The sequence below is a fragment of the Rattus rattus genome, chromosome 11 (assembly GCF_011064425.1).
Source record: "Rattus rattus isolate New Zealand chromosome 11, Rrattus_CSIRO_v1, whole genome shotgun sequence".
NCBI lineage: Eukaryota > Metazoa > Chordata > Mammalia > Rodentia > Muridae > Rattus > Rattus rattus.
Genome location: NC_046164.1, coordinates 68,296,222 through 68,366,631, shown reverse-complemented (window position 1 = coordinate 68,366,631; position 70,410 = coordinate 68,296,222). Strand labels below are relative to the sequence as shown.

Genomic DNA, 70,410 nt, shown 5'->3' with positions numbered 1-70,410 from the left:
TCCTCCTCCTCCTCCTCCTCCTCCTCCTCCTCCTCCTCTCTCCCTCTCCCTCTCCCTTCCCCTCTCCCTCTCCCTCTGTCTCTACTCCCTCCTTAACTCTTCTTCCCATGCCCTAAATAAACTCTATTCCTTACTATATCCCTGGTACCTCAGGGGGAAGGGATGCTTTAGCCTGGGCCCACAGAGGTATTCCTTCCACCTCACCATACAAAACATATCCCTGGTTTTCCTTTTCTATAAAACACAGCACCCCACATGTGCTCTGACACACAAGGCAGAAACAAACAAAAATGGGAGCGTGATGGCCAGCTGGTCTAATCAAAACAGTGAGTTTTGGGTTCAGAAAGAGATCTTGTCTCAAAATAAATAAGGTTCCAAGGAATAGAGGAAAGCATTGGATGACCTCCTTTGGTTTCTACATATATGTACTGGCATGTGCACCCCTACATTCACATACTCACACACACACACACACAGTGGTAGATCTCAAATCTGAGGCAAATCATAACTGAGGTACCTATTTAAACATATCAAAGTGGACCTGGTCACCGGGTTCTCCCAGCATCTCTCAGCCCCTACCGGTTAAAGGGTATAGATCCCCTACCCTGAACTCCAAGGGCTGGGCTGATATCCTCCTGCTCATCCTATATAATCCAGCCATTTTGGCTGTGCTGGTCCTTTTTACCCTTCAAGCTGCTGGTCTCCCGGTCTCCTGCCTCTCCTCTCTCTCTGCACATGGCCCAGCTCAAGGTCATGTTTGATGTGCTTATAGAAAGAGATGGGGGATCTGTTCTATGGTGGTATGGTGAGGTGTGGGGGAAGGGGGTGCCTCTGTGGGACCATGCTGAGGCATCCCTTCCCCCTGAGGGACCAGCCACACGATGGTATAATATTGAATAGAGTTTATTCAGGGCATGGGAATGGGAGTCAAGACAGAGAAAGTAGTAGAGACAGAGAAAGGCCTGGGGGGTCGGGGGGAGAAAAGAGTAGAGAGGGGTGGGAAGGGAAGACAAGAGCAAGAAAGGAAAAGAGAGTGAGAAGGGGGCAAGCAGTCCCTTTTATAGTGAGTCAGGCCTACCTGGCTGTTGCCAGGTAACCGTGGGGCGGAGCGTACCTGGCTGTTGCCACATAATTGTGAGGTAAGCGTAGACGGAATGCTAACAGAGTTCACTCTGTCCTGTCTACAATGAACCTTCTCCTGCACCATCCCTAGGAGCGCTCATGTTCTTCCTTTTTGTTTCAGTTTTTTCATTCAGTAAGGTGGAAAGCCTGAAGGAGAACACCCAATACTGATTTCTGGCCTCCACATGCATGGACACTCACATGTACACACACACACACACACGCACACACACACACACACACACACACACACACACACACACACAAGTCACAGTAACAAAGGACCACAAAGCAGCTTACATTCAAGACCACATTCTTTGTGTAAGCGCACTCAATCAGATGGCCTGGTGTGCAGGCCTGTATGCCTAGCTCTTTGGGAGGCAGGTGGACCACAAGTTCAAGGCCAGCCTGGGCAACTTCAGCAATACCCTGTCTTCAAATTAAAAATACAAGAAAGGTTGGGCATGTAGCTCAGTGGTAGGACGCTTATGTAGCATGCACATGCACTTGGGTACACACACATGCCATCAAACCTGCTTCTTCCAAACTGAGTTCATTGGCTAGTCTCAGACCAAAGTCACATAGCAAGGAGGTATAAAAATGGGAACAATGGGTGTTTAATGTAGACAGGAAAATGAGGAAAGCAGACAGAAAAGATGGCTTCTGCCTCGTGTAGACTCTTTCCAAATGACCAGAGTCCACAAGTGAGCAGTATGGAATCCTGTACAAGCTAGTAAGTTGCCTCCCTCCTTCCTTTCCTTCTCCTCTCCTCCTTTAGCCCAAGCTGTCCTTGTACAGTCTGTATGGTTCTGGGGATCAAACTTCAAGGGTATACTAGCCAAGCACTCTACTGAGTGACGCCCAGCTGTTACCATTTTATAAAACCTCACCTATTGCACTCCTCAACTTGGTGACCCTGACCCTTGCCTTGCTACTCAGCAAGACCCCCACAACCTGTGTCATGTGCTCCATGAACATGCCCATTGCCCTGCTTGACCACGCCCCCACAGCCACACCTCCTGGTAGTCCTGATCCCGGGCTACTCCCTGTGGGTCCTGAGATTGATCTCCTGTTGTCAGGTGTGGGAGCAGGGGCCTTTACCCACTGAGCTATCTCATTGGCTACTACTTATTTTTGTGTGCATGTGCATGTACTTTGTGTATGCATGTGCCTACATGTGCTATGTGTGTGCATATGCTGTGCGTGTGTGCATGTGCTGTGTGTGTGCATGTGTCCTATATGTGTGCATGTGCTGTATGTGTGCATGTGCTGTGGGTACATGTGCTGTGTGTCTGTGTGTGCATGTGCTGTGTGTATGTGCGTGTTCTGTATGTGTGTGCTGCATGTGTATGTGCAGTCTGATGTCATCAACTTTTTAAAAACGTTTACTTATTTTTATGTGTGTGAATGTTTTGCCTGCATGTATGCATGTGTACATGTGTGTGCCTTCAGAGGTCAGGAGAAGGTATTGGATTCTCTGGTACTAGAGTTACAAGTGGCTGTGGACAGCTTTTTGGGCTTTGAGATCTAAGTCTCAGTCCTTTTCCAGAGCAGTAAGTACTCTTAACCACTGAGCTGTTGTTCCAGACCCTCACTGCAGCTGGCTTTTTGTACTTGGTGGGTTCTTCTTTTTCTTACTGCTTCATCCACTATCGCTAGCTAGGAGAGAAAGAAAGACGGGAGAGAAAGATCTGTGAATCTAATTTTTCTTTGAGCATAACTCCTAACAATCTGCAAGCACCCCCCCCCATGACCAACAACTACCACCACACCTTTTGTGGGCTCTAGCATTTACACACCCTCTGAAACGTTCCCAGAATTCCAAACATCTCACAATCACAGAAACTATCTGTAGCTGGCAAAACCAGGCCTTGGCTAGAACATGAGGCAAATCATAGTCACCACCTGTGGACAGTCCAAAGCAGCCCCATATCCCATACCTGGAATTAAAATGAAAACATATTTCTGTGCTTTTTAAAGAAAGCACCTCACTCTTCTCTTCTCTTCTCTTCCCTTCCTTCCCTTCCCTCCTTCCTTCCCTTCCTTCCTTCCCTTCCCTTCCCTTCCCTTCCCTTCCCTTCTCTCTCCCTCTCCTCTCCTCTCCTCCCTCTCCTCTCTCCTCCTCTCTCCTCCTCTCTCCCGTCTCCTCTCCCCTCCTCCCCCTCTCCCTCTCCCCTCTCCCTCCACCCCCCTCTCTCTCTCTGACAAGACCTCTCATTGGCCTGGAGCTCACTGGGCAAGCTAGGCTGTCTCACCATGGGGCCAAAGGGATCTGCCAGTCTTTATGTTCCCAGTACTGGGATTACAAGTGTGTACCTGTTAGAGATAACATCTGCTGGTTCTTTGTTTGTTTGTTTGTTTGTTTGTTTGTTTGTTTAAGTTCTGGGAATCAGCTTAGGTCCAGCTACAAAAAAACAGCAAACACTAGGCCCTTGCTAAGTCCTGCTGGTCTAACCTACCCAACACCCACACACACCCTTGCTAATGCCTGATGGTCTAACCTCTCTCCCCAATTCTACTAAGCTGCCCTTCCCTGCCAAACTGCAAGTTTAAAGTAGTAACTGTTGGCAAGGTCATGCGTCCTATAAGCTTTAAAATAAATGGGATGTGAAGTATCCAGATGGGCCCTGTGAGAGAAAACCTGTAAAAAGAGTCACAAGTATTAGAGTTTTTTTTTTTTTTTTTATTCTTTTTTTTTTTCCGGAGCTGGGGACCAAACCCAGTTTTGTTGAGTTGTCTGGGCAAGTGCTCTCACTGAGCTAAATCCCAACCCAGTATTAGGTATTATTATTTTATGTGTGGGAGTTTTGTCTGCATGTATGTGGTATACTGTATGTGTGCCTGGTGCCCACAGAGGCCAGAAGAAAGGCATAGGATCAGCTGGAACTTTAAGTTAAGTCAGTACATGGGTGCTGGGATCTGAACCTGGGGAATTGGACCCAGGTCCTTTGGAAGAACACTCACTCAATGCTCTTAACCTCTGAGCCATCTCTCCAACCCCTGTTAGCATTATGGGGATTGTTCTCTGTTTCAACTAGCCTTACCTGCTATCTTAGCCAAACAGGGACTTTGCAAGTCATGAAATAAACGATCCCACTACTCTGGGTGTTCAGTGTTCTTATTTTGATGGTGTGATGGTGTCACTGCGTAGGGATGGCCTTGAATCTCGTCTTAGTCTACCAGCATGTGCTATCACACCTTGTCCATAAAAAAATGATTATGGTTTACTTGATAAATGCATTATTTTACTTTAAATTCTTCTGGTAAAATGTATACAATGACACCCACCATTATAACCACTGGGGCATGCTGTTCAGGAGCTTTAAGCACATACACTCTGTGCTGTCTGTCTGTCTGTCTGTCCGTCCAAGAACACTCATCTTCCCCAAAGTGGAGCTGTTCCCATTAAACACCAACTTCCCAGCACAGCTCCGGCGCTGGCACACTTCACTGCCCTCGCTGCATCTGTGAACTGACTGCTCTTGCTTCTGAGAAACCTGAGGTGAAATTCACACAGCGCACGGGACACTGTGGAAGTGTAAATTCCGGTCGTGAGCACTGACAGACACCAGTTCTCTCTAGGTTCAGGATGTTGGAATCGTCCAGCATCCATTCGCTTCACATTCCATCTCGTCTCTTCTGGCAACTGCAGACCTACTGTCTGCCTCTGAGATGACCGGGTGCCACCACAAAATACCACACACACTGTGAGCTTTAAACAACGGGTGTGTTTCTCACAGTTGGAGATCTAAGTGCTGGCAGGGCTGGTTTCTCTTCTTGAAACCCTGGTGTTTGTCCTCTTAGAAGGTACATAGAGGATTAGGGCCCCATATTTATTTTCTCCTTTGACCTCAATTTCTTCTTTAAAGAACATATTTTCACGTTTGGTCCATGTTTCTATGTATAAATATGGGAGAGGACACGGTACAGGACACCGTGTTAGAGGAGGAACTGTGGGACACTAGAGTTGTGCTTAGTAGCAGAGCACTTGGCAATCATGGACCAGACCCTAGCTCACAGCACCCCCACAGCGTGGCCTTCTGTGCCTGGCTGCCTTAACTCTGCTTAGCATTCTTGTAAGTTTCCTCCAGCTGTGTTGAGTGTGAGCTCCCTCATTCCTTCCTGTAGCTGGATGCTGTCTAGTTGCACCGAGACATGTCAATCCACTCACCCGATGACTGCCATCTGGGCTGTCTCCACCCTCGGGTTGTTATGAAAACTGTTGCTATAAACACGTATGTGTACGCTTTTTTACTTTTGAAGAGGAAAGACACCAGGCTTTTCTTTTACTCTTCCTTCGTTTTGTTTGAAGATGTTCTTTCCTGCCCTGAGATGACACAGTTTCCCTTTATGTTCTCAAAAGTATTTACTGCTTCCTTCTGCCTAGCCACGGGGAAGTGATGTGGTGTGTGTGAGGCAGGGATCTAATGCAGCCTCCTCTGTGCGTGTAGCCAGCTCTCCTAGCTCTGCACACTGCACTTTGACCCACGCCTCTGGTGGGCAGTGTTAGCTCTCATGGTCACCCATGTCCGTCCTCTTAGGTGCTCGCTCACTCTGATGACCACTATTACTGTCTCAACACCACACTGATCATTATTACAAACTGCCTTACACAGGAAGCCCCCAAACCAGCCTCCTGTTCCACTGGCTCTTAGCTTAAAGGTCACACGGCTGCAGCTCCGCGGGTCTCCCCCCAGCTCTGCTGCAGACGGCACCTCTGTCCTGTCATCGAGGCAACAGTTGTCCCCGACATTCCTGTTTTGGCTCCCACCTCACGTCTGACTCGTCACCTGGCCACAGGCATTGGCAGTGACTGGGGTGGGTGACATCTATATCTCTGTTGTCATTGCTGGACCTGTCCCCTTTGCTGTCTTAGCCTTTGGATCAGATCTTGGTTAGCTCTGCACATGGACATATTGGCCACTGAGAAATATCTTGTTCAAAACACCAGACCCTAATGGAATATGAAAAGAGGGGTCCCAAAGTCTGTGGAAGATATCTCTCTCTCTCTTCTTCTTCTTCTTCTTCTTCTTCTTTTCTTCTTCTTCTCATGCACTGGAATTATGGGCAAGCCACCATGACTATAAGGAGAACCAAACTCTAAACCTTAATCCCTTCTCTCTCCCTCTCCTTCTCCTTCCACCCCCTCTCTCTCCTCCCTCCCTCCTTTTCCCTCCTCTCCTTGTCCCTGTCCCTGTCCCTGTCCCTGTCTCTCTCTCTCTCTCTCTCTCTCTCTCCTCTCTCTCTCTCTCCTCTCCTCTCCTCCCTCCCCCTCCCTTTCTGAAACAGGGTCTCATGTGTCCCAGGCTGGCCTAGAACTTGACTATGTAGACAAGGATGACCTTGAATTTCTGATCCTCCTGCTTCTATCTCTTGAGTAGCTTCCAAGGTGCCAGGAGTGGAACCCGGATTTCTCTGCGTGCTAGATAAGCAGTCTGCCAACTGAGCCACGTCCCCAGCAAATGTCCGGGAATTCCGGAAGAGTTTTTTATTGGCTTTATTGACTCAGTTTGGACAATTGCAATACCAATTCTGTAACTGTTGTTTTTATAGAGCATTTTTATATGACTCTATGTAAACTTGACATATTAAAGTTGTAGCAGGGTGTGGTGGCATAGATACGATCCCTGCACTCAGAGGCAGAGGAAGGCAGTTAGATCTCTGAGTTTGAGGCCAGCTTGCTCTACGTGGGGAGGTCTAGGCCAGCCAGGGTTATGTAGCAAGGCTCTGTATCTCAAAACCAAAATTGTCCCGGTGTATCAATTTTCAGACTGGAGAGATGGGTTAGCAGGTCTCTTGCGAATGACCTGAGTTTGATTCCCAGCATTCACACTGGTCAGCTCACATCCTCCTGTAACTCCAGTTCCAGAGGATTTGATCCCTACTCTGGGCTGTGTGGGTATGCAAATGTGCATAGCCATCCATATGCACAGAAAAACGTACACTCACATACATAAAAATGAATCTTCAAAAAAAATTCCCTAGTTACCACTTGTACTGGAATGCCCCTCTGAAATTCACGTTTACTCAAAGATCAGGACATGACCTTTTTGAAAATAGGGTCTTTGCAACTCAGTCAGTTGAAGTACTAGGTTAAGGTGGGCCCTAAACCCAACAACTGGTGTCCTTCTTGGAGGCCATGTGAAGACAGAGATTGACAGGGAAGGCAGACAGGACAGATGATTTAACAAAAGTGCAGCCAAGGACTACATGTGCTGGGATATGAAAAGAGATAAGAGGCTCCCAGCATCCTTCAGAGGGAGAGGCAGCCCTACCCACACTGGATCTCAGGCCTGCCTTCAAGAACTCCTCTTTTCTCAAGCAAGTAAGTTTGTAGCAGTTTGGTATCACATTATGGGGAAACAAACAGGCCACTAAGGTGCCGGTGTACTTTGTAGATCTCTGGTTAGAAGTGCTTCCCATTTTAATGTACTGATTTGGCCTCTTGAAACTCAGAAACTATGGATAATATTGGCAACTTGGATAGTTTATATCTACATTTTAGCTATCAGGTTGTGGTCATGCCATGACGCTGACTGTGGTGCTTTTAGATGTGGCGGCTTAAGTTTTTAGATTAATTTAAGAGTATGGATACTTTGCTTGCGTGTATGTCTGTACACCACGTGAGCCTCATGTGGAGAAGATCAGAAGAGAGCATTGGATCTCCTGGAGCTGGAATTAGGGGGTTGTGAACTTTGGTTATTTGCTACAGCAACCAGTGCTCTTAATCGCCGAGCCTTCTCTCCAGCCCTGGCTGTGGTAAGTCCCCCCCCCCCCCAGAGCTGGGGACCGAACCCAGGGCCTTGTGCTTCCTAGGCAAGCGCCCTCCCCCTGCGCTAAATCCCCAACCCCTGGGGTGGTTTTAAAGCCATGTTCCTGGGTCTTCATCACTGTTCTGCCCTTCTCTTCTACCCTTGTCTCTGACAGAACACAGAGAAATGACATGGAGCTCCGGCTTCTCTAGGTCTCATGAATCACTCCCCTGGGGAAACTGGTACCTGGTGAGCTCTCTCAGCAGAGTGCTGTGTGCTGTGATAAAGCAATAAAGTGCCACATAGGTCAGCTACAGTCCTTCCTCCCTCCCCTCCCCCAACAGTGCAAAAGAGGAAGGCTATCGTAACCTTGGTCCAAAGACACCACCAAAACAGAATGTCTCCTGGGTGGGCTCACCGCTCCTGGTCCTGCTCTCCTACTACCTATTTCTCATATAAACTCACTGTCTTTACTCCATCCTTCCCTGTCCCCTCAAGTGGATGGTGTTCACAGGGATGGACAAAGCTCCACTTAACACCTTGGCAGGAAGGTGACTCTGTGCTTTGGCTGTTGCCTGGGGAGGAAGGCCGTGAGCCTAGGACCATCTCCCAGGCAGCTCCTACCTTCCCATCACTCATCTGAGGTAATGGAAGGAAGACGTCTCTGCCATTGTCAATGAAGCCGGAAGGGATAGTGCCACTCTCCTCTCTTTTTGTAGAGCTATTGCAGGACATTTGCTAAATTCATAACTAAATTTCTCATACCCGTTATCACTGTTGAGCTCAGCTCAGCCTATGATGTTCCATCCCTAAACCCCTTAGGCCAACAGGGCTGAGTGAGCCGTGACTAGCACGGCCTGACTTGGGGAAGCCCTATCTTCCACCCCACTTCACTTCACTGGTTGATTCCAAGAGCATAGTGCCATTTTGTGCCAAGCTCCCAGGCTGATGAAAAGACAGCCATTCTAACTCCATATCCTTCAGGCAAACATCAGCCAGAGGTCTGGTTGAAGTACATTCATTCCCTGCCTTCCCTCTCATCCATATGGTGCTCCCTTGGAGCACTCACTGACCACTCACGGCCCTGTCTCCTCTGTACCCCAACTACCACCACAACATTCCTATTGCCCACTGTAGAATTTGACACCTGACCATCCCCCGCCCCCACTCCCGCCTTCTCTGAGGCTCTCTCTCTCTCTCCTCTCCTCCCTCCTCCCTCCCTCCCCCTCCCTCCCTCCCTCCCTCCCTCCCTCCTCCCTCTCTCTCTCTCTCTCTCTCTCTCTCTCTCTCTCTCAGTCCAGAAGTCACTCTGGCTGAATAGCATGCTCACAGGGCCATCTGCTTAGCGTCTGGTCTCTGTTTAGACAGGAGCTTCTGGATTCCCCAGGGCTACTCATTCCTACTCATTCCCAGTGACCCACGCTGGTGACAGTTCTGCCTGTCTTCCCAGCCCTCATTTACCAGTGGCCACTTCTCTCTGCTCATTTCCTCCAGTGTTGCGAAATGTCCCTTCCCCACTCCTAGCTTCTATTTTGTTTTCCTTCCTAACTCCTTCTGGCTAAAGGCAGCACTGATGAATGGCACAGTACCTCTGTCTGCTCAGGCAGTCGCAGAGTGCTGCTAGAGCCTATGATCAGGGTGATATCTGCTTGGGCAGTTTGACCTTAGCTGGGAGAGCAGATAGAGAAAACTGCTTTGAAGAGACAATATAGAAAAGTCTGTGAACCATGAATTAGTTTGAAAGGAAGGACTAGGCGCTCACAGGACACTATGGGAGTCTTGGTAAAGTCACACATATTTGGAACAAGCCCTGCCTGTTTTATCCAGCTACAGTGTGAATGGAATGGCAAACCCTGCTGATCTGTAGATGACAGTGGAAACCACACTGTTCCATGCTTCCCTGCTTTCAGGACAGGGGAGGTTGGCCAAGGCCTCGGCTTGAATTTGGGCAAAGGGAACCAGTGGGAGATACCTGGCCAGGCCCCTGGGCATGGGGAGGGCTGCAGTCATAGGTGATAGTGCTTCTTGTAATCCAGAAGAGGAGAAAGCATTTACACTGGCCATATTAGGGAAGGTTAGGCCACCACCTTGTTCCAGCTCCAGGACACGGTCCTATCTCAGGGACAGAGCAATCTCCTTCACTTGTGTTACACGTTAAGCACAGAGTGGCAATGAACTATGCTTGTCAAAGGAACAAGTTGACTCTCAACCTCTACTGCCTCAACTGTTGCTGTCCCCCTGCCAGACTGGAGAATGCACTTTGGAGGATGTCACATTGGAGGCTCTGGCTGGATTGACAGGCATCACTTTCCCTCACAGCTCATAGGCTCTAGAACCATTCGCATGGCCCCACCAAAACACAGGGACCAGGAAGTGTAGCCCTACTGTGTGCCCAGAGGGTAGAGAGGCAGAGTCCATGTGTGAACAGCACTGAATGACTATAGCACCCCACCCCAGGGAAATTTAACTCTGGCAAAACCTCAACAGACACGTGCCTGCTGAAGACCTGGGATCAGGGGCAGGACAAAGGAGTGAGGGTCTTCTGGTCCCCTGCTCCTGAACCCCTTATCTTCATCAGGGTTCAAAGTTCTTCAGGATGGCCTCTCCTGGAGCCAGACATCCCTTAATGTTTCCCTCATCCCGTGTTGTGTTGTGTCCATCAACATTAAAACCGCTTTCTCCGAGTACATCCTCTGCTGATAAGTGCTCAGAAGCCAGAGCTTCTCACCAGAGGCTCTTTTCTCATCAGTCTGTGCCTCGTGTTCCATCACCCCAGGGCTTTTCTGAACTTAGAGTAGGTGACACCTCCATGCTTTCTTCTGTAAAGCAGTTTGTTGAAGCACCTGGGACACCCTTGACATCCTAGTATGGAGCAGGCTGGTCTCAGCTTGAGATGACATCTGCACCTTGTCTAGGAACCCCAGTAAGTCTTTCTGGCCGCCTCTGGAGCCAGGGGCCCATGAAGGACTTGGGGATCTGTAAAACATGACGACAAAAGGAGCCAGCTCAGCTTCCGTGCTGCACTGCCACTGGGTGCCTCTGGGTCAGTCAACATCCCACTGATTCTCTAACTGCTAGCAGGCCAGGGTGGAAGGCACCAATTGGAGAAAAGGAGACTTGAGAGTGTGTTGCAATTGAACAGCATTGTATGGAAAAGAAAGGAGTTGCCAGAAAGAATTTGAACACTTTTCAAACGGAGGTGCATAACCCACTGGTACAATGACTACTATTCAGTGTTTAAGGAGAAAAGCAGGGGATGCTGCCCAGAAGAGTGAATGCAGGTGAAAGGACCTGGTCCATCTCTGGTATCACAAGAGAGGAAAGACATAGATGTTCACATAGGGAGGCTTCCAAGCTGGTTTTAGAAGGGGGACGGGGAAGGGTTTTAGATGGGTGTCAGGCTTCACGGTTTATTGTTATTTCTGTTTTTTTTCCCAAAAGCTATGTGCACTCTTATCTAGCACCAGGGGAATCCAGAGTGAGGCCAGCCTGGGCTATACAATGGAAACCTGTCTAAAAACTAGATGAAGGTTGGGAGGAACCATATGTTAAAATATATGTACTGTTGGTAAGGTCAGATAATTAAATTGCTGTTAAATGCTTATGAAAGGAGAGCACTTCTATCTTTTTTTTTTTTTTTATTTCTTTTTTTTGGAGCTGGGGCCCGAACCCGGGGCCTTGCGCTTCCTGGGTAAGCGCTCTCCCCCTGAGCTAAATCCCCAGCCCCGAGCACTTCTATCTTGAATTGTGTCACAAGTGTTTGATTTTTTTTATGCATGTTTGCCTGAACTTGTCCTCCATGCATGCCAATGTCTTGACGTTCAACCATCCCTAAATTGAGGGTTAGACAGTTTAAAAATTTAAACATGTGGGTATTGGGGATTGAACTTGGGAGCCTCTGCAAGAGTGGCAGTGCAAGGCCCTGAACCATCTCTTTGCCGGGGAAAAAAAAAAAAAAAGTAAACATACGTTATGTATAGATAGGGCACAGGTCACAGTGGGCAAGTTGAGGTCAGAGGACCACTTTCAAGGCTCAGTGCCTAACTACTACCATGTGGGTCCCTGAGATCACGAATCAGTTCCTTACGATTGGCAGGAGGCTCGCCTTTACCCACCGAGCCATCTGTGGCCCTGGCTATCCACTTTAGAACCAGCGACCCAATGCAATGTGCTACACTGAACAGTAAAGGGTTATCGGAAAACAAAATCCATATAAAGTCTACAGCAACGTGCCAAACATGACCCTTTGCTGGTTACCTCCTGAGTCCCATTCCTGCTGGAACTTTCACCCCACTACTAGAACTCACACCACAGTGCTTGGTCTCACTTCCCTGTGCCTGGCCCACCCCATTCTTTCTGACTTCTGAAGTTGTGCTTATCCAAGGCCAAGCTTATCGAAACAGCGCTCTGGAAAACCCTCCTACACCTGCCTGTCATGATCTAAGGCAAGTGCGTCTGTTAAGAGCTCAGAAGTTACTCCAGGAAGCAGCACTAAGACGGAACCATACAGGTGAAGTTCAATGATCACCCCTGGGAAGGAACACACTGAGCAGTCAGAAGTTAGTCTGGGCTGCAGTTCCCTCAACAGACACAAGAATTCAAAGATGTTTGGGATGTCCTTAAAAGGGAGGGCCTTGGACTTGGGCCACCCAGGAAAGAGATGGGCCAAAGCCATTGTTTGGTAGGGGTATTTCCCATAGAGTGTCAATCCCAGCAGCTGGGGACCCAGCCCTTCTAGTCTGAAGGGAGTCAATACATTGTGGCTGCTGCCTGCTATGGTATATCAACACTACAGTTTCCATGCAAGACAGTTAAAGAGCAGGAGTCAAGCTAAAGGACTGGTCTCAGAGGCTAAGACTGCGGACTTCCTACTAGGAATGGAGAATCTCCTATCCCACAGTAGCCAGAGCCAGAAGTTCCCTTCTGCTCACCCAGAGCTCCCAAAGCTAGAGGACGTTCATGCAAACTAAGCACAGGCCGCTGAATGAAGACTTAATAACTCTCTGGGCTTATCTTTTCAAGCAAACGATACTTTTATTAACATGTAAGATTTTGTTTTCAACATGGTAAGGGTTTTGACCTCAAATGCTTATCAGGTCTGCCACTCAATACATTTATAGCTTGACTACATATGAACCTTGAAGACGCCTCTTCCTTGAAGTTTTGGGTCCATTGCAGGTTTTCCTTCTCAGTACACAAAGGGTATTGCAAGGATCTTTCATTTTATGCCCAGGATCTCCTCAAATATATGGGGATACCAACTTGTACAGACGAACAAGACCTCATCTCCCATACCGGGTTCCGTTTCATTTAGAAATGAGTTAGGCTGTCCCAACAAACTCATCAGGCAGGTTATAATAGATAGTGTAGCACATAAAATTTAAATTTTGCACAAAATACATCTCTCCTCCTTTGGTCTCACACAGAAATTAAAGTCCCCCCATAGAAACAATACAATCCTCCGACCCTTCTCCCAGGTCATCAGTCCTAGCCGTGTAAGGCCCATCCACAGTCCCAGATGAAGTCTGGTCCCTTCTTCTGCCATTGCTGCATGGAGTCCTCTTCTAGAATTGATGCAGCTTCTTCAGAACTTTCAGAGGCGGTGAGCTCCAACTCCAAGTCTCAAGTGTCACAGGGACCCACAGTTCAGGGAGCTATCAGGTCACCCAAGAAAGAGCAAAGCACCTCAAAATTCAGGAACAACAACCAAAGCCCAGGAATGAACGTTATTCAACTGCCACAGGGCTTACAATCTAGGCCCTAATTCCCGTATGTGAGCGCATTTTCCAAATCAAAGTTATTTTCCCCAAACAAACAAAAAAAAGGAACCACTGAATAATCAAAAACTCATATCGAGGTCGTCAACCGCAGACCATAGCAGAAACGTAGTGTCAGTGAGAACAGAGGAAGACAGAGGGAAAAAAAAAAAAAAAAAAGAAAGAAAAAGGAAAACAAAGGCTCTCTGGTTTCAGCTTCTCCAGGGTGTCATGTCAGCCAATCGCCATCACTCAACCAGAATCCATTGGCTGGAAACCTAAAGCACGGGCGGGAGAGATGCATCACCAAAAGGTTAATCACGCAGGACAGTAGAGCAAACACCCGGACCCTCCTGGAGGTTGCCTTGCTCAGGGCCTCATGCTTTCCAGCACAATCTGGAATCTTCCAGGATCTCCCCACCGACAATTTGCTATACACCTTCCCCAGAGGGGCCTAGTTTACTCCGGGGCGACAAGCCAGCCTCCTCCCCTCAGTCGCCCACGCCCCACCAGGCTCCCGCCCTCACCGCGGACGGCTCACGAAGACTCGCTCTTCTCTATCCGCCGCACGAGCTGCACCAGCATCTCGGCCATCTTCGCCATCTCCTGCGCCTTCTCGTCGGCCTTCTCCGCCCTGGGGCCGCGGGGCTCGGCGCCGCCCGCGCCCTGCAGGTGGTTGAGAGCGCTCTCCTCAGAGGCCTCTACCTGCGTCTTGATCTGGATCAGCATATTGTCCATCTCCCACAGCTTGCCCCGGTTGCGCACGGGCGCGCGTCCGCGCTCGCGCGTCAGCGACGCGATGTCCTCGCGCATCTCGTGGATGACGGGCAGCAGAAACTGCTCGAAGTCCTCCTCGGGCTCCAGCACCTCCACCTCCTCGGGCTCCGCCAGCTCCACTGCGTCCAGGGGCCGCATCTCCGCTGCTTTGCTTGTCTGCACGACACTCAGTGACCGAGCTCGGGCCGAGTCTTCAAAACTTCCGCCGCTGTTCCAACTTTCTGCCTCGGAGAAGCCACGGAGATGAGCGGCTGCGAAGCAGACGAGCGGCGAACAAAATGGAGTCCCAACCGTCAACCAGCGCTCTGCGCCTTGCGACCACTTTCACGACACAGCCGCGCCCCTCTTTACGGCCGCGCTGCGAGGTGCGGGCGCGCGCACGTCCATGAAGGGGCGGAGCAAGCGCCTCCGCGGCCGCGCGCAAACGTCAGCTCGTCACACCTCTAAAGCTCTTGGCGATGCACTCTGCTCTGAATGATGCCAAGTTCACTCCTCATTGTTTCTTATTCTGATTTTATTTATTTACTTTTTGAAACAGGACCTCACGTTGTAGCCAAGACTGTCCTGGAACTCAATTATTTGGCTTAAACTGATCTTGAACTCTGAGCAATCTTCTTGTCGTACCTTCCCATGTCTGACAAATTTACTTTTAAAAAAGAAAAAGAAAGGAAAGAAGAAACGTAAAAGAACGAGCCTGCCTGCAATCCCAGCACCTGGGACGCAGAGGCCGGCAGATTGTTGAGTTTGAGGCCTTCTTAGTGTACATAGTGAGATCCAGTAGTGAGACCCTGTTTCAAAACAAAACAAAAATAACAAGCAAACAATAACAAAAAACAGCTTTCCAAAACTGGGAAGGAGGAAAATTGGAAATCCACAGTGAAGACAGTCATCCTGCTCATAGCTCTGCCTCTTTGATTAATTTAAGTGTAATTATCTCATCTTGATTGATGAGTGCCTGGGTGTTTTTTTACCAGACAGAGCTCCTGGCTTCCTGAGGTGAAACTATTGTCTGATGCGTTCTGAGGTCCCAGCTGACCAAAAGTTCAGTTGGTGATCACCTGATGTGGAAAGGACAGAAGTTGTCGGAGTCAAACGATTACTCAACACTGAACTTTAAGGGAAGATGCCGAATTCTTAGTCTATTGATCAGACAGCACTTTCTCAAGAATATGAACCATGTATCTCGCTGGTTTTCCAACCAGGAGTCATGAAACCACTTTGCAAATACCAACCATAGGCATATTTAAAATGCATATCTTTAACTGGACTCTTCCACTCAGTGGCTTTTTTCAATTTATTTATTTATTTATTCTACATAAGTAAATACATTGTAGCTGTCTTCAGACACACCAGAAGAGGGCATCTGATCCCATTACAGATGGTTGTGAGCCACCATGTGGTTGCTGGGAATTGAACTCAGGACTTCTGAAAGTAGTCAGTGCTCTTAACCACTGAGCCATCTCTCCAGCCCGTATGTTCCGTGGCTTTTAATTAAAAAAAAAAAATATCCAGCCTTTAGGTTTTCTTGACAGCATGGAAGCTATGCAATTAAGAACATGAATGAGAGTAAATGGTTCAGAGGACAGTGAGGTTCTGTTGCACGCTGCATTAGGATAGTTAGATTGCAGAACCCTGACCCAGGGAAAGGCTAGAAAGCATCGATCCCAGGAAATCCTCTTCCTCTCCCTCTCCCTCTCTCACTCTCCCTCTCCTTCCCCCTCTTTACCTCTCTTCTCCCCTTAATCAGTGGGAATGTGATCTCTAGAACCAAGACAGCTTCTACTGTACAACACAGCAAATTAATTGAACCCCTAAATCCACACAAAACCCTGCGCATGGATTATACACATCAATGATTCACTCTGAGTTATCAATAACGTATCAGCATCACATGAAGGAAAGAAACAGAAGCATTTCCCCTTGGAGTTGTTTTAACTAGGAGTGAGTCCAGATTCGAATTGTCCTCTTCATGCTCCCTGCTTTGTCTGTCCTCTGCCTGTCTGTTGAGTGAGTCTAAATTTGTGCCTGCCTAAAGGCTACCTTGGGATTCCTTTTTCTCTATGTCTGTGTCTGTCTGTGGGTGCTCTGTGTCTGTTGTGTGCGTTGTCCCTTCTGTGAGGGGTATGTGTGCCCCTAACAGAGGGCGTTGCTCTATCTTTAGTGAGGGACTTTGAGAGCATCACATGGGGAAGGTATGGGACACTTTGTAGAAATCGTTGAGAAGGGATTAAGTCACTGGCACCAACTGATCCCATGGACCCACATCACAAACATCATTATTTTCAAACAATAACCATAAACAGTTGCTTTCAAACTTCATGATAGATTTTAGGACGTTGCTTTCAATTTTCCTATTTGCTGTTTTGTCTGGGTCAGGGGCATGGAAGAGTATATAATTTAAGGTTATCTATGTATTAGCTTAGGTTGTAAAAGTTGATTACATTGAAAGCTCAGGGCAAGTGAGGTTCATTGTTACATTGTTCCCTTAAAGGGAAGTTATACCAACAGTTTGAGTACACAGTAGGTTAGCAGTCTTAAGTGACCCCAAGGTATATTATTAACTTTGGCTGTTGAGCAAATGTTTCAGTCTCTTAGAATGTGAGATATTTGCATTGCCACAGTCAGGTGCATAATGTTTACAGCTCCTTTGTTTGTTACTGCCCAAAGTTCGAAGCAAACGGCCTTCTGTAGGTGAATGAATGATGGAATATTATTCAGCACTAAAAGGAGTAAGCAACCAAAAAATGAAAAGACTCACCGGGTCTTAACTGCTACTAAACAGAGGAAACCCCTTGTACATCAATCACATGGTTTTAACTACTTGGCCTTCCAGAAAGGACAGAATGGGGATACAGAAAGATGGGTGTATTTTCAGGAGAGAGGAAGAGAGAGAGAGCATGGAGGCTTTTAGGGCAGTGACCCTGCTCTGAGAGACAGTAATGGTGCCTGAATGGCAGAACACATTTGTCCAAGCCCACAGTTTCCAACACCAAGTGTGCACCATAACAGAAGCAGAGACTTTACTGATAGCACTGCATGCTGTAGGCTCATTGAGGGTAACAATGCTCCAGGGGTGTAGGTTGTTGGTAGGGAACGTCTGGCATGTGTGGGAACTCTGCACTTTCTGCTCCACTTTTCTTGGGAACCTGAAAGTGCTGTGAAAAAATGGTGTGAAAGGGGATGGGACAGACTGGGAAGCTGGCTGGGAGGTCATGCACTTGCTGTGCAAATGCAAAGACCCAAAGGGGGCAGTGACTCATGACTATAACCCTAGCACATTGAGTGTGTGTGTGTGTGTGTGTGTGTGTGTGTGTGTGTGTGTGTGTGTGTATGCATGTGTGCATATGTGAATGTAGACGGGTGGGACCCAAGCTTGCTGGCCAGTTGGTCTAGCTGAATTTTGAACTTCAGATGTGGGAGAGAAACCTTGTCACAAAAAGAATAAGGTGGAGAGCAATAGAGGAAGACACCTATGTAGATCTCTGCTCTTCACTCTAACACACACACACACACACACACACACACACACACACACACACACAGAATTGGGGGGGTCAGGACACCAGCCCTGAGGTGATGATGATGATGATGATGATGATGATGATGATGATGATGATGATGATGATGATGATGAGTTTTTAAGACAGGTTTTTCTGGGCTGGAGAGGTGGCTCAGCAGTTAAGAGCACTGACTGCTCTTCCAGAGGTCCTGAGTTCAAATCCCAGCGACCACATGGTGGCTCACAACCATCTGTAATGGGATCCAATGTCCTCTTCTGGTGTGTCTGAAAACAGCTTCAGTGTACTCATATACAATAAATAAATAAATCTTTTAAAAAAAGGAAAAGAACTTAAAAAAAAAAGACAGGTTTTTCTGTATAACCTTGGCTGTCCTGGAACTCACTCTGAACTGAGAGATCTGCCTGCCTCTGTCTCTTTAGTGCTGGATTAAAGGTGTAGGCCACCATTGCCTAGCTAAACTCAGATTTGCAAGTTTGTAGGACAAGTGTTAACCTACTAAACCGTTTTCCCAGCCCTGTTCTCTACCTTTTTAAAAATTCTGTTTAGTTCTTTAAGTGAAACTGACCTCAGTGCTTCTGTTTCTAAGATAGCTTTCGATATCCTAAGTTTCAGTGACTTGTGACTCAGATGCTCCCACACTTTTGCGTGTTTTTTGTTATTTTAAGAGGATGATTATTCCTGTTATGAATTGTTTTTAAGTTTTTGCTCATGTAGCCCAGGCTGACCCTGAACTCATTATGTAGCCAAGGATGGCCTTGAACTTTTTCTCCCTGGGTTACCACACACTCCTTTACGTGTGTGTGTGTGTGTGTGTGTGTGTGTGTGTGTGTGTACACGCGCGCACGCGTATAGGGGTAGGGAAACAGAGGGAGGTGGTAGAGGCAGGTGGATGGCTGAGGTTTGCTGGCCACCAACTCTGCACCAGGTCCAGGAGAGATCCTGTTTCAAAGGAATAAAGTGGAGAAAGACAGAAGCTAGAGCAGCCCATCTGGGGTCTTCCTCTGGCCTCTTCACGTACTCACAGATGTGTTTGCCCCTTTCACTTGGGAATACACAACACACGACTATACAAACAGACAAAATAAAATTAATAGAAACTAAAAAACAGAACGCCTTTAAACCCAGAACTCAAGAGGCAGAAGCAGGCAGGTCTCTGTGAGTTCAGGGCCAGCCTGGTGTACATGGTGAGTTCCAGGACAGCCAGGGTGACATAGATGAAAGACGTTGAGGGAGCAGTTTCACAACCAGCTTCATCCTCGCAGCCTCAGGCCATGACAGCTGCTACTGAGAAATAAACATGGCGCAAGATGTTCAGCTGCCCCACAGCAGGAAGCAACTTACTGAGCTGGAGCCTCGTTTCCCCAAGCTGGAGATTGAAGAACAGTTTGTCCTAGAGGTGGCAAGGCAGGCCACCTGGGGAAGAACTGCAACTCAAGCCCTGAGGCTTAGGTCCAGATCTGCAGGCTGAGAGGAGGCAAATTCTGCTTTTTCCTGCTGCCCTGGGAGGAGTGATCCTGAATGCACTGTGCTTAGAAACTTGGAGCTTAGAGCTACTTTACATGACTTCCAGAGACATCACGGGCCTAGACACAAAAGGCCTGGGAGGAATTTGGTGCCTTGGACTAAATGTGACCCTCTTTAAATCCAGCTATTGACATCCTAACTATTACTAGGAATTGGTTCCCTTCAGAGGCACTAACACTTGAGCGTGGGACTCCCATGATAAGTTTAATGTCCTTAGCTGGCAGGTCATGGTGCACACCTTTCACCCCAGCACTCAGGCAGAGATCTCTGTGAGTTTGAGGCCAGCCTGGTCTACAGAGGGGTTCCAGGACAGTCACAGAAACCATGTCTTGAAAAACCAAAATTCAAAAACTAATAATATTAAGATTGATGTCCCTACCAAAAGAGACACAAGAGCTCAGTCTTGTCCTCTGGTATCTGCCGTGAGAGGACATGTTGCAAAGGCAGCTGTCTGCAAAGCAGAAGGCATCCCAAACAGGTATCTGTTGACACCTCGATTTTGAACTTGAAGCCTCCAGAAGTGCAAAGAAATAAATGGCTAGCCTGTGGTAGTTTGTTATAGCTCCAGTTGGCCAAGACATCTGCCCCTAGGCATAATGGAAACTCATGGATTCCACCTCTTCTGTTTGCAGTCTTCACACCAACGTATAAGAACCTAAAACAAGCAAATGAACCCAAACAAATATAATTCAGACGGCCCAAAAGTGATTAATAGAAGAGTTGAGCAGAATAGTTGTAGCGGAATTTTCCCCTAGTTAATTGATTGGATAATAAAGACAACAGGAAGACAATCGCTGGGTGAGAAGGAGGAGGGGGGCCTTCCATGTCCAAGAGAGGAAGAGGGAACACAGGAGAAAGGAACAGTCTTTTTGTATGGCGAGGTGGGAGCGAAAGCAGGCAAAATGTAGAGTGGGGACTGTTAGATCTGGTTCCGCCACTGGACGATTTCTAACATAGGATGGTTTAGGACGATAGGTTCTGCGCCCAGCAGTTGTGTCATCTGTTGATTCTAAACTAAGACTGTCTGGTGTTTTACATTCATGGCAACTCAGGTGGGCCGGAAGAAAAGAATTTCCCCGGGCCAAATTCGGCCAGGCTTTGGAAGGGGAAGAGAACGGTTTGTCAGCAGCTGGTCTCGGAGAGAGAACCATCTCAGAGCTCTGGAGAGGCAGAACCAGTGTTTGTGGGAGAGGCAGTGGCTAGGAGAAACACTCAGTTTGATCTTGGGCTATGTACTAGGCTGGGAGCAGACTGAGACCACTGGTGCCTAGCTGACAACAGCAAGATGGATTGTTTTTATAATTTCATGCTTCAAATAGTAGATCTTTCAAACTCATGAGGGAAAAAACAGGCATGGCAGTACACATGTACACATGTACACATGTTTAATGTCAACAATCAAGTGGTGGCAGGAACGTGCTCCTCGGAAATGCAGGTGGTGTGGTCAACGTGTACATGGGATGGGAAGGCCTTACTGGAAGCCAGGTTTATGCCAGTTAAAGTCTGCTCTGTGTCCCCAGAGTATCAGGCCAGGGAAGGGGTGAAGATGCTGCTAAGGTGTGATGAAGTGTTCCAGAAATGTGTTATTATTCACAAGGGTCACTTTGCAAGGACTTGTAGACTTCCTCTATTAGAAGAAATTATGGGAGGAGTCTCTTCTGAAAATGACCTCTTTCCTTCCTTCTACCCTCCTCCTCCTCTTCCCCCTCCTCCTCCTCCTTTCTGATATTGTGGAGGGAAGCCAAGACCTGGCACATGCCTGTCAAATCTATCACCTCAGAGCTATTCCCCAGCCGCAGGAAGTGAAACCTGATGACATCAGAGTCTCAGACAGCGAAGAAGACCCAAGAGGAGAGGGTTATGGGCAAGCTGCCATGGAGGGCATTTTCATATTATGTGTGCTCTCTTGGGTGCTGTACTTGATGCATACTTCTTGTAGCACTCAGGCTTTTGAGACATGAAGTACCAGGTCTTTTAAAAAGCAGAAGCAAGAACAGAATACATTTTGTAGAGGCACTTTGTTGAAATTCTGGTGAAATGGTATTTGGCAGAAGGGATGGCTTAACCCCTTCTTATAAGGCACATACACTGTGATTTGCACACAGGTTTGGACGTGTAGAGTACTGTTTTGGGACTTTCACTGAGGCAAGAACAAGAGTGACTGTTATGTCCCCGTGTCACTGAGTGGTGCCTTAGTGTTTCCTATACATACTAGATGTAAGGGACAGTCAGGTCCTAGTTCACAGCTGCTAGAGACTGCCATGGTGAGCAGTGTGGCTAGGGAGCACTATGTGCTAACATCCACAAGGGTCACTGCGCAAAATCACCAGAGGATGCAAGTTAAGACCCTATAAACATCATAGATGTGTGCCTGCCCCTGGTTGGCAGAAGAGAGAGGGACTCGCTCCAGCCACCAGCCCACTTCTAGAAGCCCCTTCAATCTGCAGTTTTTGTCATCTGTGTATTTTGCTCAGCCCTACTGAGCACAGCAGCATAGCAGCAGAGGCTGAGCAAGCGTGCTGGCTTTGTGATTCCAAGACAGTTGTGTAGGCATACATTTTTTTTGCATCCCATTTTAATAAATGTTCAACCTACTTCTCTAGCCCTCCACCCAGCAGAGGTAGTGGAAGAGAAAAGTAATTAGGATGTGGGGGAAGTGGACCTGTTTAACAATAGTTCTTTGGGGGCGAGCTCAATCTTCTTTGTCAGCAGCTGCAGTCCAGTCCTCTTGGCAGGCAGAAACAATGCATGAACCAGAACTGAAGTCCAATTCTAAAGAAACCACAAATGGAGCTGAGCGTGTAAGGTGAACCAATATATGTGTGTCGTTATCGAAGAATAGCGAGGTGGAGCCAACCAAACCAATGCTCCCCCCCTCTGTCTGTGGGGGTCATCTTTACATTCCTCCATCACATGTCCTTTCACATGTCCGCTATATATAGCAAGGCATCCTTTCACCTGTGCGCCCCAGCAAATCATCATCTGACATAACTGACTTTCCAAAGAAACCAGAAGTTTCCACTTGGCAGTTGTTCTTTGGGACAACAGTTGTTAATGCCTGCCTCTTGGGGTGTTGATTGCTCCCTGGGTGACCTGGGTCACAGGAGGAAGAGTGCTGGCCACAGAGGTACTGTGTGTAACTGCCCTACCCGAGCTGTGTATGGAAGGCTAAGCAGGTCCTAATGCCTGAGGTATGTGCCTGATCCCTGGGCAAATATCTTTCTAGTCCTTAGGAGGGACTTCTGTGAGAGTGGAGCCTCAGGGGGCTGTGCTGGGTGCTGAATGGAGAAGGGGGGCAGAGGAGGGGTGCTGGGGCTGCTTGCCCGCACTCTGCACGCACACTGTTCTAGAGCATAACCATGGCTGTGCACTTTCAGATACAGAGCCTGTGCTCCCTGTGACAGTTGACACTACTTGGAAGCACCTAGGCTTTCTGAGTGTTCCGAGGTGACATGCAAGGGGGAGCTGGGGGCTGATATTCAGACATGTGTTTCTTTTTCTTTTCTTCTTTTCTCTATTCCCCCTCCTTTGTTATTTTGAGAGGGTTTTTCTGTAGCCCTGGCTGTCCCTACACACCACTCTCGGCTATACTACAAAGATGCCGGAGTTAGCTTGGTATGACTTGCTGTCTCTCCAGTGTTAACAATTTGTAACAATTTGTGTGCGTGTTGTTTTGAAGCAGTGTCTCATGTGTTCCAGGCTGGCCTGGAACTTGCTATGTAGCTGAGGATGACTTGAACTCCTGATCCTCTTGCTTCTGTCCCCCAAGGGGTGCTAGGATTCCAGGGGTGCACAGTCACACCTAACTTAAGGAGTGCAAGGGACAGAACCCAGGGCCTGGGGATGCTAGGCCAATACTCTGGGAACTGTCTTCCCAGCCCTACTTTTTTTTTTTTTTTTTTTTTTTTTTTTTAAGACAGAGTTTCACTATGTAGTTCAGTGTTGGGAGCAACTATTAATGGCACTGACATCTAGTGGTCGTTTGTGATATTACCACCATTAAGCGGTGTCTTTAGCTTTCTTCTGGCATTTTTACTAGACCGTAGTTGATAAGCATGTTAATAAGATGTCTTCACCCCACCAATCCCCAGAGGACAAGTTCACAGCCACTGTCTGTTTTGTACTTAAGGCGAGTGCCTTTGTTCTCCGGGGTCCCCCGTATCATCAATGAGTTGTTCCTGCAATAAAGGCTGTCTTCCTTGCCGGTCGAGGTAGGCGCTTCAGTTCAGGTCAGCCTTGAACTCAAAATTCTGTGTCAGCCTCCCCAGTGCTAAGATTACAGATGTGCAACCCCTCGGTAGCATTGTTAACAGTGTGAACATGGTGCTGGATACACTGAACATCATACCATGCACTCTGTGTCTAAGCAGAGCAGGAGGTTAACCCACTCTGCTGTATCCAATGTCTGCCACACAGAAGGTCTGAGGCCAGATTCTTTTTTTTTTTTTTCTTTCTATAAAACAGTCAGAATTAGTGAAGTGTATTCTTGGTCGTTAAAATATTCACTCAATGGGGGCTTGGATCAGTAAATGTGTGGTGGGTGTGACAGGCACACAGTGTACACATCAGGCTCATACTGTGCCATACTGTATTCACACATGGGACCTGAAGGTCTGTTGTGAGCCATGTCATGTGTGCAACCCTCTTCTTGCTGGCTTTGAAATTTCTATAATTCAATCAGGTTAACTTCTGAAAAATAAAGGTTCTTTTTAAAAACTGAGAATAGGTGGGAGGGGGCTGGCTTGAACATGGGAAGGAAGAGCCCAGATGTTAATTTTTTATTAAAAAGATCAGAGCTATTCCTCTCCCCACATGGCCACTTCTGCCACACAGCTATCAGATGAGCAGCTTGCTCCTCCCTCTGGGGCTGGCTTCGTTGGTTTTTTTTTTTTTGGGGGGGGGGGGGTGGTTCCAGTTCCATGTCCCTGGGGCCAAGTGCACTGATGTCACTGCTGGAGGTGAATGAAGAAGGTCCGGATTTCCTTGGGGTACACAGTGATGATGGAGCCTCCTGGTGACCTTGGTGGAGAGGTAGGGTGCCCTGGGGATGACAAAGAGATTGTGCTTGGCTCTTCCTCCTGGACGCCCCTCACAGCACAACGGCTTGCTACAGTCTGCTATGGCTCCCTCTGGTGATGGCCCTTGGCTGTCCCCTCCTCCCAGGACTCCCGAGAAAGTGGGTCTCATCATTTAGCTTCCCCTGTGGCTACACTGAAGGGCAGTGTACTGCCCACCAGTTGGATTTCCCTGTGTGGGATGCACTGAGTACCTAAGGTCTGAGTGGGACCTCATTCTATTCAAGTCCTGCTGGGGTGGGGGCTTGAGCTCCACACAGACGCAGACGCACAGACACAGACAGACAGACAGACAGACACACAGACACACACACACACACACACCCCCTTTGTGGAGCCCTGGCAGGAAGGGGTATTATCCCAAAGCTGTTTGAACCTAATCTGGTAATTATCAATGGTTGTGGATTCAGAGAGGGAAAGTAGCCACACAAGGCCACCCAGCACAGGACAGGTCCGTGCTGCTCCTCAGCCTGGTAGGGATGTCCCAGGACCCCGAACCTTTTAGGTGGCCAATCTTTGTCCTCCAGTGCCAGCGCTGCAGCGTCTGCACATCCCAGGTCCCTGTGAGTGAGCGTTCCTCCACGGCCACTACAGACCCTAGTCCTCGAAGTGCAACCTGCAGGGGCAGGAGCACAGGGAGGGGAGGTCTCTGTTGAAGTCCCAGATGCAGGAAGCTCATTTAACCAGAACAGAAGGGTAGCCGCCAACTTTGCCTTGGGTCTCAGGCCTCTGCCTCAGCGCCTCATACACCTGGCTCATTTCATCTGCAAGGGCAGATGCCGACCCATTCCAAGTCAGGAATCTAAGACTTGGGGTGTGTGCCTTCCTTGATGATGCTGGATGAGCAAGTCCCTGTGGGGGGCGGGCCCCAAGATGGGGAGAAGCCTGGAAGCCTGCAGAGATGGCAGGCACAGTGCCCACACCATTTCCCCAGGACCTCTCTGCCACCTTCTGAGCCAAGAACTTGTACCTTGGCTAAGGCTCAGGAGACTGAGGGAGCCTGACACCACTCATGTGCCTGGACACAGACCTTAGACTCTCTGACTGGAAGTTACCTTTTAGGCTGGAGAGATGGCTCAGTGGTTAGGAGCACTGACTGCTCTTCCAGAGGTCCTGAGTTCAAATCCCAGCAACCACATGGTGGCTCACAATCATCTGTAATGAGATCTGATGCCCTCTTCTGGTGTGTCTGAAGACAGCTACAGTGTACTTATATATAATAAATAAATAAATCTTGAAAAAAAAGTTAACTTTCCCACAAAGTCTAGGAGAACTGGTGTTTAAAGAGAGAACAGGTTTTCTGATGATACAAATGTCTGATGATACTGTCCATGTTTGGCTCAGCTGGTAAAAGTGCCTACCTTGTCTGTAACCACAAGGCTGGGGATGATGAGGGGCAGAGACGGGGGTTCCCTAAAGCTCAGTGGTCAGCCTAGCCACCCAGTGAGCTTTAGGTTCAATGGGAGAGAGACCCCTCAAAAATAAGGTAGAGAAATAAGGGTGGCATCCTGACAATGTGTTCTGGTCTCATGTGCACATGTAGTCCCCTGACTAAGGGGTAGCTCAGGACAGGACTTCAGACAGGCTTGGGGTAAGCATGGGCAGTTGACCTTGAGATCCACTGTAGCAGGCCGAGACAGTACTGGGTCCTCCCCTGCTTCATACAGGTGGTGCAGGCGCAGCAGCACACGTTGCAGGTTGACCCGTGGTTTCTCTGGGTGGCCTGTGGGTGTGGACAGGGCAGTGAGGACCCCCATCGAGCAAGCTTAAGGCTTTCCCTGGCACTTTACACTCTGGATTCCATCCCGTATCTCAGCTTCCCTTCAGGCTAGCATCATGGCCCACACCTGCAGCTGTCACTCAGAGGGACAGTCATCTGTCCATGGCCACATGGCCTGTGTGCAGCAGAGGCAGGATCCAGGTAGCGCTGTGCCAACATTGGACCTCTAACATATCACAGGGGCAGAGGCCAGTATTCTCAAATCCTCCAGCCTGTTCCTTCCTGCCCACTCTGGTGTTGGATGTGGTTACGAGCTGCCGTGGTCACGTGCCTCAACACAAAGTGGGCACAAGAGAAGTGTTGCTTCCTACCAGGTGTCACTTGCTTCCCTTCTCATCGTCCTCACTGTCTAATAGGCTCAGAACCAGGGACCCCAACACCCTCAAGGGGCATCTGGTGGATGAACCAACGAAATTCCCCACAACCAGTGCTGAGGGTGAGTGGAGATGAGGCACTCGGGGCTGCAGGAAGACCACCTGAAACAAGCATAATGGTGGCCAATCTTGACTGATCAGGTGGATGGAGAGACACCTCCAAGAGGATCAGCCTAGGTGGGAAGACCTACCATGAATGTCGCCACCTTCCTGTGGAGGCCTAAGAAGAAAACAAGAGGAAGGAGAAAGGCAGGGAATGTATGTAGATCTATCTGTCTGTCTGTCTGTCTTTGCTTACATCATGAACTGAGTTGCTGCTCTTCCAAGTGATCCCTGCCATGATGGGCTGGAACCTTCATGGCTGTGTGCTGGATTGGCTGCCTTCCTGAGTTACCTCCTTGCACAGGCCCTGGCTGCCTGAGTTGATTTCCCCAGGTGCTTTGTCACGAGATGAAAGGTTGACTAACACAGATCCTAACACAGGGCGGCAAGAGGGCGGGGCAGCATGAGGACCCAGTCTGGGGAGTGCACGGGATCTATCTGCAGAGGGGTGTGGCTGGTCCCGGGCTGGGACCACCCTCCCCTGACTTGACTGCAACGCTCTGAAGGCCTGGGTCTCCTGTGTGACAGACGAGGGGACAGGGTACCTGACAGAGCTTTGAGGACTGCCTGGTGGCTAGCGGAGAGAGTCACCCTGGTCTGCTGCCTCACCTCTCTGAAGGTTCTTCAGGTGCTGGGCATGGTTCCTGCTGTACTGCCAGCCAGGTAAGCTGAGGACCTGCAGGTGCAGGCTTGGGGGCAATGTCACGGGCCAGGGGTGATGGGGTCCTGCAACACAGACAGACAGTGAGGAGGGGCATCGGAACCAACTCCTTAGGGATTCATCTTTCTGCACGGGGTCTCTAACCCCTCTAGCCATCTCCCAGTCACCCATGTGCAATCCACAACACTGAGCCTGGATTCAGCCCCGTCCTACCCTTGCCCCACCCCCACAGGCCTTTCCTGCCCCGAGGCTGCCCTCTCCACATCCAGCTGCTGTTGCTCAGCTTTAGCTATGGAGGGCTTGAACTTGTCACCCGGCCACTTCAGACTCCAGATGTGGAGACTGAGGCGTAGAGAGGGACACATTGGCTCACTCCCTTAGCATGCCTTCCCTGTTTCTTCACTGCGACAAAGGCCCTCCGACCCCCTCCTTCCATGCTGACTTTCTTTCTTTTTTTTTTTTTCATTTCTTTTTTTTTTCGGAGCTGGGAACCGAACCCAGGGCCTTGCGCTTGCTAGGCAAGCGCTCTACCACTGAGCCAAATCCCCAACCTCCACGCTGACTTTCAACAGGAGCTGCCATCTTCGCACCACACTCAAGTCACATGCACTGGCCCAGGCATGGGTCACCTGACTCAGATGGAACCAATAGGGTCTATCCCTAGGGTCACCTGACTCAGACGGACCCAACAGGGTCTATCCCTAGGACAGCTTCAGTCTAGTCTACAAAGCTGGAGTCTCAGCTCCTTTTGCATGACTCAAAGTTTGGGTCTCCTGTTGCCCATGTGCTAAGAACCTTGTCCCCATCCTGGGGGCTGTTTTAGGAGGTGAGGCCTAGGGGAGGAAGTTAGGTCAGTAGGTCGTACCCCTGTAAAGGTCACTGGGACTCCAGCCCCTTCCTCTCCCCCTTTGCTTTTTAGCTGTCATGAGACAAACAGTTTTCTGCCCTGTATTCCCCACCGTGATGTACTCTGCCACAAAACCCTTACTTTTAAGTTGATTATCTCAGGTGTTCTGTGACAGAGACAGGCATCTGATCCACACGGTGGGACACAGCTGTTCTGAGAGTAGCCAAGGAGGCATAAGTTTATAATCCTGTCTCTGGGGGGGAGGGCGTGGGGGGAAGGTAAGCAGACAGCTCAGGTAAATGAAGGGATGGCCTACGGAGGTTCTAGGTCTTGAGCTCAATTATGGCCCCGAAGTATTCGGACCTCAGAGCATGACTCTCAGCTGCTCAAGGAAGAGAGGGAGGGAGGGAGGGAGGGAGGGAGGGAGGGAGGAAGGAAAGGAGGAAGGAACTATACTGAATCTTCTTGCCTGCAGTAAAAATCCTAGCCACCAGGGGGAGTGCACACCCCACATGGCCGTCTGCAGTGTGCTGAGGACAGAGTGGAAGCCTTGCTGGAAATACCTGCTCTCTAGACATCCACAGTCATCCTGCCATCTCATACAGCCCCCCTTTCTCTAGTTTCCTTCCTTTTCTCCCCCCCCTCTCTCTCTTTTGGAGCTGAGGACCGAACCCAGGGCCTTGCGCTTGCTAGGCAAGCGCTCTACCACTGAGCTAAATCTTCAACCCCTCTTTCTCTCTTTTTAAGATGGGGTCACACTGCTTAGACCAAGCTGGCCTTGAACAACACAGCAATGCTGCCTCAGCTCTCCAAGTGTTGAGATCACAGGCATGGCCCCTGGTAACCCTAGGTGTATGTGTGGGGTGTCTCACGCTCCCCCAAACATAAGGTGCCAGGCCCTTGGCAGTTCATTCCCATCAAACTTCCCTGCATAAGCGAGTCCCCCACCCATTCTCAGTTACCCTGAGAACTCCTGTAGGACAAAGGCTGCACCTTAAACGTTACACATGGCAAGAGTTTAGGAGACATTCCCTGCAGGGGTGAGCGGCAGCCACCTGCCTTCTAATGGCTGGGAGGGATGGCTGGCTCTGGTTGAAAAAAAACCAAACATTCGAATGCAAACCTCTATCAGGGAGTAGGAAGAAAGCACAGCTGAAGGTGTGAGAACAGAAACACATTTTCTCTAGGCCTCATTCTGCAGAGGCTGCACCGCTGAACCCTTTAAAAACGCAACATGTCAGGACCCGCTATCTCAGATAAGACACAGAGCTCTGAGGCTGTTACAGAAGGCCTAGGGGAGGCACGGCACAAACGCTGGCTAGGTAGGTTCTGCAGGGGTCTAACTTGAGGCCCAGGACAGCTACGGATGCAGCCATTGTACGGTCATAAACGCACCCAAGATACTGAGCTCGTTTAGTGACTTAATACACATGCATGCTCTCACAAAAATACCGCGGGCCACAGGTTGTCTATACTCCTGGATTTAACGTGTGTGTCCATGACAATTCTTTGTCCAATGTTGCCAGAAGAAGCCAGAAGGCTAGACGCCCCTGGACTAGAAGCACTCTCAGGGATTGGCAGCTTACCTTGAGTTGGACAGCCAGCCTTTTAAGTAGTGTGCTCCCAACACTTGAAGTTCTATGGTGTTGCTTGGGTCATGTTAAGTTTTAGCTCAGTGGTGTTGCCTAGGGGTCATGTTAAGCTCCGAAAAAAAGAACCAAAAAAAAAAAAAAAAAAAAAAAGGAACAGAACACAGCAAGGAAGGAGATGGAGAAGACTGAGGGGAGAGAGGGGAGGGGGTGGGGAGGGGCAGGTCTTTCTGTACTGACTAGCAGAGTAAGCCTGGGGGAGCCACAGACAGCACTCAGACTTTAGTTCCCTTCCTCCAAAGCTGTGTGGCATCCTGAGGCAGGAGCCTCTTGCAGGCCACTCCCCCTGGTAGGTGCACCCTAGGCAGTCGTGATGCTCACTGTGAATGGGTGTCTCTTCTTCATCGGTTAGCTCTTTTAACAACACGACAGGCCTGTGCTGGAGGGCCACCGCACTCCTCGGGCGCAGGGCAGTTGTGGTGGACTTGGGCCCCAGCAGAAGCCAGAGCACTGGGTGGACGACAGAGGTGTCATTCAGTGTGAGGTTGTAGTTCAGGTCCCAGACCAGGTTGTTCCACAGCCGCCGATGGAGCATTACCTGCGGAAATCGGTCCTTCCTTGGCTCTGGCCCTGCTGTGGGTGGCTGTGAGGGCCCATAGGGGGACAGCCAGGCCTCTCTTACCTCCACCTGCCCATTCTCTTGGCTGGAGACACCATGCGGTCGCTCTGCCAGCAGCACCAGCCTGCTCTTGTCATCCTCGATGAAGGCCGACTGTACCATGGGGTAGTAATTCTGCGGACACGAGTGCCAACCAGTGGCAGCCTCAGTACAGGGTCAGGCAGACGCCAGGTGTCTCCTAGGTACCGTGGCAGAGCTGCTTCCAAGCTATGTGGCCTGACAAGAACGACCCCCTGACAAAGCCAAGAGGTGGCAGGGAAACGGGCCGCTGCCAGGATGCAGAGCCCACAGGGCGGATTCTGATCAGGGCCTTTGAAAAAAGCTTTCCCCCGGGCCTCTCTATTGCTATGGGTAGGTGCTTAACAGGGTCAGGAAAAACAGGCATACCCGGGGGATGGGATTGCTCCTGAAAGCCTTGTAGGGCCTCCGCTGCATCTGGTAGCCATTGTTGTCAGAGTAGAGGACTTGTTGGCTGTTTAGGTCACTGCTGGTCCTCAGGATGGCCTCACGGTTTAGGTCCAGAGGGCCCACGTGGTACTGCTGCTCTATCCGTCGGCAGAGCAGTTCCCCAGCAAGGCTCGGATGCACGTGGGCCAGACGAGTGTGGATCGAATAGATGTAACCCTGGTCTGTTATGTTCCTAGGAAGGGGTCATGGAGGAGAGTGTTGTAGGGGCTGGCTGGAGGCTCCTTTTTCCATATAGGAAGCCGGGTGCCAAGAGACAGCTATCTGCAGGTGTATGCTGCAGGCATAGTAACCCAGTATCAGGACTATGGACTCTGTGGAGATTCATGTAAGCCCTGGACCACTCATGGAGTGACAAGAGCCCCTCTCCCATGCTCTGACTCAGATACCTGCAACATGATGGCTCAGACATGCACAAAAAGCATGGGCGGAGGAGAGCGGTTCTCTCAGGAAGCTCTCAGTGATTAGTCATGTTCCAGAGCTGTGCCCAAGTACAGGGGCTCTGGGAGAAGACACTGGCTCACTGACCCGCCCACCCAGAAACGCACCTGTAGAAATACTGCCTTACGTCCGTGGCCAGCGTGCCCACCACCATCTCCATCCCCACCGCTTCCCAGGAAGGCTCAGCGGTATCGTTGGATGCAAAGAGGTAGTTGTCAGAAATGGGGCCCTGCTTCACGTCCCCGTTGGCTCGGTACTCCAGGAACTCTTGGGTCATGTGCACTGTGCGGTTACTCTGTCTACAGGGGTGAGAGAGGAGAATGGTTGGTTATAAAGGAGGAGATGAAGTTACCAGAGGCCTCCGGGGAAGTCTCTGATCGCACACATAGCCAGGAACTGTCAGGTGATGTCACACAGGCTGTCTGTCACCAGGGAGCACTGTCCCCAGACTGCTCTTCAGCAGCCACACTGGCACAAGAGTGTTGTTTCATCATGCTGACCCAAGCCACCCCTGTGTCACGTGCCAGGGATCCTTTACACCCCAGAGGTCTCTTTATCCCCAGGGACGTGGGTGAGCGGGTGGCTGGCTGGACACATGGGTAGATATGGATACACAGATACATAGGGCAGGGGCTGGCTGGCTCAGTGTATAGATGGTCAAGTGAGGGCTGCTGGTGGGAACAGAGCATTAAAGGCCCTTTCTGCTTTAAATAGTGTAGGTACTTCCTGAAACACTGTTTTTGTAGTTAGAGAAGCAGACCGCATGAGCACCTTTCTCTTGGAGCCCTTAGTCTTCCCTTTGTCTATGGGTCAGATCTCTGGGAAGGGACAGTTGAAGCAACCTTTTTGCAGTGGCCCAGGCTCCCCCTCCTAAGGAACACAAGAACGGGAGGGGGCCTTGCTATCACCTGGTCCTTCCCTTGAGAAGGTGAGCAAAGAAGGGGTCACAGGACGCTGTCCATGTATCCAGGACCTAGACACACTCCAGAGGCAGCGCTGGCCTCACCTTACCTGTCCTGAATGCTATGTAACATGTTGGTGTCCTGGTCGAACAGCAAAGTGTAGCAGTCATTCGTCACAGGCACCAGGAGCTTGCCTTCCTGGCTGGTCTGATTCCTCAGTTTGCGACTAAACTTGAGGGTGTTGGCCCTGGGGGTGACCAGCTCCCTGGTGCCTGCCTGATCCCCGTGGGTGCGCTTGACTTTGTAGTGCCGGTAGCTGAGGCCTGGGATGGTGGTCAGGATGAGCAGGTCATATGCAGAAGGGTCCTTTGTCGAGTTCTGAATCTACAAGCCAGCAGCATGGAAAGGAAGTCTCCTCAGTCACCTCATAACTCTTGCCACACAGTCTGGAGTGGGTGCTTACTGTCTGCCCAGGCGCTGGTGGCCTTCTACCTCCTGAGGACTCTCATGGTATCTTTATAAGCGTCGGGTTTGCTCTCCCAGACACTCCCCAGCTCTGAATAAACTCTCTGTGGGGCCTTGCCTTCCACTCACTTCTCTCTATATCTTGTCCTTCCCCATTCTACCAGTGGTGTGTGGGGAGTGGGAGTGGGGGTGGGGGTGCAACAACAATGACAGGAGACTGCGATTCATACTGAATGGCTCAGGAATGCAGAGGGGGCAGCCTAGAGCTCACCCCAACCTTGGTACCTCTGTTACAGTGCGTCTTTAAGACGCTCAGGGCCTTTGCATAGGTGCACTGGAACGAGGTTACCAGGCGGCAGACATCAAACGCTCTCCAGCAGGACTTCTCACCCATACCTGTGCTGACACTGGACGGCCCAATTCATCCGTGACGCTGACACTGGGGAAAGCGACAGTCAGGGTGATAATGGTAGTGATCTTCCAGGCCAGCGGGTTGTACACAGAGGCAGAGTAACCCACAGGCCTCGTGTCTACAGAGAGAACAGGTGTCACTTGAGGCCCCCTGATGTTTTTTGGGAGCTCTTGGATATGAGGGAAAATGAGGTCGATAAGACCTGGCCTTCCAGAGCCCCTAGGGGAGATGTGGGGAAGAAGGCGTGTGGCCTGGATCTAAGGCTTTGAGTGCCCCGACCAGCACAAGAGGCTCTTATGATGTGGGTCTGGTGTCCTTTCTGTTCCATTTGTTATGTCTAGACCCTTGAACGTACTGCTTGCTCTCCAGCCTCCCTCCAGACTTAGCTGTCCTCTCTACCCAGTTCCCCTTTCGGTTCTTCCTCCCTGCTGGAGGAAGCCTACCTGTGGGCTCATGAGAAGGCATAGGTCACCTTACTGTCCTACCCAGCACTGATGTCACAAGCCAGGTTCTTCTCTTTCTGCAACTCTTGCTCCTATCAGACTTGTGTCTCCTGGGCAAGGGTTGGTCTGGGCTATCCCTGGACGGAACCTACAGGCTGGATTGGGTCACACAGAGAGAGCTGGAAGGGCAGGGCAGGCGGAGACACAGCCCAGACCCTGTCAGGGAAGTGAAGGAGACCAGAGAAGCTAGAAAGGGCCAACAAAAAGCACAAGAAGAACGGGCAGGGCTCAGGGACCTGGGACCTTGTTCCTGGCTGTTCCCGATCTCCCTGGTTTCAAACATCTCCATTGTATGATGGTTGCTCTACACGTGTGACACCTGAGTGACATAGAAGCTGGGCCATGGCTGCCTGGAGGTCACCTGCAGCCCAGCTGGGCTTGAGAGGAAAAGCTGGACCAGGCAGGCCTGGGCCAGAGAATACAGCAGGGAGGACAGGGTTCAAAGTCCGGCTCTTGCCCTCGCTTGCTGGTGAGCCTGAGCCGAGCTGAGCTGTGATCTCTCAGAGCCCCAGGTTCTTCGGGTCAAAGGTGAGCCTCCTTGTCGTGGGCTATGCAGGGCGTTAAAGACCACAGGAGCATTCTAGATTTAGCAAACACTCGGGGCTCATCAGTGGCTCTTGCTCAGTCCACCCTGGATTCCAGGACGAAGAACCAGGCCCAAAGCACTGAACCGGCTGGCAGGGTCACACCATGGGACTGGGATCACAGGGCTTCAGGCTCATGTGAGGTTCTGGGCTCCACCACCGTCCCAGACTCTTTTTTTTAATTTTTATTTTAGTCAGGATTTCTCTGTTAAGTAGTTCTGGCTGTCCTGGCGCTTACTATGTAGACTAAGGTAGCCTTGAACGTATAGAAATCCACCTGCCTCTGCTATCTAATGCTGGGATCTTCTATCACTCCTGGCCCTAGATTCTTTTCAAAGCAAAACCACTACCCCCCCCCCAGGGGCCTGGCTTACCTGTGCCGGACCCTGGGGGCCTGTCCAGGGCAATGGAGGCCATCAGCTTGTGCACACCTCGCATCCCCATGCTAAGATGTTCCATGTACATGTTTTTCACCTTGGGGGATTCAGTGCCTGTGATGGCATCGTGGTGCTGGACCTGTCGCCGCCAGAGTCAAGGAAGAAGGGCGTCAAACTTGTTCCTGGGGGGCATCTGCTTCCAGAACATCAGGGGAGAAGGCAAGCATCCTTCTCGTCTTTCAGAGGGGAAACAGGTTAAAGTGCTGGCCCGGCTTGTCCTGACGTCACAGAAATGCCCTGCCTGAGTCCTTCTAGTAGAGTCTCAGCTTCCCCTCCATCATTGTTCCCGTGTGCACACTGGCTCCTCCTGGTCCTCTGTGTGGGGTGTGAGGCTTCACTGCACCAGGGAGAGGAGGACTGTCTCTTCACAGAGCAGGAGACTAAGGGTCCCTGGTTGAGGCCACACATTCCACTGTTCTGTTGTACACTGAAAGTCTCCCTCTTTCTGCACGACTTCTTGTGTCTCCATTTCCCCATGGATACAGAGGAGGGAGGTGGGTGAAGATGGCTACCATGTCATTCCATCGCCACAACATCCTGTGGGGTGAGTGTACAGGGGCCCAGAGAGGAAAAGTTGTGAGCCTAAGGCCATCAGAGAGCTGAGATTTGGATCCAGGAAGGGCACTGGTGCCGGTCTATTCTTTACTCTTTGTCAAATCAGGTGTGAAGCGTATGGGAGACTCCCAATGGGCGTCAAGGCCTACGGTCCTGCTGTGGCCCAGTTTCACATTGTACCAGTCGTGTGACCAGAGGGGACCTAGGTTTCCTTTTCTATACAGTGGAGCCTCTAAGCATGGAGAAACACACACCATGAGAGGACCCAGTCTCACTAAAGCCATACCGGGACTTTACCTCAGACACAGCCCAGCGAAGCTGTTGGAGCTGCTGCAGGGCCCAGGTAGGGTCCAGAGTTCCCTGGGGGTGTGGCCACATATAGCGTGTGAACATGGACTCCCCAGCATATAGCAAGGCACTGGCTTGTCTCGCTAGACCCTTGAGAGTGCTCCGGGATGTGTAGAAGCCGGTCCAGGCCTGCTGTGGCTCTGCAAGGTAAGAACATGCAGTGACGCTGGGGGCCTCGCTGTAGGTCTGAGTGTGGATCTGGGCACAGCTAAGGGTACTAGCTTTGCCAGGCCACCCAGGGGAGCACTCGGGACTGGTGGCAATAGCAGAACCTGTGCTCACACAAAGAGACCAGGACCTAGGACTTCTGATGCTTGGTGGGAACATCAGGCTAGGCTGGGCAGACTGGGACAAGGCTGAAGTATCACAACAGGAGAGAAGACAGCCCACAGCACATCTAAGAAGCATGCAGCCTCCTCATACACAAAAGGCTGGAGAGCTGGGGGAAGGGGGGTGACACGGGCCTAAGTGGGCAGCAGCAGTGACGAGCCTTGAACAGCCAGAGAACTGTACATGACTCTGGGCTTCAGGGAGTCCCAGGTCAGCGTGAATATCAGCGGGGCTCCTTCCAAGGCCCTTAGAGGGAGGCAGAGGTTGGTCGCTTAGGGACTCAGGACAGAGGCAGGGCATGGGAACAGGATGGGAGGCAGCCACCTATTCCAGAAGGCAGGTCCTAAGCTCTTGTGATTTCTCCTTTCTTGCTTCTTCTAGGTCTAGCCTCTGCCTATTTCCTAGTCTTTCCCCACAGAACCAGCAGAACCAGACCCCAGTGAGTGGTCTGTCATGTGGCTCCAAGGAAAGGCCACAGTTAGGTAACCAAATGGCACCAGCAAATGGAGTGGGTAGAAGGCTAGGAATTCACAGCAACTCGGCTGCCCAAGCTGTAAGCCTGGCATCACACACACCCCAACTCCTGTCCTATACCAGGCCATCTTCATTTAGCCCTGAGCACATGACATTCCCACTCACACAGCTCGGATACCCACAGATGAAACCTCTCCCTCTCGGACTCTATACTCACAAAACATAGAGCATCCCACAGTTGTTGTGACCCTGCCCACATTCCTACCCCTGTCCCCTCCATGTCTGCCCACAGTGTGGTATTCAAGGACTTGAGAATTACAGCAGCTATGTCAAGGGCACCCTGCAGCTGGAGCCTGTGTGTGCAGTTTCTTTGGAAGGGAAAGAGATGGGGAGAAGGGAAGCGACCTTCTCCTCCCCTAATCCTTCACGGATGAAACCAGGTGGGGTTGGGCTCACAGGTATCACTGTGGCATGGGAAGAAGGCTAGGGCAGGTCCTGCTCCAGGCGCCATGATCACATGGTACTAAATGGTCAGCCTGCAGATGCTATCCAAGCTTGGCTCCTTCTCTAGTCTTGGACCGATCAGCTGGTGCATGAGTGTCTGGCTGGGCGAAGCTCACTGGTAGGCACGGCTATGTTCTGGTCTCTGAGCTGCCCTGCTCACGTGTTCCAATCAGCATCCTACTCATGCTGCCTGGGCGAACCTCTAGCAAGGGCAAAAGGTGAAAAAGGACAAAAATTAGGGTCACAGGGCCCTTCACAGGCTGCGACGAAGGCAATGAAGAGATCTGCCTTTTGCTTTTGGCATGGAAATGGAGCCCAGGCCTTCCACATGCTAAACCAGTGCTCTGTCACTGAGCTGTACCCCAGCCCCACAACAAAGACACAAGGAGATACTCTGTGATGTTCTGAGGCAGGGCTTGGGCATGGAGCGGGGAGGGCACTTTATTCATGCCCTGGCTCTTCATGCCCTGGCTCTCTGCTGGAAACTAGGCAGACATGGACCCACTGTAGTCGCCAGCAGGGAATGCACACCAGCCTGGTGGTCTGGAAGTTGGGTGCCTTTCCTGTATCTTGGAGAACTGGGAGCAGGGACTGGAGGGGTCACGGTCCCTGCCTGATACAATAGAACCCTCAATGTTCCTACTGAGAGGCTGGATGGCTCCCAGACTTCTACCAGCCAGGGAGCAGAGGCTGTGTCCTCAGACCTTCCTGAGGACAAGGGCGGGAAATAGGTGACATCCTCACAACGACAAGAACAGAGCAGAGCAAGAGAAAGGGTGGCTGCTTCCCACCCTTGGTGTGAGGAGGGGCTGCCCAGGGGAAGGGCATGTGAAGAGTGGGTGGGAGGCTCCCACTCCCAGGAGGGGCCCTATGACTGCACAGGTGTGGCCATTGGAGACAGCTGTCTAGGAGGGAAGGGGGGGCAGCCTGGTACTTACACTGAGCTGGGAGGTAGGCAGCTCTGTATCCCTGATACTAAATTGCCCCCAGCCTCCCGAGGCTCATACCTGAAGAATAGGGTAGGAAGTCATGGTGGTCTCGGATGTCCCAGGTCACGTTGAAGTCGTGCAGGGCCTGGAAGTAATCATTCAGTGTGGCGTACTGCACTGAGATGCCAAACTGGGCAGAGCGGTTGTTAATGTACTCCAGCAGGGGGTCCATGTTGTCAAACTGCACCGAGGCGTTGAAGAACTGCTTGTCACATCCCTGCAGGACACAGAGTAGCCGTCTGAACCTCTGGGAACCTTCAGAGCCCTCACCCAGGCAAGAGGGCTTATTACCGACACCCCCAGAGGTCCACCTGCTCTCGTTGGCCAACAAGGGGACCAGAAAGACTCCTGTAGCTGTCAAGTTTCTCTTAAGTAACCATCACTAGTGTTAATTGTGATAATGGTTATTACATAGGACTGACCACAAGCAGGACCTGGGGGGCAGGCTGTGGGTCACCCGCCCAGGTCCAAACAGAATGCCACCTCTTTCTACTTGCACAGCTAAGAAGCTGTATGGCCTCGGGACAATTCCTTAACATCTCTGAGCCCCAGATCCATGTTCCAAAATGGACTCCAGAAATACCTACTGCTGGACTAGTTAGATGGATGAGAAAACGCCCTGCCGAGCAGTTGGCTTAATAATAGTGGTAGGGTACGGCTGTCCCCAGGAATGCCCCTCTCACGAGCCTTATGGCAAATAGCTCTATAAATCCATTGCACTGACAGGAACCTGATGCACTTAGAGTCGAGCAGGATAACCTGGCTTTCAGTCCCAGACAATGGGAGTGATGGGGGGTGGAGGCTGCTATGGCTGGGAGGTTATCTATCAGCCGGAGTGGGTGAGGTGCCTGGGTCTGTCTTCAGGGATGGATGAATCACTGAGAACTTGGTAGAGAAGGGCTAGATTAGAGCCTGCCTCATGGGCAGGCTGCTCCTGCCGTAGGCTGCATGGGAGGCCCTGGCAGTATTGAGGACACTCAAGTGGACCATGCCATACCCAGGGCCAGAGGACATGGGGAGTCCGGAACCATGCAGCCCTCTGTTTAATGTTGGACACCAGAGTCTCAGCGTAGAGGTGGATGTTGTCTACGGTGACAGGTTCACTCATGTTAGGATACACGCCATCTGGGGGTGGCTCTGGGAAGACGGCCACACCATTCCAGTAAAATCCAGACCTGAGGGAGGACAGAGACTGAGCAGAAGGGACCGGATGAAGAGGCTTAAGGTTACCCATGGTTTGTCACCTCCTTACTTGGTTGAGGCTGGGGTGAAATTCATCTTGCGTATAAAACTGCCCCCAAAATACCAGTAGTTAAGACTTTAAAAGGTGATGCAATTAAATAAAAATCAAAGCTGAGAGTGATGGCCCACATCTGTGACTCTAACTAGTGCTCACAAGTTTAAGGCCAGCCTGGGTCCCAGAGAGAAATTGCATCAGGAAAAACAAAACCAGGGGCTGGAGACACAGCTTAGGAGTCCCGAGCCATCTCCTGCAGAGGACCTGAGTTCAGTTCCCAGCACCTACGTAAAGACTCACAAATGTCTGTAACTCCAATTCCAGTGGATCCAATGACCTCTGTGGGTACTGGCACACATGGGCACATGCAGGAAAAACATCCACACATGTAAAAAATTCTGAAGAAAAAAAAAAGGCAAAACCAAACCAGAACCACCCAACCAGTCAAACAATTAAAATAAAAATCCTTTCTCCAGGCCCACCCCCAAATCTGTGACAAACAAACATCAGAGGTTTCTATAGCAACAGCGTCACTCGCTAACAGTTTCTCCCAGTCTCCATAGTCTGGAGAGACCCAGGAAGTGCCATCACTGCTCATGCCACACAGCACTGGGTGGCAGTCAGGAGATCCTGGGCCACCTTTGCCAAGCCCTGTCTCTCCTTGATAAACAATGATGGCAAGGACACTGCACGTATTGTCCCTGCCTCCTGTTTGCTCCCCTGCCACTCCCAGAGCACCTCACATGCAGACTTGCAGATGCACAGGACAGAGCCGGGGTTTGAACCCTGGCCTGTCAGACTTCAGAGCACAGGCTGTCTGTTGTCAGTCTGCAGGGACCTCCTTACCACAGGGCACATGACAGCGGGTTCTATGAGACGGTGGGGTACTTCTGTGCTGTGACCCTGCCCCTTTCTGTCCCTGACGCCTGTACACCCTGATGGGGTGAGGACTTTGGGTTATAGGTTTAGCTAACAACTGACTTTCCAGCTGAGCCCACGGCAAAGCCAGGCCAGCCAGGCACATGCGGTGACAACTGTCCTCACAGCTGGGAAATCCCTGCCCATCACAGCCCGGTGCCTTTCCCTGTAACTCAGCTAGCTCTGTCTTCCAGGCCAGACAGACAGAGGCAAGAAGACAGCTGGCCACTGGGGCAGGGGACAATCCCCCTGAGGCAGAGCTGGAGGGTGAAGAGGTTCCGAGGCACTATGAAGGGGAGTCTGAAAAAGGAGGCGCAGTGCTGGGGGTTCCTCGGTATCAGCTGGTTCAGATTTCTCACCCTGTAGATGAGGACAGCTGAGGCCTAGAGCAGGAGGGGCCCCATCAAAGTCCAAGTGCTATGTCCTTGTGAGGGCTCCATCAGAACCTCATCCTTGGGGCAGGAGAGTGGGCTCAGTGGTTGAGAGCACCTCTTGTGGAGGACTTGGGTTTGGCTTCCAGCATTCATACTATGAAGTTCACAACTGCCTCTTAACTTTAGCTCTAGGGGGATCCAACGCCATCTTCTGGCCTCGCTGGGCATTGCACACACATGGTGCGCATAAACTGATGCATAAAAACAGATCAACATATATAAAGACCCTTCATCCTCTGTGTGTGTGTGTGTGTGTGAGTGTGTGTGTGCACGCGCACGCACCCACAGGTCATGCAGCCCTGGCTTTTGGAGCAGTAGGATGGGGTGACGTGAGTACCTTCAAGCTTAGGAGCCTTGCACACGGGAAACCTCATGTGTGGACGTGGGAAGCTACTGCTAAAATTTTGCTTCTGATCTACAGGGTCCAGGGCCTGCATGGCTGCTCCCAGGAGAGGGCGGTGTCCACAGACCAGCAGGGCGGCTGTGGGCAGGGCACTTACCTATTAGAGAAGGGGATGTGTGAGGGGGTGCAGTAGCTATAAAGGTCCATGACGTGGGTGTAGATCTCCTGCTGCTCTGACAGGGATGGGGACCCGTGCCACACGAACTGCAGCCCCTGCGAACCAGGGAGAATGGGGTAAGGCAAGGAGAGCGTTTGCTGGTACCCTGCTTCTCCTCCCTCAGTCCTTTGCAAGTCTACGCCATACGCACACTTTCAGCCTCTTACAAAGGCTCCTCGTGTCACCTCCTCTGTTAGAGTCCCCCAAGCCAGGTGCTACCAGGGCCACATGTTGCTGCGAGATCAGCCTGCATGAAGCAGTGAGGTCAGCCTTCTGGAGGTGCGCACGTAAAGTCCCCACCACACTCCCACCCGGCCTCAGAGCTCATTCTGATCTGCTTGAGTACCCACAGCCATGGAGAATTCTAGTCTCATTCAGTTTAAGACAGGTTTGGGGATCCAGAGCCAGTTCTGCTCAGACTGCCTTGGGGACTCCAAAAAAGTTCCTAGACCCGTCTACCACCTGGTTTCTGAGAGAAAAACAGGAAGAAGCCATACACAGCACTCTAGGACCATCCACAGGTGATTTTAGCCAAGTGCATGTATGAGCTCAGGCTCAGGGGCAGCAGCCTGTCCTAATGCTTCCCTGAAGCCCAGGGGACCTGTGTGTAACTTCTGCTGGTCAGGTCTACCACTGCTTTCTGGGCAATCAAGCATGGACAACTTCCCCTCCAGAGCCCTGCTCACCCCACCTGCAAGGCAGGGTAACTATAACCGGGCCTTGCACAAAGACGTGCTTGCTCTGTCAGCACAGTGGCACTCCACGTAGAGTGGCTGTGACAAGACAAATCATGGAGAGGGATCCTAACTGGCACTAAAGAAGGCTCTATGGTGACCAACATTTACTGCTCATAGGGGGCCAGAGTTTGTTTCTCAGTAGCCATGTCAGGCAGTTGCGACTGCCTGTAACTCCAGTTCCAGGGCCTCTGACCCTCTGGACTTCTTACACACGATCCACACACAGATGTACTCACATGTCATTAAAGATTAAATAAATCTTAAAAAGGAGGAACCTGACACAGAAGGACTGGTGTCCGTGTGCAAAGGGAGTGGGCACAGACCAGTGGCAGAGCGTTTGCTGAGCATGGTAAGGTGGCCCTGGATGCAATCCCTATTGCTACTGGAAGAGACCAGACCAGAAAGAAGTAAAGAGAGGAGAACAGAGAGGAGGAGAGATGAGGAGGGGAAGGCAGTGAGGATGAGGGGAAGGAGAGGGTGTAAAGGGAGAAGAAAGGTTGCTTAAAGGAAAGGATAGGGTGGGGGATGCAGACATAAGCACACCATAGTGGAGATAAGAGAAGATGGCCCTCAGCATGTCAAGGAGAGAGGCCAGGCAGACGGTAGCCCCAGCCCCTACAGCTTCTAGCACCATGAGGGCAAACGTCTGCTGCCCAGGGCTCAGGTGTACCTGACCCCTCACCTCCAGTGCAGCTTCCTCACTGACGGGGATGCTGGGCGAATGCAGCCGGCACCAGGACTGGTCCATCCTAGCACAGTCAACCCACTGTGGCTGCTTGTGTGCAATGTCCCCAGCTGAGCACACCCTCCCTGTCCTCTAACTCTCATCTGCATTTCCAGAGTGCAGCTCAGCTTCCATCCTCACGAATACCTCTAGGAAGGAACAGCCCAGGCCTGGCTAAGGGGTGGAAAGGCCTGGGGGGAGGAGGGAAGGAGGCCACTCTTGGCGGCAGCTACAGGAGTCAGATCAGGGTCAGGCAGTTGCCACAAAACCCAGCGAAGGGCAGAAAGGCAGCAGGAGGTGACAGTAGGTATGGCGTGGGACACACCTGAGCTTCCTGCATGGCATCCTTGAGGTCGTAGTCAATCCGGGAGATGAGGTGGGCATTGAAGCCGGCCAGGGCAAATAGGGTAGGGGTCGTCGCCGATGCACCAAAGGGGTCCACATGCCAGGAGAACTGTGGCCGGATTCCAAACGTTTCGTAGAGAAAGCCATGTCCTTCTGCAAAGACAGGGGTCACCTAGCGGTGATCACTGGGGTGGCCTCTTCCATCACCCTCACCCTGGCTCTCTGGGTACCCTGTGAGGCTTCACTGTGAGAATGTCCTGAGGGCTGTGGAGGAGGGTTTTATATTAACTCTTAACTATATACATTGAAGCAATTTACCACCAGTCTCTAGACATACCGTTCTCAGAGTTAACTACATTCACACATATCTCCATTCAGTTCTAGAACTTTCTTTTCTTTCTTTTTTTTTTTTTCCGGAGCTGGGGACTGAACCCAGGGCCTTGCGCTTGCTAGGCAAGCGCTCTACCACTGAGCTAAATCCCCAACCCCAGTTCTAGAACTTTCAATCTGCATAACTGAAATCATACTACACGTCTCTGTGGACCTGGTGGCTCTAGGGACCTCTTGTAAGAGGAGTCCCAAAGTACTGGTCCTCATGTGTCTGGCTCAGTTCCCTCAGGACTAGGTGAGTGAGCGTGGAGGTGAATACTCCTGCCTCAGATTATACAGCCAGGCCTGACACCCCGAGGGCCACTCCAAGGGACCCTGAGGTCCCCATCCAGAAAGTAGACATCTTAAATGTTTGCTGTCGGATGCTACTAAGCTTAGGGGTAGTTTGTTATAGAGCAAAGCATTCTGGGTCAGACTCGTCCAGCCATCTGTCTACTTGAACATCTTTCAGAAGCCACCATGATGGGACAGTCACTGGGTTCAGGGCAACAGGAGAAAGGAACTCAATGCGTTGAATGAACTGCTGAGTAGCTCCCCGAAGCCTTGCCCCCAGCACTGTCTTCTACCGCCCAGTAGGTTTGTAGTCTGCAAGAATGTGATACAAGGGTTCAGTGACACTCCAGGCCTGGGAGCTCTGACTGAGACCCGGATGGTGCCAGGATTTGCAAGCAGAGCAGCAAGGTTGAGGTACAGAGAGCAAGGACGGTCAGGAAGGGAAAGAGGGATGGGGGAGGGTTATGCTCTGGGGAGTCCGATGTGCGGAGGAGGTAAAGGTCAGGCGGGGGCGTTGACTAGCATCATCCTGCCAGTAGGACAGGCTGGGACGTGCAGGAAGCAGTGGGGATAGAGCAAAGAGGCTTCATGCTCGACAGCTGCGTGTCTCGGGCAGGTGAGTCCCCTGGGCCACTCCCATACTGGCAGAGCCCTGACTGTGGTGAAGGATGCAGTGAGTCAAAGGCACGCTAGCTAACTGCCTTCCATTAAACATTTGGTCTTCTAGATGACAGGGCCACGGGGCAAGCCCAATCAATGATCGATAAGTCATGAGGCCATGACGTCTTCACAGCCCCTGGGGGTACGAATGTGCAAACAAACCCAGCTCAGCGCAACTTCAAGAAAAATAAGCTCATGCGGTCAGGAACCACCAAGGAGTACATCTGATGTCCCCCATCAACCGCATCGACGTGTCCCTGGGTGGTTTGCATGCTGTTGCTGCCTGTTCAAATCAGCCTCGAAGTTTTAAGGTGGCCGGATTTATCTTTCAACAGTGTGGATTATGGAGACAGTCAATAACACGTGTGGGTTAATAAGCTTGATGGGTTTCAAGATCCCCTCCCTTCTCTCAAAAGAGAGCCAGGAAATGTGCTAATGTCCTTTCCAGTGTGTTGCGTTATGCCTCTGCGCTTTACCAGGTAAGCTGGGCCAATGCAGAGATCATGGGCCCTGATTCTAATACCGGCTATTGCTCCTTGGTGGGGTCACTTCCCTTGCTGGGTCTCAGTTTTTGCAACTCTAATTTCAAGATTTGCTTTTTAAAAAATACGTGTAGGCAGGTGGTTAAGTGTACGTGAGTGCAGGTGCCCACAGGGACCAGAGGAGGGCGTTGGGTGCCCTGGAGCTGGAGTTACAGACTGTCCCGAGCTTCCTGTGGAGTCTAGGAGCTGCACCTGGACCTTTACAAGAACAGCAACCACCGAGCGTCTCTCTAGTTACCCGGGTGCAGAACGAGACCAAGAATCCACAATGCTCAGCCTCCATGAGGACTGTGTGAGCAAAGCACATCATTGCAGCTGGAGTTGGTGGTGGGGAGAGGCTACAGAGGCCTGCAGGAGCAGTGCTGGGACCGCAGTGGTGGTGAAGATCAGTAGTGGAGATGGTGGATCATAGGCCTGCAGGAGCAGGGTTGGGATGGCGGTGGTGATGAAGATTAGTAGTGGAGACAGTGGCCGTGATAGTGGCTAGGGTGGTAGCGATGGAGGTAATGGTAGTCTGGATGGTGCTGATGCTAATGGCAGCGATCACGGTGATGGAGGAGGTGTAGTGATGATTGGTGGTGGTCACAACGGTGATGGCGGTGGTGAAGGCAGCTATCATTTACTGGGTATTTCTTAGGGAGCCATAAATTCTACTTAAAGTACTTCCTGTGAATTATCCTAGCTTAGTTCTCTCAAGGCTATCAAGCTAATCTCTCAGTGAAGAACCTGGAGTTTGATGGTACATCTCTTGCCCAAGGCCACAGGGCCATGGGGCCATGATGGTCCTAGAACTCCTGACTCTGGATCTGGTTCTTAACCCCTCTACTCAAAACCATATAGACCTAGAAGGTCACTGTTTCCCTTTGTCAAAGTGCCCCTGTCAAGAGAAGCTGGCAGAACTCAGGACATGGAGGCCAGACATACACTTCTACCCACTCCAGGCCTCCGAGGGCCAGGCAGAATGGCTGCTGTGGCTCAGATATGAAGTATCCCACAGAGACACATGTACCGGGGCTTGCTCCCATGGGAAGGTACTGGAAATTTCAGGATGTAGGCCCTACTGGGGGATGTATGCCATTGGGACAGGTCCACTTTGTCTCTGGTTCCTTCCTACCCACCATGAAATCAACGGTGTCCTCATCCACATGGTCCAGCTGCTGTTTGTCACCACAGGCCCTCTGTCAGCAGAGCCAGGGACGGTAGGCTGAGCCCTCAGAAACTGTAGGCCACGCCGACAGTTTGGCTGTTTTTCTCAGCTACTTCTCGGCAATGAAAAAGAAGTGAGAGCAGCATCCAAACCTGTGAGCTGTAGGATCTGGTCATCCAGGTGGGTCACAGCCTCGTCATGCATGACCTGGCCTCCAAGAACGAACTCCAGGCGTCCTTCATCCAGGAGCTGGCGGACCTGGTCACAGGCGGGCAGAAGAAGACAGCCAGGTCATAGGTCCCAAGTCTACAGCACTTCCCAGGGGCCTTCACGAAATACCACACCCTGGCCCCTGGCTCCCTCCACAGAAGCAGGACACTGTTCTCGCTCATACCATGTCTCAGAAGCACAGAACCCATGGCAGCCATGGGAGACCTGGATCTACGCCTGATTCCGTAAATGTGTTCTTAATTTTCAAATAACTTAAAAAAAAAAAAAACCCCAAAAGGCTGCAAGAACAGAACAAAGTGTCCTCATACCCCTCCCCAGATCCACTCATCGGCCACATTTTTGGATTCTCTCGAGTGAACACTTCCACATCTATCCGCTCAGAGGAACAAGGATGATGCTAACCCTAGCCTTAGCAGCATGACGGGGAAACAGAACGCTAAGACTACCGTGGAACCCCAGGCTTTCTGTCCCACCCGTCCCTCTCCAGGCACACCATTCAACCTGGGACCACGTGTCCCAGTGAATGGCCATCTTTCACTCAGCTCCTTTAATTCAGGGAGCAGCTCCTCATGCTGTCTTTTTGGGGGGTTGGACAATTTAGAGGGAGACAGGCCTTGTTATCTGGTCTTGCTAGTGAATGTGTGTTAGATAAACAAATCCAGGGGTAGGCAGACAAGAGTGTGGGCATGAGGGTGGGCGGTCTGTATGTTGCTTTAGGTTTGTGTGCTGAGGGGGGAATCTATAGTTGGCCCCGAATATATATGGGGAGGTGTCCAGCTATTGGGAATTCTGTAGTGAACACAGTAGTCAAAGTCCTGGCCTTGGGGTTGGGGATTTAGCTCAGTGGTAGAGCGCTTGCCTAGCAAGCACAAGGCCCTGGGTTCGGTCCCCAGCTCCGAAAAAAAGAAAAAAAAAAATCCTGGCCTCCACAGAATTGCACTAGTAGATTCTTTCCAAGGGCTTTACACAAAAGCCACAGAGGGTTGGAGACAGACCCCATTGGAAGAGGCAGGCTCTAAACTCAAAACCATACCTGTTTATTCATAAACTGTAAACCCTTGAAGTAGTTGCCAGACCACATCTGTGAGTCTATGCAACAATCCCCCTATGGCTGGCACGCGCAAATGGTGAGCTCCAGGGGGTTCCTCAGTATCCTCGGCATGGGCTGTCTGAGGGGAAGCCAGCCATCTTGTCTTATGGAAGAGAATGCCATGGCTTATAGATGCCAGTGGCAGGATCATTCTCTGTACTGTGTGACACTAAAGCTGCCACTGAGCCACAGGGATCCCAAACACAGCCATCCAGGAGCAGGGGAGAGACAGTGTGTGCAGATAGGGGAGGGGACAAAGTTCACCTGGGTGTTAATTAAGCACCAATTCCTCTTGCCTCTTGGGAAGAATGCTGGCATATGGGGGGCGGGGGTGATGTCCGGTCCCCTACCAAGAACAAGCAGAAAGATAACATCACCCTGTCTATGGCCAGTGGCCCTGACCACAAGCCTAGGTTGTTTTTTGTTTGTTTGTTTGTTTGTTTTTGTGTTTGTGTGTGGTTTTTGTTTTGTTTGTTTGTTTGTTTTTTACCGCTGGTATGTCCCTGAGCACATCTGGAGCTCCCTACCTAGTCTTCACCTGGAACTTTCCTATAACACTTGGGATACTTAGGGACCCATGTCTTGACACTCCGGTCCCTGCCTTACCTGCTGTTTCTGCTGCTCAGAGGCTACACCATCCCACCACAGCCGGAAGAACTCCTGCTCCACAGCGATGAAGCGGCGCTGCCTGCCGCGGACCAGTTCCTCCACCACGGTGGTGTAGACATTGGCTGCATAGGCCCGCATGCTTTCCTGGGGAGGCAGTAGCCATCATAACAGCCCAAGGGTGGCGGTGAGCCCAAAGGACCAAAGAGAAGTTCCAGAGATCAAGTACCCTGATGACTAACATCTCCAGTGTACTCAGGCCTAGGGGAATGTGGTAGGGATCACCACTCTCTATTGACAGATGGCGAACCTGGGACAGTGGACAGAAAGCCTCTCCCTGTCCCTTCTGTCCAAGATTTTGAACAGAAATAACGATGAGGTTAAAGGTCAAATACCAAGCTTATCTGGCCGGGTAGGAGTGTGAAGAGGAAGCTGGACTGGCTAGCCCTCATGTGAGCACCACAGAGGGCGAGCCTAGTTCCCTGTAGTCAGCTGACACCCACCTGCTTGGAAGCCAACCCCACCCTATGCTACTCCAGGCTTATTCCTGAGATTGGTTACCTGTCAACCCACACTTTGGGGACACACTCCCCTGCCTTGACTTTTGCAGGGACCATCTTATAAGATATGACACCAGGTCTGCGAAAGTGAAGGAAAAAAAGTGGCAGGAAGTGGGCAGTCCGAGACTGAGGCTCAGACAGCAGGGTCAGGCTGGGGGTTGCAGCCCAAGCCGCCCCTCTTCCCCGCTGTGCCGGGTGCACCCTGCAGGAGGCAGCTACTGTGCAAGGGGCTCAGGAACTCCCCACACTTACCTGGACCGTGTAGACCCAGCCCACGTCCATGTGACTGTGGGGCACCACAAAGGCCCGGATGGGGCTGGCCGGCCGGGCCGCCAGCGGCCACAGCAGCAATAGCTGGCCGAGCAGCGGCAGCCAGTGCAGCGGCCCCATTGCTGGTCCGGTGGGACGCTGCCCGGGCAGCGGGTCCGGGGTGGAGCCGTCCACTTCCGGGTCCGGGACCCGCGGCGCCGCCTGTCGGCGGGAGTGCGCGAACGCAGCCAGCCCAGGGGAAGGGCACGAACTTGACGTGGTACCGCGCCCCTGTCGGCTGGAGTGTACGGTGCAGCTCTCGTCCCCAGCTTGCAGCCCAAGACCACTACCTCCAGACTTAAGAGACCACTGTTGTCCTCACAGACCGAAGCCTCCCAAGATAACCCGCGCTCGTACGCAGACCTCTAGCCCCAGGGTGGCTTGTCTTGAAACTTTTGAGTCCATTTTAAGGAGGTGAAACTGGCTTTTACAGACACAGAAACGGAGGGGTCAAGGTTGGCAGGTTCAGAATCAAATCTGGGGTCCTGGATGGTGAGCTGGGGCAGATGTTTAATTTCGTTGGTCACCATAAAATGGGAATGTAATAGAGGAGGCATGAGTTGCTCGGGACATGGGGTCTAAATGAATGAAGTCCCTAGCTCTCAGTCAATTAAGACTGCAGTTCCCTGAGCCACCTCTGTTGGCCCTCCCTGGCCAGCAGGTGGTCTATGGTTTGGGGCTTTTTGGGCTGTGGTGGGGCTAGAGGTGTCACTCAGACTGGCCTGTTCTGTCACTTGCCTTTCAGCAAATGTGACCTGAAAACAAGTTGTTCTTTGAGCAAATGCAGATCCCTCTCCATCCTATTCATGGGCCTGAGTCCTCTGGGTTTCACAACAGGTCAGAACTTCCCCTGCAGAAGTAGGTAGCCATTTACCAACTTGTGTGGCCACTTCTTCAGGACTCACAGGTGGACTACATTTCCCAGTCTCCTTTGCGTGACAAATTTTAGGATGTGGACAACCGTGTGGGCTCTAGGAATGGGACCTGGGCCCACTGGAAGAGCAGCCAGTGCTATCAACTGCTGTGCCATCTCCCCAGCCCAATCACAGCTTCTTAAATTGTGCGTCATGACCACACACGTGAAACTGCAAAAATTTTGGCAACGGTAAAGGTTTCTAAATGTCTAGTACCACACTCAAACTTAAAGAATCTGAGGTATTTCTGGCGGTGCTCACTCATGTTCCTTCAGATGACATCACTGAAGCCTTGGCTCTGAACACCAGCACTAACACTTTGCACTATGGAGGCTGACACACCATGTAGCAAACACTATCTGAAACATTTTGGTTCAGATATGATGTGAACTGTGAATTTTTCAGCAAATACACAGCATTTATGCTGTCACAGAAACAATGGTTTAATCTCAAAAACAAATATTTAATATTTCTTTCTATGGACTGGAGATAAGGCTCAGCGGTTAAGAGCACTAACTGCTCTTCCAGAGACCCCGAATTCAAATCCCAGCAACCACATGGTGGTTCACAACCATCTGTAATGGGATCCGATGCCCTCTTCTGGTGTGTCTGAAGACCTCAGACAGTGTACTCATGTACATAAAATAAATAAATCTTAAAAAAATTTCCTTCCATAATTTCTCAACATACGAGCATCAGATTAGCATATGTTTGGATTGGCATAAGTTAGAATGCTGAACCATATTTTATTTTTGTGTGTAGTGTATGTACGTGCCTGTGTGCCTGTGTGTATACATGCGTGTGGTTATCAGAGGTTGATGCTGACTATCTTCCTATATCACACTCTACGTTTTGAAACACCATTGCTCACTGAATTTGGAGCTCTCTGATTGGCTAAGTTGACTGGTCAGTTGCCCTAGGGAGTATCCTGTCTTTGCCTCCCAGTGTTGGGGTTATGCATTCTCACCACAGTACCCAGCTTTTCATGGATGCTGGGATCTGAACTCAGTTCCTCATTACTCATCTCTGGGAGAGATGCTTCACTAGTTCCCTAAACCACTGTTGTCTGTTCTGTAGGTGAAAACATTTGCTGAAGCATGCGGTGAATTATGACGTTGGGGATAGTTGAACAAATATGGAGGCCTATGTACCCAAGGAACGAGTCTGCCTAACCTGAGATTGTCTCTCTGCTACTCACGTGACATCAGGGGATAATTCTTGAACTCTGGCCAGCTCCAGTGTGGCGAGCAATGCTCTGGTAGTCCTTGTCCTTCTCCTCAATTCCCTCTGCCTTTCTAAAAACCAGGAGATTATATTCCTAAAGCCAGCCCCCAAGGTCTATTCCCTTATTTGGCCCTTTCCTCCTCCCAGGATGTTGTTTGGGAAAGTAATGGAACCTTCAGGAGGGGGAGCCAGCCTTGCTGCATGAAGTATATCACCAGGGGAGGACTGTGAGGTTTATAGCCTGACCCTGTTCTCTCTGTCTCTCTGTCTCTGTCTCTGTCTCTCTGTCTCTCTCTCTGTGTGTCTCTCTGATGAGTGTGTGTGCATGTGTGTGTGCACGTGTGTGAGTGTGTGTGTGTGTGAGTGTATGTGTGTATGTTGTATATGTGTGTGGTATGTGTGTGTGTGTGAGGGTGTGTGAGTGTGTGTGTATGCACGTGTGTGAGTATGTGTGTGTTGAGTGTGTGTATGTGTGTGGTGTATGTGTGTGTGAGTGTGTGTATGAGTGTATGTGTGTGTGTTGTATATGTGTGTGGTGTGTGTGTGTGTGTGAGGGTGTGTGTGTGCGTGAGTGTGAGTATGTGTGTGTGCGCGTACTTGTGCGTGCTTCATGAATGTGGATGGAATGTGACTGCTCTGCTTCCTGCCAGGCCATCCTCACACACCTCTGCCATGCTTCCCCAGCTGTGATGGGGCTCTCCTCTCTGGAACTGTGGGTCAAATCCAACACTTTCTTCCTGAAGTTGCTCTTTGTTATGGCATTTTATTCCAGTGACAGTGACATAACTGATATGAGTAAGACAGGAAGAGTCTCCAAATTTGTAACAGGCCATTGCTGGCTTCAGGAGGGTGAGAAGGAGCTGAGGCCATGGGGGGCAGGCGGCCTTGAGGAGCTGGAAGGTGAGGAGAACCAGCTTCACAAGAGCCCGATGGCAATGACCTGCACATAGCACGCTGGGGTCCGCGACTAAAACCCAGCCTGCCTCTATCTTAGGCTTGAAAGCATCTTACGATAAAGGCAAACTAAGCTCCTTCCTGTTTATGATTTAGCCCCTGTTTCTCAAGGGTTGGCCTATGCCATATCTGTAACCTTAACTACAAATGGTTCTGTACTGCCCGCTCCAGGAATGGTAATCATGTCTTTGCTTCAAAAAGTAATTTATAACCATCTTGCAACCTACCTTTGTTTCAAAAAGTTACATGACCACCTATGACTACCTTGATATGACTATGACTGCCATGCAATGCCCACCTTGCAACTGTGTCTTTGTTTAAAGAGGAATTGTCTTGCAATGCATGTGTTCTGTTCCCATAACCCCACCTATTGTGCCCACCAAGTCCTGCATTTAGAAACCTCCTATCCCTGAGCTAAAAAGCCTTGCGTTTTTCACATCCAGTGCTGACCTTTCAATCCCACCTTAGGGGGAAGCAGCCCGTGCACACAAATAAAACAGCTTGCTTTAAAATAATTTGGCCATGATGATTTAGGTTGGCGGTCTTTCTCCTCCCCTCTTTGGGATTAACAAGTCCACTGATTTCAGATTTCCGACACCCAGAACTATCAGGTAAGGTGTTTCTGAATGACGGGAGCTTACTCTGTCACTCTTTAACAACACACAGGTTTGCAGTGCCACCACAGTGTGTTTCTCCCAACATCTGCCTGGGATCTTATCTTGGGCAATGTGCAAGTTACAGCTGCAGGGGTCAGGTCGGACAACTCTGATTCAGGTCCTGCTACATGGCACATTCTGGGAGGGAAAACACACCAGCTTCAAGGCTGAAGGTCACAGATTCTAGTTCCAATTAGCTGGAGGGCACCCGGGGCCTCTTGTTGTCCCCCTTAGATGTCATGTGACCACACCTGCCATCCCACTAGTTTCTACTGTGATTCTAATTTGCACTCTCCCCGAGATGAGAAATATTGACTCATACTTACTGGCTTAACTTTATGCCTGGGATCCCCTTCGTACAACGTTCTCTGTGAGATACGAGAGATGCAGGTGCCTTTGTGTTTCTTTGTGTGGATGTGAAATGGTTTCTGCATCATTGGTTAGAAAGACAAACCTGTACATAGAGTGAACCCGCTGCAGACACCACATCTTCGGCCCCAGAGGTTTCCCTGCCTTCTGGACAGAGCCTTCCTGCAGGGTCATGACCATGCCCTCGTTCTTCTCTGCATTTCGTAATGCAGAGTCTGAGGGGAGTTTTATTACATGGAGGCCCAGCTCTATTCTTTTGGCAGAAATGCTTTGTATAGATGAGGTAAGTGTCCCAAAATGTTTGCTGTGAGCACCCAGGGGTTGCTGCCCCATCCACTAGAGGTCAGGACTGGTGATTGAGAGCAAGAAGCTACTTTTCTTATTACAGGGTCAACAGTATTGTAGTTATGTACAGAGAGCCACTTTTTTTTTGGGGGGGGGTGCTTGCTGACGCACAGGGACCTGAGGAGAAATAAGCAAGAAGGAGACAGGACAGGTGAAGCAAGCGTGGCAAGGTCACCATAGTGATTTGAGTACTTGAAGGATGTCACAGTTTTGCTGCTGTTGCAGGGGTAAAGATTTTAGACACAAGGCCACTTAGGGGAAATGAGTTTACCCAAGGAACAGTAGCTGGTTACCTGACTCTCACAGTCAAGGGCAGAGAGTGAATGCATGCATGCATGCTTGTTTGTTTACTTGTGCTCTGCTCCATTTTCTGCTCTTATACATCTCAGGGCCCCTTGCCTAGGGAATGGTGTCACCCATAGTGGGTCTTCATCTCAATGAATTTAATTAGGACAATCTCTGCAGAGCGATTCAATGCAGATTATTCCTCCTTGGGACTCTTTCAAGATAATTCACAGCTGTGTTGAGTCAACAATTAAAGCTGGCCGTCATAGAGGACCAATGAAGGGTCCTCATTTATCCACTGGTGGGGACAATGGGGTAAGGCTTTGTCCAGTGGTATAAGCCCAAGTCTGCTTTGCACAAGAGCCTCATCAGAAAGGTCGTTCATGAACACGAGCCTTTGAGTGCTTTTAGATGTCTTTATGCTTGTGCCTAGTACCATTGTCTGTTTTTCTTTTTTTCCCACCTTTCCCCTTTCCCTTTCCCCTTCCTACTTTTAGCCTGTTTTCCAATCTTCCAACAGCCCACGACAGTCCTGTTCTTCTCCCTGTCTGCCACCAGAGGGCGCTGTGACCTAGACAGCCGCTGTTCTTGGTGCTGAAATTTTGACCAGTCGCGGAGAGCCTTAGAGATCCATCAGCTCTTGGGGCCTTCATCTTTATTTCTCTCTCCCTTTGAAAACACATGCTTAAGCACAACAGATACACCATCTTACATTATCAAGCATCTCCAACTTTTGAACTACAGATGTACGAAAGGACACGGAAATGCTTAGTAACAGGGACTCTGGGAGTCTTGGCTGGAGCCTGCACTCGCCAACTCTGTCTCTAGGCTAGTTACAGTGCTACTCTGATTTTTTATTTTATAATCTGTAAGATGGCCATGGCCCCCTACTTTTATTTTACTGTTTTTAGTTATGTGTCTGTGTGCAGGTATGTGTATTTGGCTGCTGGGTCTTCTAGAAGATCAGCATGTGCTCTTAACCTTTGAGCCATCTCTCCAGCTCCAAGGAAAACCACCTTCAAGCAATTCTTGTGACTCTCATTGAGGGGATGTGGCACGGGGTAATCAATCCCTCAGTTCAGTCACTTATGTCCTTGTGACCATGACTGGTGGGTACTGAGCGTGTCCTTTGTGCGAAGAGTATTCCAGGGATATTCCCTCATGTGTGACATCTGGAGAGGTGATGTCTGCCAACCCTGTCACCTGTGACCTCCCACTGACTCTGAGACAAGCAGGACCACTCTCTTGATCTCTGCTTCTGCATGGATGGACCTTGCAGGTGGGTCTATCCAGCTCTGACTACGGTAGCCTGTGAACTCATTTGATGCAAAATCAGCAACTGCTGATATTATCCTCCCCAGGGACCTTGCTTCTTAGCCACTAGCTGTGTGTGCACTGCTGAGGCTTCAGTTTCTATCCTTTTAGTCTCCTGGGAAAACCTCTACTATGGGGTTCTGCAGTGGTCAGCGGCGGCTGTGTGTCCAGTCACTTTGTTTTGACTTCTATACTTCATTGGGATCTATATGGTGATCTCCAGATGGAAACACATCTGGAATCATTGGGTCCAGTTTACAGCAGAAGAAGCTCAGGCTCTCGGGGCTGGAGCGGTGGCTCAGAGGTTAAGAGCACTGACTGCTCTTCCAGAGGTCCTGAGTTCAAATCCCAGCAACCACATGGTGGCTCACAACGATCTGTATTGGGATCCAATGCCCTCTTCTGGCCTGCCGGCATATGTGCAGGCAGAAAGCTGTATAATGTATACATAATAAATAAATAAATAAATAAATAAATAAATACTTAAAAAAAAAAAAAAAAGAAAGAAACTTGGGCTGTCAAGATTGAGTTAACTGTTGTAGCAGTTGGCCCTGGCTGGCCCACAATTAAAAGCTCAGTTCCCACAAGAGAAACCAGGAGCACGAGGTGCAGAGCCTCATCTGCAATCAACAAGTGAGCATTCACCTGGGAGGAGATCCAGAGCCCCTGCCCTACCCACAGCCTCTTTTGTGGATGCTTGCTCTCTGCTCGAGCCTCAAGCGATCATAGAAAGATAGGCTCATTTCAAAAAACGCTGTCTAACTTTGTTAAAATTTGGTGCAGTGATTTTTTTCTTTTTAAACATGTGTTTATTTTTATTTTATACTGGCGTTTTGCCTGCATATGTGTCTGTGTGAGGTTGTCAGATTCCCTGGAACCGGAATTGCAGATAGTTGCGAGCTACTACGTGGGTGCTGGGAATCGGACCCAGTCCTTTGGAGAAGCAGGCAGTGCTCTTGACAACTGATCCATCTATGCAGCCCTTGTACAGTGCTTTTTTTAATTGCATTTACGTAGTTGTGTGCGTGTTTGTGTGTTCACGCACACACCCCAATATGCTGGGAGAGGTCAGAAGACCCCTTACTGTAGTCTGACCTCCCCTTCTACCATGCGAGACCCACGGGTCGAACTTTGGCCATCAGGCTTAGTGGAAAGCACCTTTACCCACCGAGCCATTTCGCTAGCTCTGGGTAGTAACTTTTTAATCATTGTTTTATTAATTCTTCGATAATTTTATACAATTAATTTGATCATATTTACCTCCCCCAACTCCTCCCATGACGATTCTCTCTGCCTTCGCCTCCCTACGCCTCTAACTTGGAGCAAGCTCAAGCCAGACAAAGACCCAGCATGGAGTACGGCTGGGAGGAGGAGCACGAAATCCCACCACTGGCTGAGGAGTCCTTAGCGTGTATTTGAGGGAGTGTGGGGTGATGTCATTATGCAGGTGAAGGCAGGTACAGGATAGAAGGAGGCCTGCCATTGGACGAGAAGGAAGGATGGGTGGCAGAAAAGTTTTAGAGAGAAGAGGAGACCGGAGCGAGGGGGGAGAGCAGTGGAGAGAAGCAACATGGAGGCAGACGTAAATGATCCTCGTTGTGCATCTCTACATAGATACAGGTTGTTATGAATATTCTTAAGGATGTGTACAGGATTTCGTGTGTCTAGATGAGCAAACTCTATCTTATCGAGGGGGGAGATTTATATCCTTGTAAGTTAATTGTGTGGACGTGTTGTACATTGAACATCTAACATATAAATCTGGTCATTGGGTTCCAGTTTGTTGAGTCATGGCTCAACTGGGTTGTTCAGAGTGTGAGCAGAGCCCGTGATGGGAACGCAATGTGTGTGTGTATCAGGCGTGGTAAAAACCCACCAAGGGGACGGCACGTGAAAACTGCTGACAGAGAAACAGCTGGAGCTGGCGGATACACGGACAGTCGGAACTCCCAGGAACTGGCCAGCACTTTTTAAATTTTACTGCAACAAGGGAGAGTCAGTTTTCTTTAGAGATTCTTTTTTTTTTTTTTCCCAGAGTTGGGGACCAAACCCAGGGCCTTGTGCTTGCTAGGCAAGCGCTCTACCACTGAGCTAAATCCGCAACCCCGTCAGTTTTCTTTAATAATAAGACTCTGGGTAGGTCGACCAAATGCCTTGATAGAGCTTTCTTAAATGACATATCAACAACCTCTGTAAAGAGGGGAGGACATCACAGGAGGCAGTCAGCCTGATGCTTGATCATCCGTTCTTCGCCATGTTTGCTGTAGTGCAGGTTGGCCAGGAAGGCCATGTAGGGAGGAGTCCCACTGAGGCATTCCCGCCATCATTTTGGTTGGTGGGGGATTTTCCTCCATGCTAATTGGTGTGGAGAGTGCATAGCCCCGGTCAGGGGCTCTGTCTCTGGGTAGATGGTGTTGGGCTGTATCGGGTAAGTATCTGGCCAAGCCGGAGGCAGAGAGCCAGCGAACAACACACCTCCATGGTGTTGGTTCAAACTCCTGCCATGGATTTCTGGCTTCCTTTGGTGATGAACTATGACCTGTAAGCCAAATAAGCCCTTTCCTACCCAAGCTTGGTCCCACCCCCACCCCACAGTGTCTTATCATAGCAACAGAAAGAAAACTAGGGCAGACAGCATGTGCCTGGCAGTGCGATTTCTTAGAGCTGAGGTCTGGGGTGTTACTCACACCTGAAGACGCAGACAGATGGATGGTAGGCTGGGCTGGGAGCCCAATTGGGCTGGGTCCCATCCGTGGCCCGACTCTGAGATGCAGTCAGCTCATGTACAAGTGGGGTATCCATCTCTACCTGGAAGGGGTGCTGAGGGCTGGGAGAGACTCGGTAGAGATTTGCGGTGTGCTCAGCTTTCTGACAAGATGTCCTTGTAATTATCCTCTTCACAGACCCAGGGTCAAGAGACACTCCCAGGGTCCTGGGTCCCTTAGGGCAGAACTCTGGGGGAAGGTGTAGGGAGCACGAAGTAACTGGGAATACACTAGGTAGTTAAAGGGTCACCTTCCAGAACAGTGTCCCCAGGACTGATGTGCTAAGAACTGTGCCCTCCAAAGGTTCATGGTCATAGTCCTGGGTCCCCAGGCCTCAGGGCTTTGAACTTGTTTTGAAGTGAGTCACTGAAGGTGTGGTTAGTAAAGGTGAGGTCAGGAGTAAACCAGGGCCGAGGACCTTAGACAAAGAGAGAGAAGAGCCACATGACCCCAGAGCTAGACAGCTGTCTGTGAATACAGACCAGAGAGAGTGCTGGGGACTGCCCTCACATGCCAGAAAGGCCCAGGGCAAAGCAGGCTACACTGTGCAGATGTGAGCGAAGGATTCACCCCATACACTGTTTTCCAATATAAGACATAGTCACAAGCACCCACTGCTCTGTGACGGGTCGCAGGGTTGATAAGTGTTAGCTTAAGAGTGGTCCCAGCCAGCTTTCCTGGCAGAACCCACGGTCTCCCACACCTTGGAGACAGCCCTGTGACTTCCCTAGAAGTGTTGACTTTAACCCATAGCCAGCGATCAGGGGTGAGTTTTGCAGTAGATCCCAGGTTATGGCTGAGAAAACCAACAGGAGGAGCCCGGCTCCTTGACCCAAGTCATGTCTAGTTGTTCAGCTAAGGGCACATCCACTCAGCTCCCAAGAACAGGGTCTTTGCTGATCAACAGTGTAGCCCCCCTCCAACCTGTCTAGACACCATCTGTAACATTTAAATTTGTCACTTCCTTCCAGAGGTGTCCCTGAGCAATGCGACCGGCATGGCACCCTGCTGTGGTTGAACAGTGCCTTCCCCGCAAACGGTACAGTGCCCCCTCACTCTTAACACCCACAAATGAGTCATAATTTAGGCTTAAGATCTTTGTAGACATGGTCAGGTATTTCTAGGCTTGAAGTTGTCCAGTCCAGCCTTGGACTTTCCATCCTCTTGCCTCTCGAAACAGTTGAGATTGCAGGCCTGACCCACCGTGATGGCTGGTAAATGTTTCTGTTTTTCCTTAGTAAAGATTTAGTTATTTTTCCCTTATTTATGTGTCTGTGTGTCATAGGAGTAGACCCCACATGTATGCACTGTTAAGGCCTCAGTGAAATATTGAGGCCTAGCTGGAATGTTAAGGCCTAGGTAAAATGTTAAGGCCTGGGTAACTGTTATCTCGATAGCCTGCCATTGTAAGGAAACATTCTCACATGTTTCTGTGGTTACTAGGAAATGTCCTAATGCCAAGTTGATTACGTATTGTGTTATGCTCTGCGCCCTTGGAAACCAATCATGATAGAAGTCAGTAGAACTGTTTTGTATGTTAACCACAATAAGCTTCGACCTGAACCAACCACCCAGTAGCACTTCCTACACCTGTGCATAAGCTTTCATGGTATTTGCTTTTATAAGCTGCCCTGGGATGGGCCCCAATATAAGAAACAATTTAAAATAAGACTTCCATTTTGAGTAATGGTTGAGTAACGTTTATGTTCCCTAGACCTCCTTGGGAACTAACATCCTACTTGTCAGGAAGAGACATGTGCAGGGTAATTGACATCCTGGTTGGCAAGTTAAGACATGAATATTAGACAAGGCAAGTCCCCTGCCACAGTTGAATGCCCCCAACCATTGGGAACAACAAAGACTTGTTCCTAAGGAAATCCCCCATGCTGATTGGTGGAAAAACTTGGCATGGATGCTTGTAGGTCTCCAGCTTAAAAAGCCCTGTGTGACCTTAACTCGGGGTCATGGTTCAGTTCCTGGATCTGGACCGTGGCCCTAGTTGATCAGTCCTGGAGCATATGCCCAATAAGCTAGCCCTGTCTGACTAAGATTAGTGTTTGTGTGGTTTATGAGGTGTTTCCCAAACCCTAACATGCAATTCCTAAACAGGCAAGAAGAAGGTGTCAGCGTCTTTGGAACTGGGATTACATGAAAGGTGTTGCGAGTTGCCTGATGTTGGTGCTGGAAACTCGATTCCAGTCTGCAAAAACAACAAGTGTTTCTCTCTCTCTCTCTCTCTCTCTCTCTCTCTCTCTCTCTCTCTCTCTCTCTCTCGTCCTGTAATAAATACTTCTTTTTTTTCTTTTTTCTTTTTTTTTCTTTTTTTCAGAGCTGGGGACCAAACCCGGGGCCTTGCGCTTGCTAGGCAAGTGCTCTACCGCTGAGCTAAATCCCCAACCCCAATAAATACTTCTTTAATTGGATAGAATACCAATACCAAATCTTCCACTTGGTTCATTCAGGAGATGAAATTAAACCTCTCTTACGATCATAGGTTCAGAGAATTGAAAAGATTAATTGCAGGATATTTCCCACCTGCTACTTGGATAAATAGGACAAGAATAATTCAATTATAACAGACTTTGTATTTCCTGAAAAGACAAAAGAAGAAATGTGAAAAGGAGGAAAAATGAGGTTTTTCCTTACGTAAAGGAAATCCAGGGCTCGTCCACACGGCTGCTTTTGTATTTCTAAGCTGCCTAGTCTAAGAGGCCTGCTTTCCACACCCCATCTGTATTTGAATATTTTTAGCATGTCTCAGAACTAGTGTTGATTTAATTTACTGTCACCAGGGATTTGTGAAATATTTTCCTAAGTGGTTTTGAACCATTCCAGAGGCTGGTGGGTGGTACATTCAGGGAGGGTGCTTCCTATATGGGAGATGACCCCCCAGTCAAAGTAGGGAGGAGGGGGTTGGGATGCCTCCTGGCCCGCCCACCTGCCCGAGCACCCACTCCAGGCCCCCTCAGGGGTGCTCTGGTCTCCTTTAGTCTGAGGCTCAATCACAGACAGGATGGAACTACAAACCCTGGTATGGCAGGATTCCCTGGTAAGTGGGTTCTGTCTGGTCCAGCCTAAGGTCTGACCTGTCTTTCATGTTCATCCACTTGGACACCCCTTCCAGCCCTCAGGAAGGAAGCGTCCATCTGGGTCTAGCTGCTCCACTTAGCTTCTCTGTTGAGGCCAGTAGCCAGTCTACTTGCAGATACAGACTCACCTCCCAAGAGCTGGCCCTTTGCTCACTCCCTATCTTTTTCCAGACTTCAGGAAAAACTAGTGATAGCTAGTTTTTAGTTGTTCAAGTTGCCACAGCCAAGAAAGAGAGTCTCACTAAATTGTCTAGATCAGGGTGGCTTATGGGCATGGCTATGTGGGACTTGTCTTGATTGTTAACTGAGATGGGAAGACCCAGTCCACCGGGGGTGGCACCATTCCCTGGGCTTGGTGATCTAGACTATGTAAGAGAGGAGGAAACCAGCTGTACACAAATACACCAGAGAGTATCTGTAGATTCTTTTCTCTCTGCTCTTGACCGTGAGTGTGATGTGACTAGCTCAAGTTCCTGCCCAACAGGGACCTGAAACTTGGAACTGTGGGCTAAATAAACCCTTCCCTAATTATTTTTTTGTGTGTGTTGGGGGGGGGGGTCATGGTGTTTTTATCACAGAGACAGAAACAAAAGTAGGGCAGGTTCTCCTGTGCCGCACTAACCTCCATCTAGACACCACATCACCTCTCCTAAGACTTAATGGCTCTCCACAGGCAAAACCACAGGCTCTTGGTTCTTCACTCTGTATTCTTCACAGCTAGTATTGCGGTTTGAGTGAGAATGACCTCTATGGGGCATATATGTTTTAGTTGGCAGAAATGTGTTGGAAGGATTAGGAGGTGTGGCCTTGTTGGAGGAAGTGTGTCACTTTGGGTGGGCTTTGAGTTTTCAAAAGCCCACCAGGCTAAGTCTCTGTCTGTCTGTCTGCCTGTCTGCCTGTCTCTGCCTCCTGCTTGGGGATCAGTGTAAGCTCTCAGTTGCTGCTCCCGTGCTGTGCCTGCATGCCTGCCACCATGCTCCCTGCCATGATGGTCACAGACTCACCCTCTGACACTGTGGGCAAGCCCCCACTTAAATGTTTTCATTTACAAGGTGCCTTGGTCATGGAGTCTCTTCCCAGCGGTAGATATACAATATAAAACAACGAAACAGCAGCACAACCGCAGTAACTAACACAGCCGGTTTCACTCACCACTGTGTGCCCCAGTCCCCAGCAATGAGGTACCTGGAACCCCCAGTGAGGGCACTGGTTAACCCCAGAGCATCTGCGGCTGCAGTAGTGGTCCTTAAATAAATTCACTGTGCCCGTTTCCCAGACCCATCCTCTGGGCATTCTTGACTCTGAATTTCTCTGTTCATTGGGAGATTCCTGATCCACTTTGTGCCAGGCCCTTTGCTGAGCTCTGGAGCCCCAAACACTCAACTTTCCAGCCATCAGTCATGGCTTGATGAGACCTGGACCTGTGTGTCCTCCACTCTAGAGCCCAGCATCTCCAAGGGCTCAGGGAGGATCAGGCAACCGATGCACAGACCAGTGGAGGACTCTCCAGTGCTCCATACCACTGGGGTCTTGATCCCCCCACTCTAGAGTAGGCCGATCTTTCCTCCTGGGGATGAGCACATTATCTCTTCTCCTCCGCCGTGGATCTGTAGTATGTCAGTGCCAGCAATATCTGGGAAGGGACACGTGACCAAGCGTCACAGGGTTAGTGGCAGGAGCACACACATGTCCTAAGTGCTCTGGTGCAGGGGATCTCGGTTCTCAAGTCAAACCTGAGGACAGGACTGGACCACTCTCAGCAGGGGTGGGGGCTCTGTAAGCCTTGGTGGAGGAAGGTTTCACTCCCACTTGGTCCCTGGTACGAATGGGGTTCATATGCTTGTGGGGTCCATCTTGCCCATCCACCGTGTCGCTTTCGGAGAAGCTCCCAGGCCCCATGGTAATTACTTTCTCTGCTCCCAGGACCAGCCAATTACATTTTATGGCGGCCCCTGGGCAGACAAGGCACAGCAGTCCAAGCCCAGTATTCTGGGCCCTGTGCAAAAAGAGGTGCAGAGTCAGAACGTTTGTCAGAAAATAGCATCCAGATCGCTGAATAATTTATAGCTCACTACCCCAGCTTTAAAAAGCCTCCTTCGCAACGATTATTCCTCCTCCAGAGTTGCATAGACAAGTCCTGCTCATCTGGGAGGCAGCAGGGAGGAGCGCCACCGTCTTCCCTATTGACGCCTGCCCCCAACACGCAAGGATGTGCGTGTGTGCCTGTGGTTGACTGTGGTTAATGTGGCCATTTTGCCAGCATCAGCTTTTGTCACCATTAAACCCAGCTCCCCCAGGGCCCCGCAGAATTAGAGATGATCTCCTAAATTAGAGCAATTTATCCTGTGCCTGGGATCTGAAGCTCTCACCCTGGGGTGTCCTGAGATGTGTGCCATGCAGGCCCGCAGGCTATTTGTCATTGGTGGGTGGGCGCAGAGGCTTCCAGAACTCAGCGGAAACATACCTCGTCTCAGCCGGAGTTTCTACAGCTGTGACACCACAACCATAAGCAACTTGAGGGGAGAAGGGGCTTAATGCGCTCACAGCTCCACATCATAGTCCATCATTAAAGGAAGTCAGAGCAGAACTCACAAAGGTCAGGGACCTGGAGGCAGGAACCTGGCACCGGGAACTGATGCAGAGGCCACGGGTGGGTGCTGTTTACCGGCTTCTCTGCCTGCTTTCTTGTAGTATCCAGGACAACCAGCAGAGAGGTGGCACTACTCATAGTGAGCCGGGCCCTCCCACATCGATCATCAATCAAGAAAAGGCACCACAGGCTTGGGCACAGGCTAATCTGATGGGGGGCATTACCTCAGCTGGGGTTCCTTCTTCCAAACTGGCTGGAGCTTATGTTAAGTGGACATAAATCTAGCCAGCACACAGTCCCCTTCTTCCTGGTTGTGACGGTTTGCGTATGCTTGGGTTAGGGAGTGGCACTATTAGGAGGTGTGGCCTTGTTGGGTAGATGTGTCACTGTGGATCTTTAAGACCCTCATCCTAGCTGCCTGGAAGTGAGTACTCTGCTAGCAACCTTCAGATGAAGACGTAGAACTCTCAGCTCTGCCTGCTCCATGCCTGCCTGGACACTGCCGTGCTTTAGCTTTGGTGGTAATGGACTGGACCTCTGAAACTGTAAGCCAGCCCCAATCAAATGTTGTCCTTATAAGAGTTGCCTTGGTCATGGTGTCTGTTCACAGCAGTAAAACCCTAACTAAGACACTAGTCCTATGTTTGGGAGATTGCAGCCTCTAGGAAGATGATTGGTGTCCCTTCTAGGATGCTGGGGGTCAGGTAGGTCCTACCCGGGGTAGGGTCCCTTCCAAATGATGCTGTTAAAGTCCACCGCCCTGGATAGACGTGCACAGGCCTAGATGACCTGTCTTCCCTCTGTCCTCGTTCAAGACTCTTCACAAAACACCCTGCCAAGCAAGCTTCTGGATTACACTTCTAGTCTAGAAGCGCAGTGAAGAGATCCACACGTTTCCACCTCAGAAGTTTCCACCTCACATCCTGTGGGAGGGCGGGCAACTTCCTGTGTGTCATGTCTGGGCACACTGCGAAGGAGAAGAAGGTTGGTGGTGGCTCATGCTTGAGGTGGGGATTGGGGGATGGGGGATGGGGAGCCCTCAGGTATCTGGGTGTGGTGCTGACTTTAAGGGACAATTTTTAGGTTACACAAAGGAGCAGTGCGTGGGAGCTGAGTGAACCATTATTTCGAGTGTGTCTAATCATGGATCCAGAGCAGGCTAGAGCATGTGTGAGTCTGCTGGGTGGACTGGGGAAGAGTCCTGGGAGTCTGGGAAGGTGCCACCTAATGCCCCCAGGAAACCCAGCTGGGACAGAGTCAGAACACTGCAAATAGGGAGGAACTTTCCACACAGAAGGGAGGGGTATGGGAAGGCCTTCACTGGGACCAGGCCGGTCACTTTGGAATCATGAAGATGAAGGGAAGGACAATAGAGAGGATGGGGGAGGGGCATGAGGTTAGAGGGGATGGCCATCTGCAAGGAGGCCGGGTATTTTTATGTCAACTTGACACAAACGAAAGTTATCTGAAAGGAGTGAAACTCAGTTAAGAAAACTGACTGAGTCAGAGACTAGATAGCCCAGAGACCTAGGGAAAAACAAAATACCTTTTAACAATAGGAATTAATGATAAAATGGCTACTAAGGGTACTCTGCTACACTCATAGATCAGTGCCGTGCTCAACCATCATTAAGGAAGCTTCCCCCAGCGGAATGTGGGAGCAAAAACAGAGACCCATAGCCAGACCTTACGCAGGAGTGAGAGGCCTTGGAACACTCAGTCCTAAGGGCAGTGTCTCCGTCAAGTTCCTCCCCTCAGAGCACAGGGAACCCCGTGGAAGAGGGGGCAGAAAGAGCCAGGGAAGATGGAGGACACTAAGAAAACAAGGGCCTCCAAACAGACACGCGCAAACTCACGTGAGCTCACAGGGACCGAAGCAGCAGCGCAGGCCCGCACGGAGCTGCAGCTGACCCTCTGAGTTATCCTACTTCCGGTTTAGTGTTTTATGGGACTCCTGAGTGTGTGAGTGAGTGGGTTCTGATCCTTGTGCCTTCTCATGGGCTCTTTTCCTTTTGTTGGTCTGTCTTGTCCAGCTTCAGTGTGATAGTTTTCGCTTTGTCGTGTTATATTTTATTATCTCTTAGAAGCCTGTTCTTTTCTAATAAGAGACAAAAAAAAAAGGGGGTTGATCCAGACCGGAGGGTAGGGAAAAACTGGGAGGAGTGGGGGGTGGTGCAGAAACTGTAATTAAGATATATTATGTGAGAAAAGAATCTATTTTCAATAAAAGCAAAGAATATTAACAATCCAGAGAGAGATGGGGGAGGGGAAAGAATGAATTAGTGGTTTGGGGTTAACACCATGTGCTGCTAGTCTTGTGTCATCCTGACACAAGCTAGAGTTGTCTGAAAATAAGAACCCTCAAAATACCTCCATAGGCTCCAGCTGTAGGCAAGCCTGTAGGGCATTTCCTTAATCAGTGGTTGACTGGGGAGGGCCCAGACCATTGTGGGTGGGGTCGTCCCTGGGCTGGTGGTCCTGGGTTCTATAAGAAAGCAGGCTGAGCAGGCTGAGGAGCAAGTGTAAGCAGCATCCCTCTGTGGTCTCTGCATCAGCCCCTGCCTCCACGTTCCTCCCTGTAGGGCACGTGGGCCCTGCCGCCACAGGAATTGGCACAGAACGGGTGAGATTGAACATGTCCAAACCCCAGAAATCTAAAAAACTGAGGTTAGAATTTCACCCCGAGACCGGGAGGAGTAGGGCTAACTCTCTCCCGATTTCCTTGCCTGCCTCAGAATACATAACCAGGTAACCTCCAACCCAGTGGTCACGAGCAGTCGGTCACATACCCAGCACCTGAACTGCCTCTCCATCGAATAAGGTATCTCAGTAGCCTTAGCCTTCAGCTAATGACTTTCCCCCTCCCTGGATATTCTCATCCCTTCCCCCAGAACATAAAACCCTTGGTTTACCCTGAATAAAGTGTTTGTGTTCAAATCCACCCCCAACAAAGAAATACGAACAAGCTAAGACGGCATCAGAGAGCTGCCTCATTGAAGATCATTGGAGAAGGCCTTTGTCTAAACCATAACACTAAGATCTTCTGAGATCCTACTCCCCTGCACTCATTCCCAACATGACCAAAATCCTGCTTGTCCCAGACTCAGCTTCAAGCATCAAGGCTTGGCTGTCAGCAGTGTCTGATGCCCCAAAGGGAAGAGGCAGACTTCGGACTTCACCAGATCCAGACCCATCCCGAGTTAGTTCCTGACAGTGCTCAGAGAGGAGAGGCAGAACCCAGTGCCACACCTTCCCAACTGAGTTTCTGTTCTGACTTCCTTTGACAAGGAACACTGATATGGAAGTGTAAGCCAAATGAACCCTTTCCTCCCCAACTTGCTTTTGGTCCTGGTGTTCACCACGACAATAGTAACCCTCACTAAGACACTGAGGAAGCCTAAGTGAACTTCATACCTCTCTCATTCTTTCAGGCTGGGTCTTTCAGAGGACCCACGCATGGCTGAGTTCACCCTTCATGCATCAAGCTTGTTTTTCAGTCAGACAGGTATTCAGGCCACGGAGCCTAAGTGCTGGCCTGAGGGGATGAGGAGACCATGGTTCCTGGGGCCCCCAGATTGTTGGAAAACCTGAAAACGAGTCAGTCACGTGTTACCTCCCTCTCTCCCCAGTCACTACTTCCAGTGGCCTCCCTGTCCAGTGGCTTTGTAAAGCCTACTTTGTTCTGAGATGTCTGACTGGTTCGTCTTTCCCAGGCTAGGAAGAGGGAGGGTCAGTTTGGTATACCTGTTTCAACACCCGTTGTCTTTCTAACATGGCATGTTAAGGTTCCTCCTGGGATGGCGCTGAGCTGGCCATGGTGATGAGAGAAGACCCAGGGAAGTGCTTTTCCCATTGGTTACTGTCTTAGTTAAGGTTTTACTGCTGTTAACAGACACCATAACCGAGACACATAAAAACATTTGATTGGGGCTGGCTTACAGGTTCAGAGGTTCAGTCCATTACCATCAAGGCAGGCAGTACCCAGGCAGGCAATGGTGCAGGAGGAGCTGAGAGTTCTACATCTTCATCTGAAGGCTGCTAGGGGAAGACTGGCTTCCCAGCAGCTAGGATGAGGGTCTTAAAGCCCACACTCACAGTGACACACCTACTCCAACAGGGCCACACCTTCTAATAGTGCCAATTCCCTGAGTTGAGCATAGACAGACCATCACAGCTACTGTTTGAGTCAATGTTATCCCAGGGTCATGAGGACTGCGCTGTACCTAGGAATGTACTCCCCATTTAGGGCATTTCAGCATGTACCTAAACCCTGTCCCCAGACCAGGCACAATTTCCAAGACCTGTCTCTGTGCACAGAGCATGACGTCATGCCCTCTCTTGTAGACCACCCCCACAACCCTGCCACAGTCAGCACTAGTGCTTGACCACGTCTGCCCTCTTGTTTAGCAGAGTTCTGTGAATCAGAACCCTGTGTCCTGTTCACTGAGGACTGCCTTTTTTCTCTCAATGTCACACGTGGCAGCCATGTGACACTCTATGCTTGTGCAGTGTCTCCTTAGTGGCCACCTCAGCATGGGCTACCCTCTCCTGATGGGGTGGTAGCTTGCCCTGTGTGCTTCTGATGATGTCCCTGAGGTAGTTACCCCATCTCTCAAACTGTGGGGCCTTGGGCTGGTTCTATGGGGTCAAGAGAGAAACTTGCTGGATTTGGGATGCCAAGCCAATTGATCTTGACAAGCATCCTGAAGGCCATTTCGCCATCACCGGCCATATACGAGTGTTTCGTGGAGACTTGCCAGATGGTCACATTTGCTGGGGGAAAAGGGACTCCTAGGTTATTGTTTACTTTTTAGTACTGATTGAACCTGGGGCCTTGCCCATGCTAGGCAAGCATTCTACCAGTGAGCTACAGCCCCAGCCTGGCCAGCTATTTCGGTTCTTACAGGTCTGGGCATGCCAATAAAACCCTCTCCTGGGACTGTTACTTCCAGTTCTTGGCAGCCTTTCCCTCTGTTTCTAGGTGTTTCTCTCTGACTTCATGGGCAGCGCTATGCTCTGGTTCCTGCGAACGTTGGTTCCTTGGATTTCTTACTTGACCCCAGAATCCCTCATTTTCTTTTTCAGTCTGTCAGCTGCTCTGTCCGTGGGTAGCGAATGTGTTCTTCCTGCTCCAGGCTGGTCTTTGCACCTGTTTATTGAGATTTTGCTAGCACTGCTCTTTGGCCATTTGTGCCTTGGATTTGTTTGCAAAGTCCTGTTCTACCCCAAGCTCCTGGCTGGCGGTAGTTTCCCGTAATGTCTTCCAAAAGAGATTTGGTTTTCCAGTCTGCTCTTGAATTTACCCATCATTTGTGTGTGTGTGTGTGTGTGTGTGTGTGTGTGTGTGTGTGTGTGTGTGTGTGTGTATAGAGCACTTGAGATGGGGGTGAAACTTCCTTTGTTTCCAAAGAGAAAGCAATATTCCACCTCCGTCTAGCAAGTGGCCCCTACCTTGAGGATGCTTTCAAAGAGGACCTGTAGGCCCCACCTTCCCATGGGGTGGGGTCCCAGACTGAATGCAGAGTGAGCTGAGCCTTTGTCTCCCTCTCCTACCAACAGTGGACACAGTGACCACACCTTCTCAGCCCTGATGACCGTGCCCTTGGGCTGAGCCAATGGAAACCATCTTCCCCTTAGCTGCTTCTGTCTGGTATGGGCTCTGGCCCTGAGTACTCAGAGCTCTGAGTGGCCCATGCCCAGTGCTATGGCTGTGCTGGGCAGGGCAGGCTAAGCAGGCAGAGGTTAAGGGGCAGGGAGAGAGGCATGGCTCTTTGACTGTTGTGTTCCCCACCTCCCTAGCCACCACCACGATGGGGCCAAGTATGGGGGCTGCTTCTTTCCATATTGCCTGTTTCCATTTTCTGTTCCTAAAATACAAACCATCCTGCCAATTTCCTGCAGGAAGGTCTCTCTGTCCTCTCTGTCCCTGTACATGGCCTTGCCTCCTGGAACCCTGTGCTGCTGGGTACCTTGGGAGCTTTGCCGGTCATGGTGTGGGCCGCTAAATGCTCGGGCAAAGACTGGTCTTGCTTTTTCCCTGTAACTGGGGCTTCTGACACTGATCCTGGCCCGAGTGGCCCCTACTTAGGGGATCAGTGGTGTTTTTGTCCTCAAGAGGGATCCAAGCTCTCTGAGGTCAGGTCTCTGATGGGTCCTGGATATAGACTGTTAACCGATTGCCTGAGTGCTTAAGCGAATGGGTGAATGAAGTAAGACGGGTCAGCGTGAGGCTCTCTGGTAACTCAAGGAGGTGTATCACACCTGTAGGACAGACCCAGGGCACTTTCCTGGTGGGCTATTTGGGGATCTGTGGTAAGGAAACAACATCTTCTGTGTCCACACAGTTACATGGTGTAGTGATTTGAAGAGTTCTGGCCCCCATAGACTCACGAGTTTGAATGTTTGGCCCATAGGGAGTGACACCATTCGGATGTGTGTCCTTGTTGGGATAGGTGTGGCCTTGTTGGAGGAAGTGAGTCACCATGGGGGTGGGCTTTGAGTTCCTTTGCTCAAGCTCAACCCAGTGCAGAAGAGACCCTTCTTCTGCTGATTGTGGAAATGAGACTCCTCCTTGGTTGCCTTAGACCACGAGGTAGAACTCTCAGCTCCTCCCTCAGCACCACATCTGCCTGGATGCTGCTATACTTCTCACCATGATAATAATGGACTGAACTTCTGAAACTGTAAGCCGGCCCAAATTAAATGCTTTCTTTATGAGTCGCCCTGGTCATGGTGTCTTTTCATAGCAATGGAAACCATAAGACACATACATGGCCGCCTGGGTCAGGAGTAGAACAAAAATAGTGGGCTCCAGTTTGTTCCACTCCATGGCAGGGGGCTTGACTCGTCCGATCCCTGGGTGTCGAGCAGAATGCCAGGAGATCACAAAGGACTCTTGGTGAAAGGTTCAGCAGACAAGAGATGGTTTGGGAAGATGCCTACAGGAGCTCTGTAAATCGAGGAGCCCAAGAGCTGGGTGCAGCCAAGACTTGGGCAGATGACATGTTTGGATTTTAAGAAGCCAATGCATCTAGCAGCCAGGCGGGGTTGCCCGGCACATTCCAGCATGTTCTGTTGATTTATGGCTGTTGCTAAGCAACAGAATACACTGAGGTGGGTGTGATTTTGAAGCGATGGCTCTTGACCAAAATGAAAATCATTAATGGAGGTGGGG

The 70,410-nt window shown here is 50.3% G+C and overlaps 2 protein-coding genes across 3 annotated transcripts; both read right to left on the bottom strand.

The window, feature by feature from the left end:
* Positions 1–12,883: 12,883 nt before the first annotated feature.
* On the bottom strand, positions 12,884–14,731 carry LOC116912018 (MORF4 family-associated protein 1; the record flags this gene model as incomplete). The annotated part of the gene is made up of 2 exons (XM_032915907.1): positions 12,884–13,908; positions 14,158–14,731. A coding segment is annotated over one exon (564 nt), but the record flags the coding sequence as incomplete, so codon positions are not given.
* Positions 14,732–24,215: 9,484 nt separating this feature from the next.
* Positions 24,216–48,873, bottom strand: Man2b2 (mannosidase alpha class 2B member 2). Of its 2 annotated transcripts, none has more exons than XM_032916448.1 (19): positions 48,675–48,873; positions 47,863–48,009; positions 46,088–46,193; positions 42,904–43,076; positions 41,058–41,173; positions 38,966–39,143; positions 37,987–38,185; positions 35,621–35,811; positions 34,706–34,847; positions 33,229–33,413; positions 32,477–32,751; positions 31,573–31,764; positions 30,947–31,199; positions 30,563–30,673; positions 30,262–30,478; positions 27,393–27,509; positions 26,138–26,250; positions 25,026–25,143; positions 24,216–24,493 (listed from the first exon to the last, which is right to left on the bottom strand). In XM_032916448.1, exons 1-19 carry the CDS (start codon positions 48,810–48,812, stop codon positions 24,399–24,401), a joined length of 3,066 nt encoding a protein of 1,021 aa, XP_032772339.1. In that variant the 5' UTR covers positions 48,813–48,873; the 3' UTR covers positions 24,216–24,398. The 2 variants fall into 2 exon arrangements, with proteins under 2 accessions (XP_032772339.1, XP_032772340.1); XM_032916449.1 differs by having other exon boundaries at positions 27,393–27,550; positions 30,306–30,478; positions 33,229–33,394; positions 34,717–34,847.
* Between the last annotated feature and the right edge of the window lie 21,537 nt (positions 48,874–70,410).

Excerpts from the sequence above, each read along its gene's own strand:
- Man2b2 (XM_032916448.1), bottom strand. The coding sequence starts at position 48,812 with ATGGGGCCGCTGCACTGGCTGCCGCTGCTCGGCCAGCTATTGCTGCTG. Across the intron at positions 31,765-32,476 it reads TTACATAGCATTCAGGACAG|ACAGAGTAACCGCACAGTGC; the intron begins GTAAGGTGAGGC and ends TCACCCCTGTAG. Across the intron at positions 31,200-31,572 it reads GTAAGGCAGTATTTCTACAG|GAACATAACAGACCAGGGTT; the intron begins GTGCGTTTCTGG and ends ACCCCTTCCTAG.